Source organism: Curcuma longa, chromosome 11, assembly GCF_044706935.1.
Source record: "Curcuma longa cultivar G26 ecotype Majalengka, Jawa Barat chromosome 11, ITB_CL_G26_1.1, whole genome shotgun sequence".
NCBI lineage: Eukaryota > Viridiplantae > Streptophyta > Magnoliopsida > Zingiberales > Zingiberaceae > Curcuma > Curcuma longa.
Window position 1 is genome coordinate 2,339,595 of NC_133871.1, and position 71,706 is coordinate 2,411,300.

The 71,706-nt window shown below is 38.6% G+C and overlaps 7 protein-coding genes and 2 pseudogenes across 7 annotated transcripts; 7 read left to right on the forward strand and 2 right to left on the reverse strand.

Moving 5' to 3' along the window:
* Nucleotides 1–8,934: 8,934 nt before the first annotated feature.
* LOC141842409 (putative disease resistance protein RGA3) lies at nt 8,935–13,520 on the forward strand. The gene is given in 5 exon segments (XM_074730615.1): nt 8,935–11,329; nt 11,331–12,273; nt 12,353–12,406; nt 12,486–12,761; nt 12,881–13,520. Coding segments are annotated over 2 exon segments (3,300 nt in total). The 5' UTR covers nt 8,935–8,972; the 3' UTR covers nt 12,353–12,406; nt 12,486–12,761; nt 12,881–13,520.
* A 4,235-nt stretch (nt 13,521–17,755) lies between these two features.
* Nucleotides 17,756–18,629, reverse strand: LOC141840790 (uncharacterized; annotated as a pseudogene).
* A 534-nt stretch (nt 18,630–19,163) lies between these two features.
* LOC141840804 (DNA mismatch repair protein MLH3-like) lies at nt 19,164–24,809 on the forward strand. The gene is made up of 8 exons (XM_074728872.1): nt 19,164–19,249; nt 19,436–19,569; nt 19,706–19,757; nt 19,841–19,888; nt 20,499–20,653; nt 20,729–20,786; nt 21,036–21,125; nt 24,682–24,809. The coding sequence occupies exons 2-8, from the start codon at nt 19,444–19,446 to the stop codon at nt 24,807–24,809; spliced, it is 657 nt and encodes a 218-aa protein (XP_074584973.1). The 5' UTR covers nt 19,164–19,249; nt 19,436–19,443.
* Nucleotides 24,810–33,738: 8,929 nt separating this feature from the next.
* LOC141842036 (putative disease resistance RPP13-like protein 1) lies at nt 33,739–37,131 on the reverse strand. Its single transcript, XM_074730252.1, has 2 exons — nt 36,842–37,131; nt 33,739–36,070 (listed from the first exon to the last, which is right to left on the reverse strand). The coding sequence occupies exons 1-2, from the start codon at nt 37,129–37,131 to the stop codon at nt 33,739–33,741; spliced, it is 2,622 nt and encodes an 873-aa protein (XP_074586353.1).
* An 8,283-nt stretch (nt 37,132–45,414) lies between these two features.
* On the forward strand, nt 45,415–45,882 carry LOC141840836 (mediator of RNA polymerase II transcription subunit 32-like). Its single transcript, XM_074728913.1, has one exon. It carries the CDS (start codon nt 45,415–45,417, stop codon nt 45,880–45,882), a length of 468 nt encoding a protein of 155 aa, XP_074585014.1.
* Nucleotides 45,883–48,353: 2,471 nt separating this feature from the next.
* LOC141841493 (mediator of RNA polymerase II transcription subunit 32-like) lies at nt 48,354–48,767 on the forward strand. The gene has a single exon (XM_074729666.1). The coding sequence runs from the start codon at nt 48,354–48,356 to the stop codon at nt 48,765–48,767; it is 414 nt and encodes a 137-aa protein (XP_074585767.1).
* Nucleotides 48,768–51,029: 2,262 nt separating this feature from the next.
* Nucleotides 51,030–52,269, forward strand: LOC141841492 (ABC transporter F family member 1-like; annotated as a pseudogene).
* A 9,996-nt stretch (nt 52,270–62,265) lies between these two features.
* LOC141841028 (LOB domain-containing protein CRL1-like) lies at nt 62,266–63,799 on the forward strand. Its single transcript, XM_074729158.1, has 2 exons — nt 62,266–62,555; nt 62,836–63,799. Exons 1-2 carry the CDS (start codon nt 62,277–62,279, stop codon nt 63,268–63,270), a joined length of 714 nt encoding a protein of 237 aa, XP_074585259.1. The 5' UTR covers nt 62,266–62,276; the 3' UTR covers nt 63,271–63,799.
* A 3,463-nt stretch (nt 63,800–67,262) lies between these two features.
* On the forward strand, nt 67,263–68,300 carry LOC141842350 (uncharacterized). Its single transcript, XM_074730559.1, has one exon. It carries the CDS (start codon nt 67,312–67,314, stop codon nt 68,149–68,151), a length of 840 nt encoding a protein of 279 aa, XP_074586660.1. The 5' UTR covers nt 67,263–67,311; the 3' UTR covers nt 68,152–68,300.
* Nucleotides 68,301–71,706: the final 3,406 nt, after the last annotated feature.

Below are 71,706 nucleotides of genomic sequence, written 5' to 3' on the forward strand. Positions count from 1 at the left end.
GTAGAAGATAGAAGAGCCCAGATTCCAAATGAACAAATTCAAACTCGAAAAGGATCTTTCTGATTCTCGAAAAATAAGGGGCAAAGGGATTGATCGAGAAAGATTTCTTGTTAAAAAATCTCTTAGAGGATTTTCTGATATGGGATCGTTTCGGCGGTGGGGTCGGTCACTATAAAAAATTTATCCACTACAGTTTTGTCCCCGGGGCAATGGTGCCACGGTAGGACATCCAGGTTATCACCCAGGCACCTGCGGTTCGATCGCCAACTACGACGTATTTATAAGAATTTTTCTCCAAATGGGGAGCGCAATCAAAGGATGCTGGGCGTATGAGCTTATTATAATAAGCTAGCTAGGATTTATCATTTTTTTATAATGAACTTATTATAAATTGCATGTATTAAATATTTATAAGTTTACAAATTCACTTCTATCGATTTACACTGTCAAATCCAATATGAGATCATAGATATATTAAGGAAACTTTCAAAAGTACATTGATTTTAGTTTAGAGAGATTTCGAGTTCGCTAGGTTCATTAGTCAGTTTCGAACAAAACAACATTATAGACCTAGAGAATTCTGAATCACTTCAACTTAAAATTAATGTATTTTTAGAAGTTTCTTTAATATGTCTATATCCTCATATCTCAATTCGATAGCAGAAATTGAAAACAATGAATTTTTGAACGAGAAAAGAGGGTATAATGGGAATGCGTTGAGTGATTTTGGTATTATAAAAATTGAGTATGTGAAATGAGAAATGTCAAAACATGCCTATGCAATTCAGTAAAATGTCGTTATAATTTTTATCATCATAATCTCTTCAACAGGTGGACACAATACAATCGATCAAGGGAGTCTACAGATAAATTTTCTTTTGATAAGAAAGTAGTTGAGCTAGTGGAGGTTGTACTATGGACCTCTCTCTTGTATGGACCTTCTCTGCATGGAGTTTAGTTACTTTATGATGGACAATTAGCCGAATGAACTCCGAACTCCCAACACAAAGATTACCATATATAAAGATCTTATCTCATTATTTCCATATGAAAGGAGATGACTTCGATTCCAAAAAAATAATAATCCCAATAGCCACATTTTTGGGGTGGTCGGTTCGGTCCTACGGAAATTTTCCACCGACCACCAGGATAAATCGGGAAGCGCATACGACGGTCAATCCAATAGATTGATACACATCCATATCAAATCGAAATAAAATATCATCCCTAATTAAAAATAATCACAAATATGATAAATCATATAACATTAAAAATGACCACTATGGTTGATTTATAAAACAATAGAATGTTCTTCAATCATTTAGCTTCAAGACAAACTATACAATGATAAAATAAAAATTAATTTAATGATCAATAATTGAGCAAGTGAATTATATATTAAGTGGATAGAACGTCATATGAGCTAGTTGCACAATGAAAAATGATAAGAACTCTTCATTAACTTGAGTATAGAACAAGTAAATTTTAATTAAGTCATCTCTATTTTAGCTCTTTAATTATTTGTAAATATAATCTTAATGCGCTCTTAATGTGTAACAGTCATATGCTTATAATTAAAGTTATTTAGTTTTTTCTTCTTAGAGAATGAATTAATAAAATAATTTGACCACTATGTATGAATCCTGATTAGCTTCAGGTCCCGTAATTTTCCTTCAATAATTGCGGGGCAATGGTGCAACGGTAGGACATTCGGGTTGTAACCTAGGGATCCGCGGTTCGATCCCCAGCTACGGCGTATTTGCAGGAATTTTCCTCCAAATGGGAAACGCAATCAAAGGATGCTAGGCATCTGGATTGACCGCCGTATGCGCTTCCCGATTTACCCTGGTGGTCGGTGGGAAACTTCCGTGGGATCGGGCCGACCACCCCAGAGATGTTGGCTACTAGGATTATCATTTTTTTTATTAGCTTCAGAATTAATTGGCTTGAAAAACTGAATACCTAAATTAAAAAATAATAATAAAAGGTTCTCTAATCATTTAGGTTATTATTATTTTAACTACTTGATCTCTCCATCATGTGCAAGGCAAATTACATTATAATAAAATAAGATCAGATTTTAATAATCTCAATGATAATAGTATAACATATAATTTACATTTATAAATTTATAATACTTTAAAGCCCACTCAAGCAAAGTTATTGTTTTGGAAAACAAAATTGAATTAATTAATTAAAACTTGAAAATGCCAGCTTTTAATAACTTATAGGTCAATAATTGAGTAAATTAATTATATATTAAGTGAATAAAGTATCATATGGTAATATATATATGATCAAGTTGCACAATGGAAAATGACAAGAACACTTCATTAATTTGACTATAATGCATATCAATTTTAATTTAAGTCATCTCTATTTTATTTATTTTCTTTAATTAATTGTGAGTACAACCTTTGATGAGCTTGCAATAGTTGATTTTCCACTATAATTTAATTATTTACGAGTATAATCTTTGATAAGTTCGTCATGTGTAATAGTCGACTCTTAATAATGTTATTTAGTTTTTTTTAAGAATTAATAAAAAATGACTCTGAATCTACTAAATAAAATAGAAATAGATAAAGACAAGAGATTGTTTTACTTGTACAATTTTCTTGATTTTTTAAAAAAGTGCGCTTTGATATATCACCATCCATAAACATCACCACTCAATTCAAAACAAATGCAAGTGTTTATTTTTCTAATCTTGATAAATTGATGTCATTTATCTAATTCTCAATGAAGCAATCTACCATCTAGATCACTCGCTACGTCATCTTCTAGTTGACCTTACCTATTTTTTTAGCCGCTTGATCCGTATGAATAACTTATTCAAAAAAAATGATAAATCTCAGTCAGTCTCATGGACTCAATCCCTGGGGGTGGCCGGTCCGGTCCCACGGAAGTTTCCCACCGACCACCAGGGTAAATCGGGAAGCGCATACGGCGGCCAATCCAGATGCCCAGCATCCTTTGATTGCGTTCCCCATCTGGAAGAAAATTCTTGCAAATACGCCGTAGATGGGGATCGAACCGCGGGTCCCTGGGTCACAATCCGGATGTCCTACCGTTGCACCATTGCCCCGGGGACTAAAACTATAGTGGGTAAACTTTTTATAGTGACCGACCCCACCGCCGAAACTGCCCCATATCAGAAAACCCCCTAAGAGATTTTTTGGAGGTACGGTACCACTAGGTTGATAAGAGCATACTGCCTCAACAACACCTTAGCCGAGATAAGACTTGAATCGCACAGTACCTCAGTCAACAAATATATGTTGCTAAGAGGATTCAAACTCGAAACCTTAAGCAACGGGTGTCTCCATGCTTACCACTTAAGATAAGACACTTCAACCGCAAAGAGATATGGATAAAATACTATGCATTGAATGATCAAATTTATTTTTCGATCAATTGAAAGTTTTAGTTGTTCGATAACCAATTTCAATCGCCTAAAATCTAACTCAAGTTGACTATGATAGAGTTCTCCTAAGTTGAATTCTACCCTTGTTCCATTTATATTTTCACTCAACTAAGCTCACATCGTCTTACCTTAAGTGATCTTCCTCTCGGCTTCTCATCCCTCAAATGCACAAAGTTGGTCACTCCGTATATCCTTTTCTCTTTGTCAATGTACTCTTTCATCAAGGTTCTCATCTCTCAGATGCACTAAACCTGTTGACTTACATCTCGTGTCATCCTTCTCACATATTTGCATCTTTTGCTCCAAGTCTAATTGTCTTTGGTACTCCACATCCTTCGGATTCCTTATAGGTGCCTCGTATTACCCTTTATTGTTTCACAAAACCCTAAGTCATTAAGTAGTTGTTAATACTCAGTGGAATTTTGATATGTAGTCAAATAAATCTGAAATTAGATCAGAATTATGTTTGATGCGTGAGTTTAAGTATACAGGAAATTAGGATAACACACATGTTCTAAATGGCGAACCTTGACAAAAGACGCAAGCAAACGAGAATGATGACATAGGAAAGGAGTTGATGAGCTCAGCGCATCCGAGGTATAAGGAGCTGCGGATCAGGGGCGGAGCCATGAGGGGGGGGGCAGGTAGGGGCCACCGCCCCCTCCCCCCAGCTTTTTGATTTTCATTAAGTTTGTCTTTATATAAAACCTGCCTCCGCCCCTGGGAACCTAATGTGGTCCGCCCTCTCGTGGAAACCTGCCTCCACCCCTGCTGCGGATGAGTACTCCGATGGAGCAAGAGAGCCATCTAGAGCCATTAGCGGACCATTGCCAGAATGGATTGGGTTCGATGAATCTAGGCACCCGAAAGGCTTTCGATGCCTGAAAGTGTCATGTTAGCACAACGATCATATCGAGATGAAGGTATAAATAGACTAAAGCTCGAAGAAGAAAGAAATACACACTCAGTTTTCATTCTCATTCAATTTGTTGTTATAGTTTTACACTCAACTGTTGTATGAGGTTTTTTCGCCTTCGAATCATTTTCGATGAGGAAATTTTAGTAGAGCATTTATAGTTCTTGGACTAATAACCCGAGAGTTGTAACCAAGTAAATTCGTGCCTCATATTTTTTATGTTATATTTGTGTTTTTAATTAGTGTGCATCCTTGCTAAAACGTTAGCAAGAAAAATCAAGCTTTTGATTTGCAGGTCACTATTCATCCCTCCCCTCTAGCGATCTGAACCACTTCCGTTGAACCAACAGTAGTGTATTCTTGTAAGTCTTTACATACTTAGACACATATATTAAACATAAAACAACAAAATCTAACTTAAACTCATTTGATCAAATATAAAAATTATCATTCACACCACTTGGGGTACTAACAATCTCTTCCTTAACTAATAGGGGCACTAATAGAAGATATGAGTTTCCTAAAAATGTCAACCCATGTCACACTGGGTATGAGAAGTAGTGATTGAGGTGACAAATCAAGGAGAAATAAGTTAATTAGCCTATGCGGCTCAACAATGGGGGGCGAGCTGTGGAGGTCGGCAATACTAGGTGCACTACCATGAATGTTTCTGTGGATTTATCTAATGGACTGTAGAGGTCGGCTATTAGGCGCACTACCATGAGTGTTTCTGGATTTATCCAATGGATGAATCAAGGAAAGGTTCATCCACCTCCAGGAATAGTTAGGTCTGTGAGTTGAGTCTTACTTGGATTACCAAAAAAGAAAAAGAAAGCTTAAATGAGAAACGAGTTGCACAAAACATTAACTGGTGAAAAGCTATAATAGAGGCTTTGAAGTGTGATCAAACTTGGGGCTTAGTTCCAAGGCCAAATTAAAGGATATGAAATCTATATCCTTGCAAGTGAATCTAAAAAGTGAAGAGTCAATTTGAAATTATCTAGTATAAAGGGGGGGAAAAAAACTCTTATCACTGTTGCCTCTCGTATAAATAGGGATGAGTGTTATCATTTGTAACCATCCAAGTAGAGGAGAGAATAAGAAGAGAGTACGAGGAGAGAACAAGAAGAGAGTATAAGAGTACGTGAGACGTGTAATTAAGTAGAGCTATTGATAGAGTCTATTAATTCTTATCTCATTGTTTCCATAAGAAAGGAGATGGATAGACATCCATATACCGAATTAAGCTATCATCCCTACTTTAAATACTCACAAATATGACAAATCATATGAGACATTAAAAATGACTAACATGAATAATTAATTTATAAAAGAAACAAATACAAAATTTTCTAATCATCTTGCATGCTTCATGCAAGACAAACTACACGATAATAAAATTAGAATTATCTTAATGTCCAATCTATCACAGCTGGATGCAGATTTCAAAGTTATTATTTTGAAATATATATATTTGGATTAGTAAATTATAACTTGAATGTTGGCTTTTAATAATTTCTAGGCCAATAATTGAGCAAATGAATTGTATATTAAGTACACAAAACATTATATGGATAGATATATGAGCTAGTTGCACAATGGAAAATGACAATAACTCTTCTTTAACTTGAATATAATACATGTTGATTTTAATTTAAGCCATCTCCACGTTAGCTCATTAATTAATTGTGTGTACAACTAATTTGACGAGCTCTTAATGTGCAATAGTCAATACTTACTAAAGTTATCTAATTATTTCTTCCATAAAAAATGAAAAAAATAAATTAACAAAAGAAGACGGTGAATAGATATAGAGAAAAGATTGTCTTACTTGTAGAATTTTATTATTTTTTTAACATGCATTTCAACTACTATTCATTAATTATATATTGATGTTTATCTTAATGATTAATTTAATCACTCTACCTTACATGGATATATTTAAACTTTTGTAAGGGCATAAGCTAAATAATATTTAACTAAGCAAATTGTCATCAAACATGTCATACGAAGGGAGGAGAGAACAAGAAGAGAGTATAATTAAGAGTATGTGAGACGTGTAAGTAGAGCTATTGATACCTAGAGTCTATCAATTCTTATCTCATTAATTGTTTCCATAAGAGAGGAGATGGATAGACATCCATATCAAACCTAATTAAACTATCATCCCTCATTTAAAATACTCACAAATATGACAAATCATATGGCATTAAAAATGACTAACAAGATTAATTAATTTATAAAGAAAAAAAATACAAAATTTTCTAATCATTTTGCATGCTTCATGCAAGACAAACTACACAATAATAAAATTAAATTAATTATTAAGATAAACAAATTAATTATTTGTGAGTACAACCTTTGATGAGCTGTGCAAAAGTTAATTTTTCATTATAATTTAATTATTTATGAGTACAATCTTCAATAAGCTTTTCATGTGCAATATATAGTTGACTTTTTATTATAATTTAATTATTTATGAGTACAATCTTCCATAAGCTTTTCATATGTGCAATAGTCGACTCTAACTAATATTATTTATTTTTTCTAAGAATTAATAAAAAATGACTTTGAATTTACTAAATAAAATAGAAATAGATAAAGACAAGAGGTTGTTTTGCTTGTACAATTTTCTTGATTTTTTTTAAAAGTGAGCTTTGATATATCGACATCCACAAACATCACCACTTAATTCAAAACAAAGGCAAATATTTATTTTTCAAATAATAAAATTAATGCCATGATTCTAACCTTGATAAATTTATGTCAGTTATCTAATTCTTGATAAATCAATCTCCAATCTAGATCACTCGCTACGACATCTTCTAATTGACCTTACCTATTTTTTTTAGTCACCTGATTCCTACGAATAACTTGTTCAAAGAGATATAGTTAAAATACTATGCATCGAATGATCAAATTTATTTTTCGATTGACCAAAAGTTTTAGTTGTTCGGTAACCAATTTCAATCACCTGAAATCTAACTCAAGTTGACTATGATAGAGTCATCCTAAATTGAATTCTACTCCTATTCCATTTATATTTTCACTCAATTAAGCTCACAGCATATATCTTACCTCAAGTTATCTTGTAAAATCAGTTAACTAGCCTATGTGGCTCAACAATGGGGGATGAGCTGTGGAGGTTGGCTACTAGGCACTACCACGAGTGCTTCTGAATTTACCAAGTGGACGAACAAAAGGGGAGGACCGCCCACCTCCAGGAATAGTAAGGTTTGTAAGGATCTTACTTGGATTAACAAAATAAAAAAGTGAAAAGCTAATATATATATAGAGGCTTTGAAGTGTGATCAAACTTGGGGCTTAGTTCCAAGGCCAAAGGATATGAAGTCTATAGCTTTGTATTGAATTGAATCTAGAAAGTGAAGAGTTAAATTTGAAAAACTCTTCTCACTACTGTTGTCTCGTATAAATAGAGATGAGCGTTACCATCCAAGTAGGGAGAGAGGAGACAATAAGAAGAGAGTATGAGGAGAGAACAAGAAGAGAGAATAAGAGTATGTGAGACGTGTAAATAGAGCTATTGATAGAGTCTAGCAATTCTTATCTCATTAATTGTTTCCATACGAGAGGAGATGGATAGACATCCATATCAAACCAAATTAAACTATCATCCCTTATTTAAAATACTCACAAATATGACAAATCATATGGCATTAAAAATGACTAACATGATTAATTAATTTATAAAGAAAAAAATACAAAATTTTCTAATCATTTTGCATGCTTCATGCAAGACAAACTACCAACTAATAAAATTAGAATTATCTTAATGTCCAATCTATCATAGCTGGATTAGGTCAATAATTGAGCAAATGAATTGTATATTAAGTAGACAAATTTATAAAGAAAAAAATATAAAATTTTCTAATCATTTTGCATGTGCTTCATGCAAGACAAACTACACGGTAACGAACTTAGAATTATCTTAATGTCCAATCTATCACAGCTGAATTAGGTCAATAATTGAGCAAATAAATTGTATATTAAGTAGACAAAACTATCATATGGATAAATATATGAGCTAGAACGAGTCAATTTTAATTTAAGTCATCTCCATTTTGGCTCATTAATTACTTATAAGTACAACTTTTGATGAGCACTTAACATGCAATAGTGGACACTTACTAAAGTTATTTAGTTATTTCTTCTATAAAAAATGAAAAAAAATAAACCGACAAAAGCAGACGGTGAATAGATATAGAGAAAAGATTGTCTTACTTGTAAAATTTTATTTTTTTTTAACCTACATTTCAACTATTATTCATTAATTATTGATGTTTATCTTAATGATTAATTTAATCCTACCTTACATGGATATATTTAAACTTTTATGTACGTATGTAAGTACATAAGCTAAATAATATTTAACCAAGCAAATTGCCGTTAAAGTTGAAATTTCATTTATGTTTCATTATGTCAACATCCATAGCATCACCACTTAGTATCATAACAAATGCAAATGTATAATTTTTAAATAAAAAATTAATGTCAATTTTCTAATTGTTTGGAGCCTATATATAGTCGTTAGGGCACTAGCATTTTTTGCATGCAAAACAAACATCACACCTACAACTTGTGAGCCCTTTCCTCTCCCTTCTACCAACAATGGCAATGGTTTTAGATTTTTTTATCTCAAAATTCATTACAGTCACAACCAACATGGTGGAGGCAGAGATCTTTAAGGTGCTTGGTGTCGATAAGGAGATCAAAGCCCTTCAAGAAAGGTTGGGGACAATCAATGGTTATCTCCACCAGGCAGAGCAAAAGAGGCATGGAAATAATGAAATAGATTTATGGGTGCGAAAGTTAAAGGACATCATGTATGATGCTGATGATATTATTGATCTCTGTATGATTGAAGGGGGAAAGATATTGAAAGCTCAAGCTTTGTCAGGTTCATCGACTACATGCAACCCTTTCAGCTATGTCTTTTCATGCTTTCAATGTCTTAAATATCGTCATGATATTGCAAACCAAATTATAGCACTGAATAGCAAGTTAGAAGATCTAAAAAATGATACAGTCATAAAAAATAATTTGGATTGGGCAACCAAAGAACCAGTTGATTATGTTAATAGAGTGATCACACATGAGACATCTCACCTACAAGTTGAAGGAGATATCATAGGAACACAAATAGAAACTGCTATTGAAACACTAATTGATTGGATACTCAAGAATAATCCAAAGAAGTGTCGTGTTTTTGGAGTTGTGGGAACAGGGGGAATCGGAAAGAGCACTCTAGCAGGCAAAATATTCGAGGATGAACGGATCAAAGATTATTTTCCAAATAGAAAATGGTTGTATGTCTCTAAAAATTACATGGAGTCTGATTTGCTAAAAAAGTTGATTAAGTTTGAGGAAGGAAGTGAAATCAAAGGAGAAAATCTTGAAGGAACAAGTAAAGCAGAATTAGAAAATAAACTTGTGTCTGTTCTCACACGGAATACTTTGATTGTGTTAGATGATGTATGGAATTCATCTGTGTGGGTAGATTTCTTGAGAAAACCTATAATGAAATGTGCCACAAGTTGTACCATCTTAGTTACCTCTAGAAAAGAAAATATTGTAAAACTAATGAAGCCTACATATATCCATTCAGTTGAAAAAATGGATGAAGAAAGTGGTTGGAATTTGCTTAAACATTTAGTGTTTGAAGGTGAAGGAGATGAAGATGAGATATCAAGCTTTGAAGAAATAGGAATTAAACTTGTCAATAAATGTGATGGTTTGCCTCTTGCAATTAAAGCTATTGCTGGGGTTCTATACCAGCAAAACAAAGCAAGATGGGAGGAAGTTCTCCAAAGTGATGCATGGAACATGGATCAAATTGAGGAAGAACTGAGGCCTTTATATTTGAGCTACGAAGACTTACCATCTAGATTAAAACAATGTTTTCTCTATTGCTCTTTGTACCCTCAAAAAGATATGTTTTCTAATGAGGTTATTCAGTTTTGGCTCGCCGAAGGTCTTATTATGGATGAACAAGATAATTTGAGAACAATGGAAAATCTAGGGGAGGAGATTTACAGGGAGTTACTTGGAAGGAATCTCTTGGAAGCTAATGCAACTTTAGATGTAGCCAAGAAATTCTTCTCTATGCATGATCACTTCCGGTCGCTCTGTGCAAATTTAATGAGAGAGGAAGGGATTTTATATCGACATGGTACAGAATTCAAAGCAAATGATAATGTGAAAATTCGGCGGCTGTCAATCTCTTGCATGGAGCCTAAGCTAGTGTTACCAGTTCAAATTGTAAGACAAGCTTGTTTGAGAACTCTAATTCTAACGGACTCCTCCAAAACCAAGACGATCGAAGATAGTGTACTTCGAGCATTACCGTGTTTGCGAGTTTTGGATCTCACAAAAACATCAATTGAAAAGATTCCAGATTGCATTGGAGATCTATTGCATTTAAGATATCTAGATCTCGATGGAACAAATATTCGTGAGATTCCAACAACTATCGGGAACCTTGTAAACCTTCAGAGTCTGAATATCTCAGAGTGTGAGTTCTTGGAAAGACTTCCTGTGTCCATCACTAAGTTGCATAATCTAAGATGGCTTGACATGAAAGCTTGTCCACTGCTCACTTATGTGCCCAAGGGAATTGGAAAACTGGAAAATTTCTATTGCCTTCAGGGATTTATGGTAGGGCAGAATGACTCAGCCTCTGAAGAAGGTTGTGATTTAGAAGAGCTAAAAAATCTATCCGAGTTGAGAGTCTTAAGCATTTTTAGGCTTGAGAGGGCAGAAAAAGGAGCCTCTGCACTTGCTAATAAGCCTTTTCTTAAGCAGCTTTTGCTGAGTTGGATGCAACCAGAGGAGGAGGAAGATGCTAAAGCCGATGAAGAAGCAGATGAAGATGGCCAGGATGATGGAGATGCAAACAACGACACGGGTGATGGTAATGATGATGGCTCTGGAGCAGAAGATGAAAATGAGGAGACTGAGACTGAAGAAGAAAAAAGGACGGAGTGAGGAGCAAATCAGTAAAGCCGAGAGGATATGCAATGAAATGACTCGGCCTTCATCTACCATATTCGAACTTCTTTTTCTGGGCTATCCTGGCCGACAGTTCCCGAGCTGGATGACATCCTCTTCCTTGGCTGAATCTTTTCCAAACTTGACGTTCTTGAAGCTCCTTGGCTTGCCATGTTGCACGGAGCTCCCTCCCTTGGGCACACTGCCTCAGCTCAAGTACCTCAATATTGTAAGTGCAAGCGCCATAACAGCCATTGGGTCTCAATTTCTCGGATCGAGAAGCTCTGCATTTCCCAAACTCGAAGTGCTCCAATTCGAAGACATCCCCGCGTGGGAGGAGTGGACGTTCAATGGAACACCTCTTGCAGTGAAGTTGTTTCCAAGTCTTAGGGATTGTACTATTGCGGACTGCCCAAAGTTAATAGCTCTTCCTGAGGGCTTCCACCGAGCCACCAACCTCAACCGACTGGCCTTGCGCCAAACGTATGAGCTAGGTGAGATCAACAACCTCACCTTGGCTTACAGCCTCGAGGTCACAGATTGCATAGGGTTGAAGAAGATATCCAACATCCCGTCATTAAGATATCTTGTGGTGTATAACTGTCCCAACTTGGAGTGCGTGGAGAATGTCGACAAACTACAAAAATTGGAGGTGTGGAGTTCAGATGAAACCAAGCAGCTCCCTCGGTGGCTACCGGGCTTTATCGAGCAGCATAACAACACAGCAAGCACTCACAGGAGTTTGAAGAAATTCGAGATGTACTGCAATCTGCAATTGCTGAAGAACTGTCTCAAGGGCACTGAGAATTGGGACATCATCAGTCAAATTCCTTCTGTCAAAATCGAAACATATTCTGGCCAAGAGTACATGCGATACACCAAGGATCCCTACAACTATGACCCACATGTTCCTTCTGATTGAGTAAGGCGATTCGTCTATCTTCATATTTCCTCCTTCCCATACAACCTTTCAGTTCTTTCAATCGCCTTTCTTTTTACAGGACGGTGTTGATGAAAGCGCCGCCAATCACTTTGTGTTTTCTTCAATTATATTGGTGAAGTTGTGATTCATTTAGAGTTGAACTGGTAGTATCATCTTCAACTTCATCCTTAAGAGATATTTGTCTTTCTTAGGTTGAGAAGCATCAATTGGCTTGCTGTAACATGCAGCAGGATGTTGATCTCTCAGAGAAACAAGTTGATTTATCGAAGCAGATTTCTAAAGAGCAACTGACGGAAGATGTCAGTAACAAATCAAGATGAGATACACTTCAGAAAGATTGCAATGATGCTGCTTCAGGAGGTCTAATTGGCACTTGCCATGGCTGTGGCATATATGCATACCCCAACCGTCTATGATTAGCCAGCGAAACTTTAGAGCGACAAAGGAAGCCTGCAACTACTATTTTAGTAAGTGATTCATCCTTCCCATTCAACCTTACAGTTCTTTCAATCATCTTCAACTTCATCCTTGTAGTTACTTGTCTTTCTTAGGCTGAGAAGCATCAAATGGCTACTTTAACATGCAGGAGGATGTCCATCTCTCAGAGAAACAAATCAATTTATCGTAGTGGATTTCTAAAGACCAACTGATGGAAGTTGTGCCGTTACAAATCAGGATGAGATACACTTCAGAAATATTGCAATGATGCAGCTTCAGGTGGTCTAATTGACACTTGGCATGGCTATGACAATCTTCAGATATGCATACCCCCAACAATCTCGGATTTTCAAGCAAAACTTTAGAGTTACAAAGGAGGCCTGCAGCTACAATTGGGATTCAGGCTTGTTGGTGGTGGTGCTGAAGACAAGTTATCAAGTGGAAACTGAAGCACTTTTGACAGCATTCTAGTCTCTCTTTGAGACTGATCTTGCATTGATGCAGCATGGCTTTTGAAAATTTCTTCAAAAGCAATTCTACCATTTGCACTTCTTCTAAACTATGGAAAGTGGACCCGGGTCATCATGATCATGTGTTCACTCGAATTAAGTAATGAGTTAAGGTCTTATTTATCCCTATTTTGTACCCTGAAAATAGTTTCTTTGATGCATCAGACTCTTATTTATGTTTCCTTTTAGTTAATTCTACAGTTGGATCCCCAAAGGACCAATTCATTTTTGGGCTTTAGTTGCATGACAACACATTTAAACCAGGTTTCATGCCATGGCACGTCCGAATCACATTTACAAAAGATATTTCGTGTCAATCCAATAAAAAAGTTAAACTAATTCATTTAAAGCAGGCTTTCCATATCAATTATTGTAATGATCATGATGAAGACAATCTATTACTAGATATGTCATTTGTTGGTGCATATTGCATCTACTGTCAACTAGTAACAATTATGTTCTCACAAGGAGAGGTTCATAATAAAATTTACCTGTGATATATTTGACTTAACTACTAGATGTTAACGTATCATATTTTTATTCATGTAGGAGATTGTTGAAAATTTGAATGAAATAAGAGAGATGGAAAAAAAAATAAGACTCCATTGTGAATGAGACTTTAGTTCCATATTGAGAGTTTTATGATGATTGATTGATAATGCATTATAAACATTGAGGTTGTGAACATATACATAGGAAGACTCTCTCACGCATGAGCCCGCAGGGGCGCAAATCTAGAGCTTGAATTATAGTGAATCAAGTTAACTCGTGTGTGATCACGACCTACATGCATCAAATGTTAAATCGATTGGGATAAAATTTGCTTAAGTAAATCAACCAATATTTTTCACATGATTCCTCTTTTTGTTGTTGCTCAAGAATATAACGGATGCATTAATGCGAGGTTAATGGAGAATTCATAACTGTTGGATATGATTTTGCAAGGCAAAATTAAAGTGCCATCGATCGTTGAAAGTCTGATATGACTTCAAAATCGAAATCTACTTTTCGCGTAGATAAATCTAGACTATTAATTTGCTCAAAACCGATTATGGGTGAATGAGAAATTAATTGGCTAAAGTGGTGTCCAAAATAATATTAAGGAAAAGATGGGATTTTAGTCCCACATTGCTAACCGACGATAGCTAATGTTTCCTTATATGTGTTGCTGTGTTAATGAAGTTAACACAAGAAGCACAGGTACTCTCTATCCATGGGCGAGCTGGTGCTCGCACCTGTGAGCCCGCCACCCGCCACGTGCGCACGTGCGCACGTGCGCAATGGGCGCTTTGTAGGCGCAGGCGCTTTGTAGGCGCATGTAGGCGCTTTGTAGGCGCAATGGGCGCTTTGTAGGCGCACTTTGCACTTCGCACGTACGCGTCGTCGCGAGGAGCATTGAGGAGCTTAATTTATTGCTCCGGGTGACATTGTAGTGCCTGCGTGGCACTCGGGTGACGTGTCGGGCGCGCATGTGACGTGGCATTGCCTGTGTGGCATCCGCGTGGGCAAGTAGAGGTGACTGTGTTGTTGATTGGGCAGGCAGATGGCAACCGTCGATCAAAGAGGTGTGATGGATCGCTTGTGATGCGATCTGGAGCGTTGGATCGCGAAGAGTCACGATCAGACCGCTTGGGAAGAGACTTGATCTGAAGCGTCGGAGTGAATGGATCCAGATCCGATGGCTGATGGTAATAAGCGATATCTGAGGGTTGTGTCCCTCAGATCTGATGGATGAGATTCGAGTGGGCTGTGTGAAGGGTTACAACCCTTCAAATTGGACGATCCAGATCGATCCAGCCCAAAGAACACATCCTCTCTTCAAACCTCTTTGATTAGTATAAATAGAACCCTCCAGATGGTGGAAAACTCATCCAATTCATCGATTCTCTCCTCTCTCTTGAGCATTCATCTCATCTTGTGAGTTCAAGAGTCCAAGAAGTCTACGAGAAGGTTCGCTGGTCTCGAAATTTGAAGTGCTGCTATTCCGAGACGATCGTCGTTGTATCTTGGGAACGAGTTGCTGCTATCCGTTAGCACCAGTAGCGGAGCAATATCGTTTACGGAGATAGTGTCTAACACTAGCCTCGACGATACATATCAGTTTGCGTACTCCCGGAGCTACCGGCTCCAACAGTCGTAAACGATAATTGTGCAATCTGATATGGCTACCAACGACGTTCCGACGATCGTTCCGACGGCCGTTCCAACCGCCATGCCGCCGACATCAATTCCGCACGGAGAGAAGCCGGAGAAATTCAACGGAGCCGACTTCAAGAGATGGCAACAGAAGATGTTGTTCTATCTAACGACGCTAAACCTTGTACGGTTTTTGCGCGAAGACCCGCCAGCCGCTACGGAAGGTAGTAAGGCTGCTTGCGATGCGTGGTCTCACGGAGATTTCCTGTGCCGCAACTATATTCTCAACGCCTTGGACAACACGTTCTATAACGTGTATAGTTCATTGGAGACGGCAAAATCTCTATGGGAATCACTTGAGAAGAAATACAAGACCGAGAATGCCGGGTTGAAGAAATTCATCGTCGGCCGGTTTCTGGATTTCAAGATGGTGGATTCTAAGAGCGTCGCATCCCAAGTTCAGGATATGCAATTAATACTGCATGATCTGGACGCCGAAGGCATGAAGCTGAACGAGTCCTTCGCTGTAGCCGCGGTAATCGAGAAACTCCCTCCGTCATGGAAGGATTTCAAAAATTACCTAAAGCACAAGCAAAAGGAGATGGGACTGGAAGATCTGATCCTGAGGCTGCGAATAGAGGAGGATAATCAAAAGTTGTCCGACTCTAGAGGAACAAAGCGGACTGTCGACGACATGTCCAACCTGATTGAGCCGAACGCCAAGAAGCCGAAGCAGTTCAAGAAGAAGGCTCAACCCAAGAAGTTCAAGGGCTCGTGCTACAACTGTGGAAAGTCAGGACACATGTCCAAGGACTGCAGACGCCCAAAGAAGCCAACCAAGGGGCCAAAGGATGCTGCGAACCACGTCGCATCCTCTCTTGAGGACCTGGATCTCACTGCGGTCGTGTTCGAAGCCAACATGGTGGACAACCCGAAGCAAGCTCCAACATGATCTTTATTCGACTATTTATTGCAACGAAGGCATAAAGCTCATATATAAGGAGGTCATAACCTTAAGTAGAAAACGACGCTCTTGCAAGAGATGTAAAAACTTTCCATCTTCATTACCCCATCTTCTCTTTGTCATGCATTTTGCTTAATCGTCCACCCATATTAGCGTTTGAGTATTAACTCAGTTCACCACGAACAATCAACGTTTGATTGTCTACATGATCTTTATGTTATATTTTGAAAAATAGACATCTAAACATGACCTCAAAGCACAGCCGAAGAAACAAATTTATTTAAAAAAAATTGCATCAAACATAAATTTCTGCATTTTCTATTCTCGACTCAACGTCTCAAGTTCCCACTTGAACTCAACGGTCGACATTGCTCTCTTGATTTGACTGACTCAGTAGTTAGGCGACGTGTCCACTCAAATATATTCGATGACTCAACAACCAACTCAAGCATTTGATGTCTGTTTAGACCTCGTGGCACTCAAGACCATTCAAGAACATTCAACTAGCGACTTTCCATTTAAATTCGGGAAGTATTCAACCCGCTCAAGTCTCATATTCGAGAGACTCAACGTACGACTATCAACGTCTCACTCAAGCTCAAACAATCCACAAGCTTGATTCGGATAACTAGATCAGTTTGACATCAGCTCAAAGCCATCTCAACGTATAAGTTTCTCATAATTTTCAATTCAACATTTTGGAATAACTTGGCGACGCCATTGATGTACTCCAACAGTAACACCCGCCTCTTACAGTTTGTTTGGGAGGAGGTGAGAGAAGGGGAGAGAAAGGTAAGAAAGGGGGAAAGAGAATTTTTATCCTTGTTTAGGATGGAGTGAGTTAAAGAGAGGAAGGGAGAGAATGATAACCTTTCCCCTTGCATGCTCATGAATCGACATAATTCCTTACACCCCAAATCAGGATGTAAGGAAGGGGAAGGAAAACTTATAAACCATTTATTCTAATTATATCCCTATAATTAAAATATTAATTATTAAAATAACTTATCTATTTGATTTTTACACCGTCGCTCCTCATCACATAACATAACCGTCATAGGATTTCATCGTTCGCATTTCTCGACGTCGACCTTCATCGTAAATTTCTCCGAAAATAAAATTCAAAAGAATATATTTTTATAAAAATATATATAAAAATATTGATTTATTCTTTGTCGTATCAAAATATACAGATTTTATATTTCGCATATTTATTATATATATATATATATATATTAATTAATTTATTTATTTAAGATTAATTTTTATTGGTCTTATAAATTATATATATTTTTTCATATATAGATTTATTTTAAAAATAAATATATTTTTATAATTTTATATATTTAACCTACAATCCCTTTCCTTACAAAATAATGAACCTTCTCTCCCCTCCCATCCCACCCCATCCAAATTAGAGCTCGCCGACCTCCCTCTCCGTCAAGAAAAATCGCTCTTTGGCATCAGGTTCTCCTCCTCCATCTGCACTATTGCCCGTCCTGGACGTTCGCCTTGCTCTCGAACATCTCCGACGCCGACAGCTATAACAGGCCAGGGGCGAATTTAGTATAGAATTCGGGGCACCCTCCCCAATCCCATTGGCATAGCTGGGAGACCCATCAACCCGATCCGCAAATCTATCCCCTAACATAAAATCCTAGAACCGTGCCGGGACGGGCCATGGCCATGGCAATCTCGCCAGGGTACACCATCTCGAACCGGCTCACGTCGTGGTCCAACCGCCTTCCACCTCCAGGTGCTCCTCCACGTCGCTTCCGCTCGACACCGCTGTCGGCTCCTCGTTGTCGTCGTCCTCCTCCCCCTCGCCACTAGGCCACCGAAGGCGGATCAGACCCTTCATTGAGCCGTACCCTTCGATGCCCCACTCCTCGACCATGTAAGCGAGGTCCTCGCTTGACGAGTAGAGCTTCTGGGTTTCGAGGACCGCCGGCATAACGGAGCACGGCGAGATCAGAGGAGCGATCCCACCGGACTCCTCCACGCGGATAAAGAAGGAGGTCGTGTTCCGGGGCGCGGCGCGAAGGAGGCAGAGCGCACGAACTTCGTCTTCCGGTAGTAGAACCGGTGCGTTTTCACAGGGTTCCCAACGGCAGCGCCGCTGACAAGAGGCGCCATATCGCCGACGAGATGCGCCCCTCCGGTGCCCACCGCCGCCTTCTGACGCTTGCTCGCGGTTTCTTAGCCTTCCAGTTCATCATGCAGCCGGAAGCAGCACCAGCGCGTACAGAAAAAGGCGGATGAAGCCAAGAGGGGTTGGAGAACGCCATCAGAGCCTCCGTCGCTGGAGGCGGCCAGTTCCCAAAGCAACTGTTAATCCATTGATTCAAATCTAGAAACCCTAGAATCCGTTTTCCGCCTGGAGGCGATCGAAGCGCGCGATCAAGAACCCTAGCTACACCGAGACCGAAGGAAACTAGTGATCAAGAACCCTAAAAATTGGGATTTTGAGATCGAAGGAGGAAATTGAAGTGATATGTTTCAGTTGCTTTAACGTCCTCGCATTCTTCTTTCACCTCTTGTCGCAAACAAAGAGAGTATTTATAGAGATTGGGAATGAGATGGACGGCTAAGATTTCATATTAGAAGTGTACGCGGTTGTGATCATTTCCGAGTCTATATTGCCCGCGACGAGTTCGGGTTCGGTGTTGGACCGTACAGATTCGGGTTAGCGGATTCTTTCAAGTTACGACTTGTCCGACAAGGAACCCCGCGGTATCGACTCGGAACTGGCCCGAGTTGACTCGGACTCTTCGAGAATGCCATCGGATCTTACGTCACTGGTGCACTTCGTACTCACCGTTGCGAGTATTCCCGCTTTTCTTCTCGGCGACCGTCGGCCGGCGACGACAGGTGTTTCTTCCTTCTATTCGCCTTCCGATTTGATCCGGTGAGTTATTTGGAAAGCCTTCGGGGTATTCCTCTTCCCTTCTCCCTCGTACATTGTTCCATACGCTTTTCTTGGTGAACGTCATGTGGTTTCTAGGGTTCTTCATGATTCGCATAAAATACTCGATTGCTTTTGTTAGTGTCGATATTTATTGATCGATCGGTTTGATTATATTTTTTTTTACAGCTTGTTCAATGAACCCAGTAAAGCGGCTGCCGAGGAGTGTTCATGGTCCCCTGAGATCTAGCGTACTTATGTTTGACTTGCCGAGAGTGGTGGAAGAGTTGGTGAATAATAGTCTAGATGCTGGTGCCGCTAAGGTATGGCCATAACTTCAATATCTGTTTGTTCAGATCATGGCACGGCGACCAATTCATTGTTGTCCTTGTTCATTCTCTTGCGCGATATTTGTAGTTTATTACTTCATTGTTGCCTCTAATTTACTTCTACTTCCAGGTCTCTGTTTTCGTAAATGTGAGAACATGTTATATCAAAGTAGAAGATGATGGTGTGTGAATTTACTTCTTTTTAAATTTCATCTTTTAGAAATACTCGGTGGAAAGGTATGTAAAACATTTTCTCTGATTCCAGGTCGTGGTATTACGAGAGATGAACTGGTCATCTTGGGAGAAAAACGTGGTCTGAAATTCTCTCGCTCTCTCTCAAGCTCGCCATCTTATAGGCTGATGAAAGTGCATGTTTTACTGAAATTATAGTTCTATCTGTATACCGGTATTGGATATCTTTTGGAATTTTATTGAGTAGGGTGTGAACTGAGTCTCACCAAAACTTGTTGAGCTGGATGAAAATGTATTAATATATTTCTTATATGTCATGCTTCTTTAGCTCATTGGTTATACTTTTTCAGCGCTATAAGTAATAACTTTTAGCTTTCAGCTGTGGTACAACACTCCTTTTGCTTGGAAGCATCCTTCTATTGAACAATAGGATAAATGGCATTCATGTTTTTATTACTTTTCTCAGTTATAAGTGCCAAATTAGATTTATATTATATATGTTCAATTGAATTTGATGGTGCTCGAGCATAGCTTCATTTTTACTAGTTGCCACCTCGATTGCTATAATTCTCATTCCTAAAATGTCAATGCCCAGCTCAATTCTCTATTTAAATCTCTCTCACATGAATCACTTTAGACTGTAGAATGTAGAGGACTTACTTGTATAGAGTATATTTATTAGCTCGATATTTTGACTTCTAAGATAATGAAGTATTATGGTGTGCCAACAGCAACTTCAAAGTCTGCTCTCTTGGATGACATAAAAGTTGGCAGTCATGGATTAGGCTCTGAAGGAGACATGATGCTCTCACTTTCAGATATTTCAATAGTTGAAATTCGAACAAAGGCACGAGGCAAGCCCAATGCATATTGCAAGATTATAAAGGTACTGATTTTGCTTGATTATTGGTTAGATAAAATTGGACTTAAATTTCTTCAATAAAATATTTTAAATTGCCAGGGATCAAGGTGCTTATTCCTCGGAATTGATGATCAGCAAGAAGATGTTGGTACAACAGGTAGTTTCCTTCTTGAAGTTTTCCCCCTGAGAGATCCTTCTAGACCCCCCTTAATTTTAAGGGATAAACATAGTTGATGATGGTGATGATTATCTTTCTAGATTATCTGAATCAGAATTATCAAGTTTGTGCTATCTGTTGTAAATTTTAAGACTCAGTTCATCTAATGAAATACTGAATTCTAACTAATCCAGCACAAGTACCCAAGTCCTAAAATGGTGCCTTATGGTTCTCTCTCATCTCCTGCAGTTGTTGTTCGAGATTTATTTTACGACCAACCTGTCAGGAGAAGATTCATGCAATCTAGGTTGTTTTCTTTAAACTTGTGCACCTTGTCTTGTAAGTTTATATGGTTGCACTGTTGGCTATGTGTTAGACAAAATTTTAACTGGGAATCTATCTTTTGTTTCACTCATCAAGCTCCCAAAAAGTGATTCATTGTGTGAAGAAAGTTATTGTACGAGCTGCTTTAGTCCACCCACAAGTCAAATTCAAACTGATTGATATTGACAAGTTTCATTCAAACTGATTGATATTGACAAGTGCAACATAGAGGACATTGCACGTGATTCCGGAAGTCTAGATGTGGAAGAAGATGTACTTTTTGGTAAGCCATGCTTTGCGATACTTCCATAGTCATACAAAAAATTGAAAGCTACAAGTTTTGACTTGCCTTTATTATAAATGCTACATTTAATTTCATTGTCTGTCCTCGTAAATCCTAGCATTGCAAGACGAACTAGAACAATTATGCATGGCTGACAATGATGCTGCAATATACCAACCACTGTATGACATGATTCAGGTACTTATCGTGTGAATATAATCTTCCTAATCTAGTTAGTTCTTTGACCAAGAGAAAGTTCTCTCCGATATACAGGGAATAATAAGTTGGATAGGTGAGAGGAAGATGGGTTTGCAACAATGTGAATTTGAGCACTACTCTTCGTTGTAAGTACATTCTAGCTGGAACTTGTTAATGCTTTGGATTTCTGGTTATTGAATTTGAGCACAGTGCCTCAATTCAGATATAATCATTTATTCCCTTAATTCCATATGCAACTAGATTAGATAATCTATGAGAAAAAAATCTATATTGGTGGCTTCAAATCCAGATCGTGAAATTCTAACTGAAGCATAGATACAAGAAAGTCTGTGGAATTGTACACCATTGTTTCATTCAAACCACCATAGGATAAGCTAAGCAGATCATTTCCCTCACCTTCTTATTTGCCATATACAAGTCTAAGCTACTTCTACTTTTATTTTGGTGAAAGAAGCTAATAATCCTAGTAATTAAAACCAAACTGGTATATAACTTGTATCAAACCTACAAAGTTAAAAACTATGAACTAGTGAAATGAATCAACTCAATAGGAAAGTTATGAGATAATTAACTTATTAACAACACCAAAAACCCACGCAAGAATTAGTTTTTCATGTGGGAGGAGAAATTATACGCGTATTGAATTGAATAATAAGTGAGTGGTTAATAGAGATAATGTGAAGAAAAGATGAGCGGGAATGAACTCCTGGATAGTTTCTGTATTTCGTCAAGTAGCTCGAGAAAGCTCCGCCCAATAGCGCTCTACAGTAGTGCCCCGCGGGGTCGTAGAGCCGGTCTCCGGTTGCCTAAGAGACTTATAGAAAGCTGGAAAGTTTGGAGTCAAATTCTCAAATATCATTTTGCTTAACACATGAAATTTAAAAACGAAAAAGAGAAAAAATTCAAACTGAAAAAGAGAAAAAACTCAAACTGTATATGACCAAAATTAAAACTGTATATGATTTATCTTGATTCTTTCCCGGTTCTCGCCGTAGCTATCTTATCTTTCAGTTTCAATTTATCCTCCCACATGACAAGTCTCTTCTCTGAATAATCTTTGTTTGATCTTATGACAAGAATGAGGGGCATTCGCTGAATTTTATCATTCATTAATGAATGTTGGCTTCCATGCATGGGCGAAGGCAATCCTCCCCGTCCCCGGTCAACTCTTCCCTTGAATCAGCTCATTCTAACGGGCTGGCGACCAGAAATATATAAGCATTTCTTTCTAGTTCAAGTAGTTCTCTATTCTAGGACCTAAAAGCATTTCTATACGGAGGTAGCAGAGGTCTAGTGTGTTTTCATTAAGTAGGCCAAGCACGAGCAAATGTATTCAAAGAAAGACGTTAGGGGTTGTGCAAGTCAGCTGAACACCTGATAACGCGTGAATGGCCCCAGTAAGTTCATGGCAACGCGTAACGCGTGAATTACGTACCCTTCCTAGGTGTTATTTATTACCCAGATATGGTGTTTTCCCCTCGGGGTGTGCGGTAGTTGATTTCTTTCTTTGCTTTCCTTTGTCCTCCCCAGCTTATTCTAGGAGTGGCCGCCCTCTATATGTAAGTGCCCTGGGCAAAAGTCCAACTAGTGCCTGGGCCCGGGCAAAGGACAACTAGTGCCGTAGCATAAGAAACTTTAGGACGGGTAAGCGCCCAGGGTCCCTAAAGTTGGAGTGTATAAGTAATCCCCTGGTTCAGAGTACGTGTAATGGAAGAATCCCAGGTCGGAGTACGTGTAAGCTGCAAAGGCTGAGTCCGGGTATAATCCCCTAATCCCAATCCCAACCAACAACAGGTGCATAGGCCCATTAATCCACTAAGCGCCCAACGAAAAGTCTGAGTACGGGTAATCCCATAATCCCCACCTAAGGGCATTAGTACAGTTAATCCTTTAAGAAAGGTAGCTGCTCTAGTGCTTTCTTCCTTTGCAGCTATGTCTCCAGCTTCTGTTTTAGCTTCTGTTTTAGCTTCTGGGTATTCTATCATTGGTTGTACTTGTTTAGTACCATTCCTTGTGTTTTCCCCTCGGGGTGGGCCATAGTTGGATTTCCTTATGTCCTTTCTATTGTCTCCCCAGCTTATTCTAGGAGTGGCCGCCCTCTATGTGTAAGTGCCCCTGGACAAGTCCCCCTGGTTCCTGGGCCCGGGCAAAGGCCAACCGGTGCCTTATAATAAGTTTCTTTAGGACGGGTAAGCGCCCAGGGTCCCTAAAGGTGCATAGGCCAGGTGATCCCCAGGGTCATAGTCCGTGTAATCGAATAATCCCAACCCCCAGTCGTATGTCAGGTAATCCTTTAATTCAGCTCTACTGTAGTACAGGTAATCCGTACAGGTAAGCCCAGCCCCGCTGCTCTACTTCTAGTGTTTTCCCCAAGGTAAAGGCAGCTTCTAGTTCTGGTTCTAGTGTGTAATCCCCCAACAAGGAGGTAGCTTCTACTTGTTCTACTGGGTAATCTGCCAAGATGGGTAGCCATGGTGGTTTTTTCCTTGGCTACTTTAGCTCCTATTTCAGTTTTAGCTTCAGCTTCAGCTTCCGCTTTCGCTTCTGGGGTGTATGCGTAGTTGTACTTGTTTATTACCGTTCCTTGTGTTATCCCCTCGGGGTGTATTTGAGTTGTATTTCTTTCCTTCCTTTCTATTGTCTCCCCGAGGCTATTACGATAGGTGAGCCGTAAGGCGATTGGAGACAAGGGAAAGTCAGTAAAGACTACAACTATTGTTTACTCCGAGGAAAACTCCATATGGGTGTAATAAATAACTCCTACTCTGTATACCCACCAGAAGAAGAGGCGGAGGCTGAAGCTTCTGAAGCTGAAGCTGCAGCTGTGACTAAAGTAGTATCTAAAGTAGCTACTATGGAAATCAGAATGACAATAATTATTGTATGGGCGGCTACTATGGCACGCAATAAAACCTACTCTATGGCTATAGCTGTAGCTACCTTTGGAGCTAGTAATGTGGTAACTAATGAGTGTGGCGTAGACAAAACAATTGATGCCTTGCTTATTATGGCTGTTGAAGCTGTTCAAGTTAGTTGTTACTCTGTAGCTGGTACTGTTTTTTACTGTAGCTATGTGGCTTGCTCTGGCAGTGGAGTCGCTAGGGCTGCTATTAGTACTAATGGGTAAGGGGGCATGGGTGGCTATGGTAGTAGGACGGCTGGGCTATGGCTGCTATGGCTCCTGGGTGTCTGCTTAGGGAGGTTCGTAGGTCTGCGTCTAGTGGGCTAGGTGTCTACTAGTACGTTATTTTATGTCTGGGTCGGCTTAGGTTTTTATGTCTGTGTCGGCTTAGGGAAAGGGCAGACGGGTGAAAACACCTTTTCGCCTAACCTATATTTCCCTTAAGGGTTGGGTCCCGAAGTTGTACAAAAGTTACGAAACCCTTTCGCCTAAATGTGATTTTCCCTTAGGGGCGAGCCCCGAAGTTCAAAAAAGTTGATCTAAATTTTCAAGATATCAGAAGAAAGAGAATTTTCAAGAAAAGCAAATTTTCAAGATAGCGAACTTATATTTATTTTAGGCCATTAAAATTGTTGGCCTATATAAGACTAATCAGAGGGGGGCCGGAGCCCAGATAAGACTACTCGGAGGGGTTTCATTTCCGGTTAGTCACGCACTTCTACTTTGAAGGCGAAGGCGAGATTAATTCCTTAAGCGAAGCGAGAAACACTTCAATCATCACTATATACTACTCATTTGAATCTGTTTTTGAACATCAAATTCTGAGGCAAAAGTAGTCAATTCCTTCGCTAAGGAATTCCTAAGCAAAAATAAGGCAAATTCGGGGATTGAAAAAACGAAATTGACTCCCGCATTTGTTGATAAATTTGTACATCAAGTCGGGGCTCTTGAACCAGAGGTAGGGCTTCCCCATAAATACGGTAGGGATGGGACAGTTGCCCACAGGGCTTCCTTAGTTTAAAAAAAGTATTTCCGGGCCGCAAAAGTAGATCCCGCAGTTAGAGAGAAAAGTCAATACTGCTTCTCATAGAGATGTCGATCCAGAAGTTGCTCCTAAAGTCGCTGTTGCAGTTGCAGCTTTAAAAAGGTAGCGATGGGGCAGCTAGGGATGGGACAGTTCTTCCCACTGTAGAAAATAATCCTACTGCTGTTGCAAAAGTTAGGGACAAAGTCGAGGCAGCTTTTGGAGATAAAATAAAGTAGATCCGGCTTTTATAAAGGGATGCAGCCGCTAGAGTTCCTAGTGTTGACGCCTTTGGAAAAAGCTCACACTTCAGGCACTGCTCCTAGGGGTGCTGGGGCCTCGGATCCGGCTGGTGCAGTTACTAGGGCTGTTGAAGTTCCTAAGGCTACTCTAATACTCGCACAGGCAAACATACAGAATACCCTAACGCGTCACACCTTCTCTTTTGCGAGCAACTCGCGAGCAAAGGAATGAATACAGGAATAACTAAGGAACTAAGGAAACACTTCCATCAGAAGAATTAGACCCGGCAGAAGAATTAGACCCGGCACTTCTAACTTCAAATCGGGCTTCAAAAGTGCCTCTTGAAAAAAACTTACTCAAATACGGCACTCGCAAAAAAGGTACTACTGGTGCCACTGGACAGAGGAAAACCGTTCCTTCGGTTGCAACTACCCTTTGGTGAGGTTAAAGGAGTAGGGCCTAGGGGTTAAACTCCATAGGTACAATGAAGGGACAAATTTACCGAACTCACAAATTGGGACGAAGCCAGAACTCAAAAACTCATTATTCTATAGGCAAACACGCGCGAAAACTAAGTTTGAGCCTACCACTAGGGATTCGTACGTGCGCCATTAACGAAAACCTAACGACTCAATTAAGAACTTCCACTCCCCCCTCGCCCCCCTCCGGGGGTTCCGAACTCAAGGAAAGGACTATGCAAAAATGACCACACTTAACACTTAACATAAGAGTTGCGAGCAACTCGTTGCGAGCAATGTCATCAGGAAGAATACAGAAAAGGTAATGAACACATACTCACCCCAGAATCATTAGACCTAAAACTCAAAACTACTGCAAATAAGACTTCAAAAGGAGGAGCTCCTTAGGCTTTTGCAACAAAAAAGGGAATACTACTCTGACCAATGCTAATAGGGATACTATTGAAGCTACTCTTCCTAATGATGTTGGTGCCACGGCTGCTACTGAACTGACTGCGGCTATGGAGGCTACGGCAGCTACCGCTAGTGAAGCTGGTGTTGCTACTAGTAGGGCTATTATAGAATGACGCGGCTACGGCTCCCAAGGGGGCTCCTTTAGTTCCGGCTTGTACTGTTGTTGCTACTGGTGCGGCTACTGAGTCAAGCACCCTAAATACACTTAACTTATGCTACGTCACAGGTTTTCCTTGTACAGGTCAGGGGTGTACTCTTGCCCAGGTCCTGAAAGGCAGACAAGAAAAGCTAGGCCAATTTTAATAGTTTCCACGCACAAAACCCCAAACTTACCTTGGCCGCCTGGGCCATCAACATAACTGACAATACAACTATCCTAGAGTGGTACTTCACGAAGGAGTGAACTAAACTACTATCTACCGCGAGGGGAAGACATATGGACAGGTACTAAATAAATATAACTACTCATACCCACCATAAGCGTAAGAAGCTTCAGCTTCTGAAGCTGCAGCGGGAACTAAAGTAGGAACTATAAAAGCTACTATCAAAATCAGAATGAAAACGACTAGTAGGGCACGACGGACAACAACTAGTGTGGCGGCTAGTATTATTATAAGTATAAGAGCTAGTACCCTGACCCCTATAGCAGCTAGTAACGCCGCTAGAACTAAGAAGGACATAGACCACACACTTGAAGCTGTTTTAGTCGCCGGGGGCTCTTTAACAGGGTACCAGTGTTGCTGCTGATCCAGTTACTGTAGCTATGGAGGCTCCTAGGCTTAAACCTAACTAACGCAAGGATCACTTAAGGCCCTCAGCTCCAAACCGACTGGGGTTCTCACTAAACTGACAATAGATCTATCCTAGAGTGGTACTTCACGAAGGAAAGACTACAACTCTTGTTTACCGCGAGGGGAAATCCTATTGACTGGTACAAGATAACTACTAAGTCTCTAATCACCACCATAAGCGTAAGCTGAGGCTTCCGAAGCTGAAGCTAAAACCAAAAAAGTAGCAACTAAAATGGGAACTAGATGAATCAGAATGAGGAGTACGACGTTTATGGCTAGTGTGTCTAGTGTAGCTGCTAGTACTACTACCGTTGTTAGAGCTAGTAATGTGGGAACTACTAAGAAGCTAAGTAGCAAGTGGACCAAGCACTTCATGCCTTCCTTAAGGTTGTTTTCTTTTGAAGCTGTTTTTCAAGTGGTTACTTCTGTAGCTGGTACTGTTGTTACTGGAGCTATTGGGGCTTGCTAGGGCGTGGGAGTTGCTGGTGCTGCTAGTTGGGACTAATAGGGTACGGGTCTGCGTCTATGCCGGCTATGTGGGGCGTGGCTATTTTCTTGTCTGTGTCTGCTTAGGTTCTGGGTCGGCTTAGGGAAAGTGCATAGGTCGAACCGTGTTTTTAGCCTAAACTATATGAATACACACAGCGCCATACTATAATAACGCTAACCATAAAAAACGAATCTGTCACGCACTTCGACTTTGAAGGATTTGAAGGAGAAGTAGCGAGGCGAAGTCATTAAGCGAAGCTAGTATTACTTCAATGATCACTATATACTTGTCATTTCAATCCGTTTTTGAAACATCAAAAACAGACTCAGACTCTCATTTTGGTAAGCAACTCCTAAGGCAAAGTCGAACCAAATTCGGGGCTTGAGATCAATCCCCTCCTGCATTTGTGGATAAATTCGGTAAAGTAGAAGAATCAGTTAGGGCTTCAGCCTCAGGAGAGAAAGTCGTTGCTTTTGAACCACTCACTTCAGACTAAGGTGGGGCTTCAAAAGTTGCGGATAAAGGAGATACGGCTTTTGCGGCTTTCAAACCCACGGAGCGGTAGGGATAAAGTAGACTACCTTGTGGCTAGGGCTAAAGTCGAGAAATCTGGTAGGGCTAAAGTAGCTAGGGCTCCCGCTATTGAAAACTGTAGCTAGGGAAGTAGCTTCCGGTGCTTCCTTAGTTGAGAAAGTCGATCCGGCCTTTTCTTTTAAGCCTAGGGATCCTGATTTGAGTTCCTCCATTATTGCCTTTGGAGCTGTCACTCGAGATGACACTTCAGACTATGCCTTTGGAGCTGGCAATAGAGCTGCTGTTAGTGAGTACATTGGTGCTCCTTACTAGTAAATAAAGTAGGGCTGCTCTCGAGTCTGAGTATACTAGGGCCGCTCCTGGTGGTGAGTCGTCTAGGGATGCTGCTGCTTGAAAAAGTATATCCATTAGAGAGGGGCTTTTGCACCTCTAACTTAAGAATCAGTTGTTGCTGGTGCAGGTGACAAAGTAGAACCTAGGGAAGCTGGTACAGTTGTTCCTCAAGGAGAGAAGCCTCTGGGGCAGCTTCAGTAGAAGCCTATGGGGCAGATTCAGTAGAAGACTCAGTTGGGGCTAAAGTAGATCAAGGAGACTCCCCTGATGCTAAAGTAGATCAAGTCGGGGCTGCTAAAGGAGATAAATTTGAACTTATAATAGTATGGCATCTGTAGCTAAAAAAGTAGAGGAATCCGCTCCTGCATCTGTAGCTAAAAAAATAGAGGAATCCGCTCCAGCTATAAAAATAGAGAAATTCTGGGCTGGGGAAGTTGCTCCTAAAGTAGACTCACTTACTTCAGACTCAGTTAGGGCTTCGCCTGTTGCGGATGGGGCAGTTGGTCCTCATAGAAGACTAGCCCATTTACGTAATACTAGGGAAGTTCGGGATGGTACAACTCCTAAAGGAGAATCCACTAGGGAAGCTGGGGCTGTTGGGGAGGCTACTGCTAGGGCTGCTCCTGCTGTTAGAAATAGTTCCTAAATCCTCTGTTGCAGCTTCAGTATCATCCTACACTGATGCAAAAGTAGGTCCTAAAGTAGACTCCTTTGCGGCTTTCCAAGTAGAGAAAGTACGTACTGCATAGGGCTTCGGCTCTTGAGGCAGAGGTTTCGGATTCCGCACCTTAGGCTTTTGAGTCAGCAGCTAAAGTCGATCCTGCAGTTGCGGCTAAACTAGATCCTGCTTTTAGGGCTTGAAAAGTTCCTGTTGCTAGGGATGATGCTCCTACTGAAGTTCCTGTTGCTAGGGCTCCTTCCTTTGGGGCGGCTGGTACAGTTGCTCCTAAAGTAAGAAAAGACTCTGTTGTTCCTAAAGTTGTTCCTGATGCTTCAGTAGTTCACACTGCAGTTGGTACGGCTAAAGTAGAGAAAGGAGACTCCTCCGGTGCTTCAAAAGGTAGGGATGCTCGGGATGATGATAAAGTAGATTCTGATAAAGTAGCTGTAGCAGTTGGGGCAGATAAAAAAGTAGAATCCCCAAGGGATGCTGGGGCAGAATTTATATTTATTTTAGTTAGTCGTAAATAGCCCCAAAGGCTATTTATCTGCTCTGCATAGCAGAGGTACTTATATCATAGTAAGGCGGATTAGTCTACTTAGTCGTAAATAGCCCCAAAGGCTATTTATATGCATCTGCGTAGCAGAGGTACTTATCTTATATTATATACAGTTAGTCTACTTAGTCGTAAATAGCCCCTTTGGCTAAGGAGATAAATAGCCCCGAGAAGATAAATAGCCCCAAAGGCGTAGACTAATCTGCCTGTATATAATATAAAGACCTCAGCTATGCTGAGTAGAAGAAATAGCCTTTGGGGCTATTTACGACTAAGTAGAATAAACCATCTTACTAAAATAGAAATACCTCTGCTATGCCTCTTTGTGAGTCGAAAATAGACCCAAAGGCTATTTATATGCCCCAAAAATATAGTAAGTTGTGGCAGAGGTACTTATCTTATATTATATACAGTTAGTCTACGCCTTTGGGGCTATTTATCTCCTTAGCCAAAGGGTCTATTTTCGACTCAAAGAGGCGTAGCCGAGGTACTTATCTTATATTATATACAGGCTGATTAGAACTTAACTTAATATTATGGGGGGCCAAAGGGGCTATTTATCTTCTTGGGGCTATTTATCTTCTTGGGGCTATTTATCTCCTTTACTAGATTTTTGGGGTGCAAAAGTCGATACGGCTTTTGGGGATAAAGTAGCTGGTGCAGTTGGGGCTAAAGGAGATCCTGCAGCTGGGGCGAAAGTCGATCCTGCTGTTAGTAAGTCCAGGGATGCTGAGTTCCCATAGTTAGTAATCGGCTGCCTTTGAACCTAGCACTTAAGAATCTTCTGGTGCTGCTAAAGTTGGGGCTTCTAGGGCTCCCGCTACTGCAGTTCCTGTTCCTAGGGCAGCTGATGCTCCTGCTGCTCCTGTTGCTAAAGACTGCTGCTCCCGAAGTTCCTGGCGCTAGGGCTGTTGGAGGAGTTCCTAAAGTAGATTCCTCAGTTGAGGCTGGTGCAGTAGAATTAAACTTGAGGGGCAGTTGCTGAAAAAAAAATAGGTCCGAAAGTCGAAGACACAGTTGGGGATGCAAAAGGTAGGGATGCTCGGGATGATGATAAAGTAGCCGTTCCTTACTTAGTTGAAAAAAGGAGAAGCCTCCGTTGCTGCTTCAAAAGTCGCTAAAGTAAAGGCTTCTCTTGAACCTATCACTTCAGAATCAGGGGCGGCTGGGGAAGTTGGTCCTAAAGTAGGAAGAATATAGGGCAGCTGGTGCAGTTCCTTCCTTGAGTTGCTAAACTACCTTCAGGCTAGGTAAGTTCGGGATGGGGAAGTTGGTACTAAAGTAGAAGACTCCGTTCCTGCTTCAGTAGAATACCCTGGGGCAGCTTCAGTAGAAGACTCTGGGGATAAAGGCTTTTGAGAAACCACTCACTTCTGAATCAGGCCTAACTTTATAAATTCTTCAGAATAAGGCCTAACTTTATAAATTCTTCAGAAGTTGTTCCCACTGTAGAATCCTCTGGTAGGGTTCCTAAATTAGGTGACGCAGCCGCTCCTTTAAAAGGAGAGAAATTAGGTGCGGCAAAAGCTCCTAAAGGAGACTCAGTTGGGGCAGATAAAGTAGAATCATGGGGCTAAAGTCGAATCTTCTGCTCCTGCAGTTGGCGATAAAGTAGCTGTTGCAGTTGGGGCTTCCTTAGTTGGGGCTAAAGGAAACTACCTTCGCGATGGGGCAGTTCCCACTCTTGGTGCTACTGCAGTTGCTACTAAAGTAGAAGACTCTGGGGCAGCTTCAACAGTTGCAAAAGGATAATCAGCTGCTACTTGAAAAAAGTATCTCAATTAGAGGGGCTTTTTAACCTCTAACTTAAGAATCAGTTGGCGATGGGGAAGTTGCTCCTCCTAAAGTAGATAAATCCCTTCCTGCATTTGTTGCTAAATTCGGTACTGCAAAAGAGTAGATAAAGTCGGGGCGGCAAAAAAGGCGCGAAAGTCGGGGCTTGATAGTTGCTAAAATAGATCAAGTAGGGGATCAAAAAGTAGAATCAGACGCTACAGTAGATAAAGGATAAGACTCTACTGATGCAAAAGGAGATAAAGTATACTCCTTTGGGACCTCAAGTAGAATAATATAGGGCTGCTCCTTGAAAAAGAGAGAAAGTCGAAGAATCCGGTGACGCTTCAACAATAGCTACAAAAGTAGAATCCTATAGAGAGGGCTATCAAAGTTGTTCCGTAGCTAATAATGCTTCCGGGGCTAGGTACTCGGCAGTTAGAGTAGTTCCTAGTGTTGCTACTGTTGCGGAGTCTAGTGTTGCTTCTGTTGCTGCTCTCGAGTCTAGGAGTACTCATGCAGGTGAGTCGGATAGGGAAAATGCTGTAGTTGCTAGGGTTGATGCTCTAGAGTGCTCCTGGTGCTAAAGTAAAGACTGTTGCTCTTGAGTAGAAAAGGGCTTCGGCTTCTGAGTCAGCACCTTAGGCTTCGTCGGCTTCTGAGTACGCACCTGAGGCTTTTTAGTTTAGGCACGTTTACATTTCTTTTTTTAGGGCCTTTCGAGGCTGGGTTCTAATTATACTACTAACTACTCGGGCTAAGGAAAGCATCCTTAGGGTAACTCGGCTCTTGAGCCAGCACCCGCGGCGTCGGCTTCAGCACCTTCGGCTTTTGAGTTGATCCTAGGGTCTGGGGCTCTTGCTGCTCCTAGTCTTTCTTTGGCCGTGCCTACCAGGCACGGCCGTGTGCCAAAACAGAAGGGTCCAAGCAGCTGGCCGTGTCTCAAACACATGGCCGTGTCCAGCATATGAAGAGAAGACAGGCTTTGGCCGTGCCTCACAGGCACGGCCGTGCCTTCAAACAGCGAAGAGTCAACTCTGGACCGTGCCTCAGAGGCACGGCCGTGCCCCAGAACAGAGGCTTGACTGCCTTTGGCCGTGCCCCCAAAGCACGGCCGTGCCTCTTCCTGTGCCCGACGCCCACACGGGGCCGTGCCTCCCAGGCACGGCCGTGTGCACGGGGGCGTGCTGCATACTTGACCTGCACTATAAATAGGTCCTTATTGAGACCTAGGAAAGGGGGGGAGACCTTGGAGAGCCACTGGAGCTGTTTTAGAGCCATCGACGCCTGTTTCGGAGCGAGATTCGATGATCCATCCACCGATCCGACTGCTCCAGTCCATCCTCATCCCATCTACGCCGAGATTGCAGTCCAAGGAGGAAGATAAGTCTTATTTCTGCATTTCTTTGTTTTATCTTGTGATTGAGATGTACTCTTCCCTTCCTTTGGTTTGTAAACTCCACGCTACGGAGTAGATTCCCTAGATTCTAGGATGTAGGATAAATCAGATGTAATGGATGATTGTATTTGGATTTGATTAATCTACCATTTTCTATGATATAACTGTCTATTGCTTTGTGGATTTGTGCTTGTGCTTGATGATAAATTATGTGTGTGTGAATCCATGAGGGTAGGGATTTATTATGAATTGGAAGATCATTAGGCCGTACACCGGGGCGCTTCGTAACACGGGGAATGCCTTGAACCAGGCGAGTTCCGAGGGGTTTCCTAATGCGTAGTTAAATTCCTATGAGGGATAGTTAGCGGTTATTCGTTGTTGGGGAGAGATCCGTAAAAAGATATCCTGTGACAGGGGATAGGGTTCTTTTAGTACTCCGGGGCGCCTGAGTGACACGGGAATGCCTTGAACCGGGCTTCTTGCCTTACTCAATTAGAAGGAATCTTTGCATCATAGTTGTAGGGATCCTTGGTGTATCGCATGTACTCTTGGCCGGAATATGTTTGGACTTTGACATTAGGAATTTGCTTGATGATGTCCCAATTCTCGTTGCCCTCGAGACATTTCTTCAACAGTTGCAGATTGCATTGCATCTCAAGCTTCCTCAAACTTCTGTGAGTGCTTGCTGTGTTGTTATGCTGCTCGATCAAGCCCGGCAGCCACTGCGGAAGCTGCTCTATTTTCTCTGAACATATCACCGTCAAATGCTGCAGCATGCCGAGATTCTCCACGCACTGTAAGTTGGGGCAGTTATCCACCCAAAGAAATCTTAATGACTGGATGTTGGATATCTTCTTCAACCCTCTGACATAGGAGACGGCAAGCCTGTCAGCCAAGGTGAGGTTGTCGATCTCACCTAGCTCATATGTTAGTTCCAAGAACAGTTCGTTGAGGTTGGCGACTCGGTGGAGGCCATCAGGAAGAGCTCTTAGCTTTGGGCAGTCAATAATACTACACTCCCTGAGACTCGGAAACAACTTCATTGCAAGAGGTGTTCCATTGAACGTCCACTCCTCCCACGCGGGCATGCCTTCAAATTGGAGCACTTGGAGTTTGGGAAATGCAGAGCTTCTCGATCCGAGAAATTGAGACCCAATGGCTGTTATGGCCCATGCCATTACAATATTGAGGTACTTCAGCTGAGGCAATGTGCCCAAGGGTGGGAGCTCCGTGCAACATGGCAAATGAAGAAGCGACAAATATGTTAAGTTTGGAAAATATTCGGCCAAGGAAGAGGATGACATCCAACTCGGGAACTGTCGGCCAGGGTACGTATGGAAGAGAAGGTGGACCAAGGTTGATGAAGGCTGAGCCATTTCATTGCATATCCTCTCGGCTTTACTGATTTGCTCCTCACTCCATACCTTTTCTTCATTCTCAGTCTCCTCATTTTCATCTTCTGACCCAGTGCTTGTATCTTCTGCCTCCTCAGTTTCATTTCGTTGTCCAGAGCCATCATCCTTTCCATCACCCATGTCATTGTTTACATCTTCATCTTCCTTGCCATCGCCATTTGCTTCTTCATCAGCTTTAGCATCTTCGTCTCCACCATTAGGATCTTCCTCCTCCTCCTCATCTGGTTGCATCCATGCCAGTGTAAGATGCTTAAGAAAAGGCTTGTTTGCAAGTGCAGAGGCTCCTCCTTCTGCCCTTTCAAGCCTCACAATGCATAAGATTCTCAACATGGAGAGATTTTTCAGCTCTTCTAAATCACAACCTTCTTCAGAGGCTGAGTCATTCTGCCCAACCACAATTCCCTGAAGGTTATAGAATTTTTCTAGTTTCCCAATTCCCTTGGGCACATGAGTGAGCAGTGGACACTCTCTCATGTCAAGCCATCTTAGATTATGCAACTTAGTGATGGACACTGGAAGTCTTTCCAAGAACTTACACTCTGAGATATCCAGACTCTGAAGGTTTACAAGATTCCCAATAGATGTTGGAATCTCATGTATATTTGTTCCATCGAGATCTAGATATCTTAAATGCAGTAGATCTCCAATGCAATCTGGAATCTTCTCAATTGATGTTTTTGAGAGATCCAGAACTCGCAAACACGGTAATGCTTGCAGTGCACTGTCTTCGATCATATTGGTTTTAGGTGAGTCCATGAGAATTAGAGTTCTCAAACAAGCTTGTCTTAGAATTTGAGCTGGTAACACTAGCTGAGGCCCCATACAAGAGATTGACAGCCGCCGAATTTTCACATTATCATCTACTTTGAATTCTCTACCATGTCTATATAAAATTCCTTCCTCTCTCATTAAATGTGCACCGAGAGACCGAAAGTGATCATGCATAGAGAAGAAATCCTTGGACAAATCCATATTTACATTAACTTCCAAGAGATTCCTACAAAGTAGCTCTCTGTAAATCTCCTCCCCGATATCTTCCATTGTTTTTTCTTTTTCAGTTGGAAGATCCCTCCTCAAGTTATTTTGTTCATCCATAATAAGACCTTCAGCAACCCAAAACTGAACAATCTCCTTAGAATACATGTTCTTTTGAGGGTATAAAGAGCAATAGAGAAAACATTGTTTTAAACTAGATGGTAAGTCTTCGTAGCTCAAATATAAAGGCCTTAGTTCTTCCTTAATCTTATCCATGTTCCATGCATCACTTTCAAGAATTTCCTCCCATTTTGCTTTGTTTTTTTGGTATAGAACGCCACCAATAGCTTTAATCGCAAGTGGCAAACCATCACATTTATTGACAAGTTTAATTCCTATTTCTTCAAAACTTGTTATCTCATCTTCATCCGATTCACCATCAAATGCCCAATGTTTAAGTAAACTCCAACCACTTTTTTCATCCATTTTTTCAACCGAGTGGATATATGTAGGCTTCATTAGCATTACTTCCTCTTCCATTCTAGAGGTAACTAAGACTGTACAAGTTGCTGCACTTTGCATTATAGGTATTCTCAAGAAATTTACCCACACCGATGAATTCCATACATTATCTAGCACAATGAAAGTATTCTGTGTGAGAACAGACACAAGTTTATTTTCTAATTCTGCTTTACTTTTTCCTTCAAGGTTTTCTCTTTTGGTTTCACTTCCTTCCTCAGACCTAATTAACTGTTTTAGTAAATCAGACTCCATATAATTTTGAGAAACATACAACCATTTTGTATTTGGAAAATTATTTTTGATCCGTTCATCCATGAATATTTTGCGTGCTAGAGTGCTCTTTCCTATTCCCCCTGCTCCCACAACTCCAAAAACACGACACTTCTTTGGATCATTCTTGACTATTCTATCAATTAGTCTCTCAATAGCAATTTCTATTTGTGTTCCTACGACTTCTCCTTCAACTTGTATAGGAGATGTCTCATGTGTGTTCGCTTTATTAACACATCCAACTGGTTCTTTGGTTGCGCGATCCAAGTTATTCTTTATGACAGTATCTTTTTTTAGATCTTCCAACTTACTATTCAATGCTATAATTTGGTTGGCAATATCATGTCGATATTTAAGGCACTGAAAGCATGAAAATAGATAGCTGAAAGGGATGCTTACAGTTGATGAACCTGATAAAGCTTGAGCTTTCAATAACTTCCCCCCTTCAATCATACAGAGATCAATAACATCATCAGCATCATACATAACGTCCTTTAACTTCCGCACCCATATGTCAACTTCATCATTTCTATGTCTCTTTTGCTCTGCTTGTTGAAGATAATCATTGATTGTTCCCAACCTTTCTTGAAGGGCTTTGATCTCCTTGTCGACACCAAGCACCTTAAAGATCTCTGCCTCCATCATGTTTGCTGTGGCTGTCATGAATTTTGAGACAAAGAAATCTAAGACCATTGCCATTGTTGGTAAAAGGAAGAGGAAAGGGCTCACAAGTTGTGGAGTGTGATGTTTGTTTTTCATGGAGAAAATGTTAGTGCTCTAACGACTATATATATAGGCTTCAAACAATTAGAACAATGACATTAATTTCCCATTTAAAAATATACATTTGCATTATGTCATTGAGATTATTAAAATCTGGTTTTATTTTTTTATTATTGAAAATTAAATAATAACATTAATTTTCTATTTTAAAAATTAAACAATGACATAATGCAACTTTAAAAAAATAATTTTCATGTCAATTTGCTCCATTAAATATTAGTTTAGCACATGTACTTACAAACTTACAAGTTTAAATATATCAATGTATGTAAGGTAGATTGACTAAGTTAATCATTGAGATAAGCATCAATAATTAATGAAGAGTAGTTGAAATGCACGTTAAGAATAATAATAAAGTTATAGTAAGACAATCTTTTCTCTATATCTATTCACCATCTTCTTATATTAATTCATTCTCTCCATTATTATCAAAGGTTAGGTTGTACTCTCAAATAATTAATGAGGTAAAATGGAGATGACTTAAATTAAAATTGACTTGTACTATACTCATGTTAATGAAGAGTTCTTGTCATTTTTCATTGTACAACTAGCTTAATTATATATCTATTCATAAGATGTTTTATCCACTTAATATACAATCCACTTGCTCAATTATTGATCATTAAGATAATTCTTATTTTATCGTCGTATAGTTTGTCTTAAAGCTAAATGATTGAATAACTTTCTATTATTTTATAAATCAACCATATTGGTCATTTTTAATGCTCTATATGATTCGTCATATTCGTGAATATTTTTAATTAGGGATGATAGTTTAATTCAGTTTGATATAGATGTCTATCAATCCATCAGAATCAAAGTCATCTTCTAACTCTCATATGAAACTAGTGAGATAAGATCTCGATGCATAATCTTTGTGTTCGGAGTTCAAAGTTCATTAGGCTAATTTTCCATCAAAAAGTAGCTTAACAATTCATGTTAAATTGTACCAAATCACGATCGAAAGTGTACTTGAATCTTTACGTATGAGTTAGATCTTCCGCGATTATATATAGAGAAAATCATCTTATTCCCTTTAGATAGAAGAGAAAAGAAACTTAGCTTATATGTTGCCTAGGGAACATTATCTTAGATATACAATGACATATGCCCTAATGAATATATATAGACTCCAAACAATTAGAACTATATCATTAATTTTATTATTTGAAAAATAAACATTTGCATTTGTTTTGAGCTGAACGATGATATTATGAATGTTCACATATCAAAACTCATTTTTTTAAAAAAATATCAAGAAAATTCTACGAGTAAAACAATCTTTTGTCTTTATCTATTTCTATTTTATTTACTAAATTCAGAGTCATTTTTTTATTAATTCTTGAAAAAAAAAACTAGATAAACATCGATCAATAAGAGTCAACTATTGCACATGAACATCTAATCAAAATTGTACTCACAAATAATTAAATTATGGTGGAAAAAAATTAGATAACTTGAATAAGAATCAATTATTGCACAGCTCATCAAAGGTTGTACTCATAAATAACTTGAACTATAGTCGAGTTAATGAAGGGTTCTTGTCATTTTCCATTATGCAACTTGGTCATTTATATCTACCATATGATATTTAATCCACTTAATATACAACTAATTTACTCAATTATTGACCTTGAAGTTACTAAAAACTGGCATTCAAGTTCAATTAATTATCCATTTTTTTCAAAACAAAATAATTGATCGAGTGGAGTTTATATAATTTTAATGGAATATGGAGAATTTTATGCATATATTTCAGTGCACAAAGTATTATAAATTTGTAAATGTACATTATATTAATACTATTATCATTGAGATTATTAAAATCTGGTCTTATTTTTTTTATTATTAAAAATTAAATAATAACATTAATTTTCTATTTTAAAAATTAAACAATGACATAATGCAACTTTTAAAAAACTAACTTTCATGTCAATTTGCTCCATTAAATATTATTTTAGCACATGCACTTACAAACTTACAAGTTTAAATATATCAATGTATGTAAGGTAGATTGACTAAGTTAATCATTGAGATAAACATCATTAAGTAATGAAGAGTAGTTGAAATACATATAAAAATAATAATAAAGTTTTATGAGTAAGACCATCTTTTCTCTATATCTATTCACCGTCTTCTTTTATTAATTCATTCTCTCCATTATTATCAAAGGTTGTACTCTCAAATTATTTTCATTGTGCAAGTAGCTCATATATCTATTCATATGATATTTTATCCACTAAATATACAATCCACTTGCTCATTATTGGTCAGTCATTAAGAATGATTCATAACATGAAAAATACCAACATGAATGCAGCATGACACTTACATTGCCAGTGGATCCCACTGCATGTCAGTAGGACCCACTGCATGTAGTTGTGAGTGTCATGTTGCATTCATGTTAGCATTCTTCATGCTATGAATCATTACTCTTAAGATAATTCTTATTTTATCATCGTATAGTTTGTCTTAAAGCTAAATGATTGAATAACTTTCTATTATTTTATAAATCAACCATATTGGTCATTTTTAATGCTCTATGATTCGTCATATTTGTGAATATTTTTAATTAGGGTTGATAGTTTAATTCAGTTTGATATAGATATTTATCAATCCATCAGAATCGAAGTCATCTTCTCTCATATGAAACTAGTGAGATAAGATCTCGATGCATAATCTTTGTGTTCGGAGTTCAGAGCTCATTAGGCTAATTTTCCATCAAAAAGTAGCTTAACAATTCTTGTTAAATTGTACCAAATCGAAAGTGTACTTGAATATTTAGGTATGAGAAACATGAGTTAGATCTTCCGCGATTATAGAGAAAATCATCTTATTCCTTTTAGATAGAAGAGAAAAGAAACTTAGCTTATATGTTGCCTAGGGACCATAATCCTAGGGGTTGAGATTCGTGGCGATGCCCTCCCACCTAGGGGCTGCTCGGTAGCGTGACAGAAATCACGTTTTGCATCAATGAATATTTGGAATAATCAACTTCCGTAAATGAGATTGAAAGAGTGACTTTTTGAATTGTTTAGTGAATATATCATTAGTTTGAGCATTTGATTGTGTAAATGTAGTAGAAATTTAATCTGATCAGATTCATTCCCAAATCACATTACAATCCATTTCATATATGTTTGTTCACTCATGGAAGATAGGATTTACTGCAATATATAGTGTCGATTTCTTATCATAATGCAATTTGGCATGACCCAAATTATTAATTTGTAAGTCTTGTAAAGGTTATCTCAACCAAGTTAACTCATGTATAATTGCTATCATCATTCTATACCCTACCTTTGTAGAAGAACGAGAAACGGTTGTTTGTTCTGTCTTTCAAAAATAAGAGAAGAGACAAGAAAAACATAATATCCAAACATCAATTGCCTTGTAGTATTATGACTTCTAGTCAACATCACAATAACCAATTAAATTAAGATCATTTTTTATTAAAAAAATACCTTGTCCAAGTGTCCCTTTAAATATCTTAGAACTCAAATAGCTGCATCAAGATGCAGTTTGTGTGGATGATGCATGAACTAACTAAGAAGATGCACTGAATAAGTGATATCTGAACAAATATTGTTGAGCAAATAAGTTTTTCAACAAATCTTTTATATCGTAAAGGATCTTTAAGGATTTCTCCATCTGTTGGTGTGAGTTTAAAATTATGTTCCATAGAACAACTGATTAAAGGAGGTCTATGAAGACCCATCTCATCAAGTAGATCTAATTTATACTTTTGTTGTAATATAGAAATTCCTTATTTCGATGTAATGACTTCTATTCCCAAAAGTATTTTAATTTTGGAAGGTCTTTTATTCGAAAGTGCTAATAGAGAAAGTTTTCAAGAGTCCTTATGGCATTAGGATAATTTCTTATGATTATCATATCATCAACATAAATCAATACAGCTATGAATAAGTCTCCATATGCTCATGTGAACAATAAGTGATTTGTCATAGACTGCTTATAACTAGCTTATCTCAATGTGTCTCAATGTCGTATAATGGTAAGAGAAGTATAAGGAAGTACATTATGGAAATGTCTCATCTTGCTATAAAATTAAATGCACTAAAACTCGAAATGTTTGAGAGTATGTTAGTGTATTTTATCATGATGTCTCTCCCTGCACAATTCACACTTTTTAAGATATCTTATAATCGCAAAAGGAATAGTGGATATTAAATAACCTTATTGCTTAATGTGTGCAAAAGGAGGAGAGATTGAGACGTGAGATATCTAAGAGTGCTCATTGTTGGTGTAGGGAGCACGAGTCTACCTTCAGAGTTTCGATGTTTAACAATATACTTAGGTTTGATCAGTTTGACCAAGAGTTGATCCAAACATTACCTAATATTTGAATGTGAGTGAAGTTTAGTCAAGTCAAAGTTGACTAGAAGACTAGCAAAAAGTCCTAGTCAGTTAGACCGGACAAGAAATCCTAGTCTGTTGGATCAGGCAAAGAAGTCCTAGTCAATTAGACCGGATAAAAAATCCTAGTCTATTAGACCAAACAAAGAAGTCCTAGTCTATTTGATCGGGCAAGGAGAAGTCCTAGTTGGAGACTAATTAGGAGAAGTCCTAGCTGGAGGTTAGGCAAAGGAAGTCCTAGTTGTAGTTTATGCAAGGAAGACTTGGTGAGTGAAGCTAGGCAAGGAAATCCTGATGAGTGAAGCTGGGCAAGGACGTTCTAACTGGAAGTTAGAAAAAGAGAAGTCCAAGAAGGTCAAGAGTAACCGGATGTTTGGCAGATAGGAAGTCTACTGAGTGACTAGTCCTAACTAGAAGTTAGACATGGGTAAGCATAGTAGGTTACACCTACAGGGTAAGACTTAGGTAAGCCTAGTAGGTCAGACAAACTACAGGTATACTTAGGTTGCTTATTGATTGTATGCTGAGCTTGTAGGAAGCAAGAGTTGGAAGCAAGACTGAGGAAGCATAAGAGGAGCAAACAAAAGCAGTCGAACCAAGTCCGGAGTCAACTCAGGCCAAACCTGAGTTGAATGGATCCGAGTGCCCAGATGTTACTCCAGGCGCCCAAATGGGTCCAAGCACCCCTGGTTGGTCCAGATGCTCAGATAAGGGCGAATTAACCCTGATAAAAATTGATGGAATCGGATCAGAACGGTTAGGAGCGCTTGAAAGTGTCTTTATAAGGGTCTCAACGTGCAACACAAAGGATAACCCTAATTCTCCACAATGCTATCGTCCTGCGGTGCTGTTGAACGTGAACGACGTCCTACTTAACCGGAGAAGCTCCAGGAAGGGTGTGCTACGCTTAAGGACTTCTAGAGCGGCTACACGGGTGGTTTGTTTATATTAAGTCTTATTGTCTTGTAATTCATTTCTATTATATTTTAGATTGTAAGACGGGTTTCTCCACATCTAGAAAAATTTCAGAAAGAAGACGATTAATAGACGGGTGTCTTCCTTGTTGGATTGTAAGGGTGCAAACATAGTCCCACATCTAAAGCACATGGAAAAGATCATTGAGTTAAAGGGATGAAAAGTATCTCCATTGGAATGAGACCTTTTGGGGAGAGCCCAAGAGCAAAGTCATGAGGGCTTAGGCCCAAAGTGGACAATATCATACCATTGTGGAGATACAAACATCCTTTTGAACCCAACAAGTGGTATCAGAGCGAGACCGCTCTTCACCGGACTAACCGCCGGATGAGCCATGATCCAGATCTAACCATGTGCTTTGAACCTTAAACAAAGGAAGTGGGTGCTCCCGTGTCTGAATCCTAGTAGGTCGGGTGGACCGAGGGCAAAAAGTCCTAGTTGCGGCTAGGTGAAAAAGTCCTGGTGGGTCGAGAATTCAGGGGGGGCATGTGGTTCTTTGTTTGAGGGGGTGATTGTTGGGTTGCAAGGGTGCAAACATAGTCCCACATCTAAAGCACATGGAAAAGATCATTGGGTTAAAGGGATGGAAAGTATCTCCATTGGAATGAGACCTTTTGGGGAGAGCCCAAGAGCAAAGTCATGAGGGCTTAGGCCCAAAGTGGACAATATCATACCATTTTGGAGATACAAACATCCTTTTGAACCCAACATTCCCGTACATAGGCCTTAGACACACTAACCCTAGGAGGTTAGTAACCAAGTAAAATTTGTAAGTCCCCTATGTTGTGTTTAATATTCACTGCTAGTTTATTTGACAAAGTAAGCGAACAACGAGCGCTATTCACCCTTTTTAGTGCGCACTGATATATATTGCAATTGGTGTCCGAGCAGACATGCTCTTGATTGGACTAAACGCCATGGGAACAAGAAGACAAAAATAGAGGGGGAGCGAGATAAAAATTTTATAGTTCATTTTAAATTACATATAATTCATTTTAAATTATATATAATTTTAAGATTATGTGGACAAAGTCCGAACATTTATATAAAACAAAATCTTATTATTGGAGAATAAAGAGGGAGAGACAAAGGCCAGTTGCAAGATTTGAGGAAATCGAAGGAGATTTGGTGTACCGGAGGACTGACCAAGCTTTGCCTTTTGGACCAGCGCTTCCGGACCTCCTTTTGGGAATCCAACGGGAATCTTTAGTGGCTGGTCACCTTTGACTTCGTGGCACGTTCCTTCCTTTTTAAGATTTTATTTGATTCATAACGCTCCACTATTCCTTTATCAAAGTCTAGTCTTAGTAGTTTTATCTCATATCTTTCAATTTTACATTATTCATTTTTTCTTAAGGAATAACATATATTTTTAAATTTATTAAAATCGATAGAATCAACATATATTGAGCTTATTAAAATTAATAAAATTAACATATCTCTATAATTATAGATATGATATTATCCATTTTGAATTTAAATTCTCATAATTTTATTTTTGAATTTTATCTATACGAATGAAAATATTTTTCAACTTATAAATTAATGATCTGTTTTATATATTTTTGATATAAAATTTTGATTGTAATCCCAACAAAGACAATCAAACTCTTGCTTCGAGATTGGACGTTGCGAAAGCGTGTGCGTGCATATATAATTGTTAGATGTAATTCTTATACTATTAGATCAAACAATTATTAATTGTATAGTCATATTTGAAATTAGTAGGAGAGCATGGAGTTAAGTGTAGAGGAGTATGGTAGCCCTTTCGACCACCACATCTTAGTAAATATCTCGGAATGGGCACGATTGTGCCTAGCTTGGTTGATCCATTTTGTTATTGATAGGCTATGTTCTATTTATGGAAGGGTAAAAGGATGAGGTTAAACATTATATATACATGAGCGATTCTGCTATTAGATAAAAAAAATTAGAAATATTTTATTTAAACTTTCTGTCTTGACTACAAATTTTTTAAATCTAGCTTTCTTACAAAAAAAATCATTCGAAAAATTTATGATTAATAAAATCTTCATAAAATTTAATACATTAAGTTCTAATTCGCATCAATTTCCAAAAAATAGAATGGATGAGAATCATTCAAAGTCTCATTAAAATTCTGTAATACGAGTTTAATGAAAGATATTTAAAATAGAGAGTGATTGATCAGTAAAATTATTTTTTTAATAAATTACACATACACTATATATATACTATTTTTCATATATGCATTTGTATGCGTATATGGATGAAAATTAAAAAGAACTGATCTTATTTTTTATTATCATAAATTGAAAAGAAGTATTTAAAAAACGTTGTACCCTATTTTTTTCCTTTTTAAATTATTATTTTTTATTAATTTTAATTAAATTTATTATAAACAAGAGTATTTTTTTAATAAAAAATTAGATGAAAATAAGAATACCCTTTTAATTAATATTTTCAACATAAATTTTTTAATGAATGAAAATAAGTGTTATTCTTTTATTTTTGCTATATATATATATATATATATGACATTGCATTAATATTTTTTTAAAACAATTTTTGATGATTAAAATAAAATAAATTTGCAAACCTAATAGAAGAGAGGAAGAAAATTTTAAACTAATAACTAGTTAGAAGGGTATTTTTGTAATATTAACTTCTAAAAATAGGAAAATGCTATTTCTTATTTTATTTAAAATTTAATTAATTTCCATTCTTTTTTTCGTTAAAAAGTCCGCAAGTTTAGCCGAATATTACGGATTTCCATTTTTTTCCGTTATTTTTTCTTGATTTTGTTTGGTTCGAGAAGATATATAAAGACTATCAGTTTAGGAATTATTATAGCTGCGGTCTTTTGCCATGGAAAAAGCGGCGGAGGAAGCGCAGCGCGCGTACGACGGCTTCGTGGTGGCGATGGCAGCGGTGGTGGAGGCGAACGCGGCGGCTTGCGGCGAGCGCACGGCCGCGACTGAAGCTGCCCTCGAGGCGCTCCGGGACCAGTACCGGAGCTTCCTGTGCGCGCTGGACGCCCCGGAGGCTACGGTCGACGCCTCGAAGCAGAGGTTCACGGCGGAGATCGGCGGCTTCGTCGACGAGTCTGCCGTTGGGAGGATGCCGCCGGTGTTTGAGCGGGCGCCTCCGACCATTGACTTATTCACGAAGGACGGCCGCGTCCTCTATAATCAGAGGTCACCGAGCAGCGTCGCCGGCGACGTGGCGGTCTTCCCGCTGGTTAACGACCACGATGGAAAATCTTCAGACTGTAGATTGCATGATACCAAGGGTATCCTCATGCTTCGCGAATTCCTTCACAGCCGCAGGGTTTAATCTAACGAATCAATGGGTTGATCCTGACCGTTCAATTTGTACCCATATTGTCCGGCACGGATGATCTCTTGCATGGACCTGTTTACTTGGAAGGAACGAAAATTAAAGAGGTGAATTGACATGAGTGGATTGTTCGAGTTATTCTTTTCATTATTTCACGAAGGAATGTAACATTGGAGAGATTATCAATTAACAATCAATCACACATTAGATTGATAGAATTGTCTAGTTTAGTTCGACAATATGGTCACTTGAGTATATCTTGACGAATAAGAGGAACTCAATTTTTACATAATTTTAACATATATAAACCAAATGTTAGATGGGAACGATCTTTTATTCGTTCGGTTGGTTATAGGGTAGAAGGGATGAGGTTATTCTATTTAGGGTAGAAGGGATGAGGTTAAATCTTATACATGGGTGAAAAAAATTGTTACTATCAGATCTAATCATATTTACAGTTGGTAGGAGAGCTTCTAGTGAAGTATATAGGAGTATGATAACCCTTTTGACTATCCCATCTATGTTGATATCTTAGAATCAAGGATGGAGTTAAGCATCTTTGTACTCTGGCTTTAGCCCGGGGGCCCAATGGATTTAAAGAAGAATTATCATTTAAATTTACTGTAGAAAAAATTAAAAATAGATGTGAGAAAGGAAAATAGCCCAGGGACTTTTAATCAGATTGGGATTAACCCGGAGGTTATAAATTTTCTGACTTTGCCATTAATGCTTAGAATGGACTAACTGTGCCTAGCTTGGTTGATTCATTTTATTACCATAATAGGCTCAGGCTAGCTAGACGTGAGGTTATGTTCTATTTGGGTTAAAGGTAGAAGGATGAGGTTAAACCTTATATATTAGTGATTCTTATACTATTAGTAGAAGAGCTTGAGTGAAGTGTAGAGGAGTATGACAACCCTTTTAATTACCACATCTCTATTGACATCTAAGAATAGGCATGATTGTGCCAAGCTCGGTTGATTCTTTTTGTTACCATGTTGGACTCGAACTAGCATGGTATCATTGGTATGTGATGCAAAATAATAAAATTTTAAGAAATCATAACTTTTATTCGGATTGAGTCACGAGATCTATATATAATATATCAAATCGAAACTCATTTAAAGATCTACTACATTTGTTATGGAGTTTAACCCGTAATAGCTCGGTTTTATATCGAAAAATGGCATTTAAAGCTTTTTTGGGTGCGAAAGTTAAGTTCTTTATTTATCTTTTGAAGGTTATTTTAGTCTTTTAAGAGTTAGAGTTTTGAAATTATTTATCAATAAATATTTTCTAGTGTTTCTTTTCTCAAGACTTCCGATTTTGGATGTCTATTTTTCTGAAAATCTAAAATCTAAAAAAATAGAAATGTTTTTTTGGAACATAATATATATTTTTTGGAAATAAGAATAAACCTCCTTTAATAATATTATTATACGAATTCAAACTCCTAGATAAAATATAATATATGAATTCAAACTCTTCATCTTCATCTTGACTAGAAATTTTTTAAATCTAGCTTCCTTACAAAAATCATTTGAAAATTTTATGATTAATAATAATATCTTCATAAAATTTAATACGTTAAGCTCTATTTTGCATCAATTCTCAAAATAGAATGGATGAGAATCATTCAAAGTCTCCTTAAAATTCTGAAATACGAGTTTAATGAAAGATATTTAAAATAGAAAGTAATTAATCAGTAAGATTATACGTTAGAATTAGTAAATTGTTTATATATAAATTGCACATATATACAACCTTACAAAACACTAATTCACTAATTTTCATTTACGTTATATATATATATATATGGACAAAAATTAAAAGAGCTTATCTTATATTTATTATCATAAATTTTAGAAAAAATATTAAAAAATTGGTCTGCCTATTTTTTTGTCTTTTAAAAATTATTTTCATGTTAATTAAAATTATTATAAATAAGAGTATTTTTAAATAAAAATAGGATGCAGTACTCTTCTAAAATTTTCATCATATATAATTTTTTTTAATGAATGAAAATAAGTGTTACTTATATATATATATATATATATATATATATATATATATATATATATATATATATATATATATATATATATTGAATGGGACATTGAATTGATATTTTTTAAAGCAATTCTTGATGATTAAAATAAAATAAAATTGCAAACCTAATAGAGAAGAGGAAAGAAAACTAAAATTAATACTTGTTAGAAGCAATATTAACTTCTAAAAACGGCAAAATGCTATTTATTTTTCTACCCTATTTTATTCAACATTTAATTAATCGCCATTCATTTCTTCGTTAAATTGCCTTACAAATTGCATGCACAAGTTTATCCGAAAATTATGAATCATTATTTTTTTCCATTTTCTTAATTTTTTTCTTGACTTATTTTCGATCGAGAAGATTAAAGATATATAAAATCCCAATTTAGGAGTTGCGATCACTGCGATCTTTTTTCATGGAAAAAGCGGTGGAGGAAGCGCGGCGTGCATACGACGATTTCGTGGCGGCGATAGAGGCGGTAGTCGAGGCGAAAGCGGCGGCCGGCGGTGAGCGCACGGCTGCGACTGACGCGTCCCTCGAGGCGTTCGGAGACCGGTACCGGAGCTTCCTGTGCTCGCTGGACGCTCCGGAGGCGATGGTCGACGCTGCGAGGCAGAGGTTCACGGCGGATCTCGGCGGCGGCTTCGTCGACGAGTCCGCTGCGGGGAGGATGCCACCGGTGCTAGAGCGGGCGGCGCGGGCCATCGACTTGTTTGCGGCGGACGGTCGAGTCCTCCAAAATCAGAGGTCGCCGAGTGGCAGCGCCGGCGACGTGGCAGCGTCCCCGCCGGTGAACGATCACGATGGGAAATCTTCAGACACGACGTGATTAAAGATCGCAATTAACTCCTTTTTATTTTTTGAATTTATTTTGCCGTAGATTTGCATGAAATAATCGTTGAACGATCGATATTGAAGCAGCCGAAAAGGGTGGGTGTTCTCCTGATTTCCAAATTCCTCTACCGCCGCAGGATTTAATCTTTTACTTATCATTTTCTAACCATGCATGTGTTGTAATAATTTATATAATTATTATTATTTTTGTAACGATCGCCCTTCTGTCTCTCTCTAAAAGCGGGGTTACTTGCTATACTTTACTTATAAAATAAGAATTCTAACAAAATCCTTAATATCTAAAACATGGAACCACATGCATGTATTCATTCTACTCACTAATCCATACTTATATAACCACACGCTAGAGCGTAATAAAATATAATTGAGTTCTAATAGCATGAAGATCAACATTGAGTTTTCTAACAAATTCTAACATAGCAGAAACATAACATGATATAAGAATCTAATGCATAACTGAAATGCATAAAATCTCTAAACATTTCCAGCATGTCCCCAAAGATCTCTTCCATAGTCCAGCTACACACCACACACACATCATCCTTGCTGTCCTCCTTAGTTTAGCTTTCCTTTGCCTTTGTCTGCAGTAAGAGGAAAATGCAATTTATAAGCGGATAGCTTAGTAAGTACTTCTAACTCACAAAACTCGAATAATGCATAGATGATTCTTGAAAACATTTATGCTATTGAAATAATGCACTTTTAACTTACACATGCTATGCTTCATAGTTTGCAACCAATGATCTTTCTTAAATTTGAAATTCTTTTCTAAATAAAATATTTTGAAAACTTTGCTATTACTATAGCATTTGAAAATAATATCTCATCTTGGGCCCTTGGCAATGTACCATATTTTAGCGCGCTTCCTAGAAGTCCCGGGGTAGCTAATCCCAAAACTAATAGGTTACTAGACCTTGGTCTAGGGGCATCTTGGAGCCCATCCCGTACTAGACCTTGGTCTAGGGGCATATTGGAGCCCATCCCTTGGGCCTTGGCCCGGTACATGCCGCTAAAGTAAAATACTTGAAAAACTATCTTTGAAATTGTCTTAGGCATTTTCTCAAACACTTAGCATGCCTAAACCTCTACATTCTTGAATTAGAGGTTCTTGGAAGGCCTTGGCCTTGTATCTTGCTTATACTTTGACAACATGATCATATATAGTGAAAAAACATGCTTTTGATCATATGAAATAAATTTCATTGCTTAAAACTGAAATTTTCATGCTTATACTTGAAATAAAGATTTCTACTACATCTTAACCACAAGAACATGGTAAATAAATTCTAAAACCGAGAAATCTATTTCGAAACTACTCTTACTGCAGGTGAGTAGTACTTACTTTGGTTTCTTCTTACTTACAACCAAGAAACTCTTCTAAGGGTTGTGTTAAACTCGGTATCTCTCGAAACGGAAGATATCTTCGCGTTCTCCTCGCTTGGGTGAGTCCGAATCTACCGAAATCTCTCGGATCTCCCTATCCCGTGGCCGACTACCACCAAAAACCTAGCTTCCTTGGTATTTTCGTCCAGGAGAGGGCGGCGGCAAGTGGAGGAGAGGGATTAGGTTAGAGAAAATAACCCCTTTCTTTAACTTATCCTATTTATACTAAGGGGTATTTCCGCCTTTTACCTCATATAATAATAATTCGCCTCCTATCCCTTCAAGCACACCCTTGCTGGGGCACTTGGTTAGCACAATTTGCTTAAGGCTTACATCTGCTTGGAGGTTTCGGGTTTGAATCTCGGCCATGCATCTTTTTACCCATTTTCCAATTTCTTTTGGAAAAATTCCTAAAAATTCTAGAAAAATTCTATAAAATTTCTAAAATTATTCTAAGCATTTATAAATATTAAAACCCTATTTTAAAACATTTATAAAGTCTAGAATGAATTTACGGGGTGTTACAAAACATGGTCTTAATCATGCATTTCTGTGAAGTTCTGAATCTCTATATCTTGATTTTATGTTTAAACCAACATTCATAAATACATGTAATATAAAATTTTTAGTTAATTATGCTGAAGAAAACAGTTTGTTTAACAAACTTGAATGAGGACTGCTTTGTTCAAAACCGTCAAATATAATTCTCATTCTTACATATTTATTTTATGTTTTTTTTCTTCCTTTTTCCAACCACAATTTATATATATAGTTTATGTTGACTGCTACATGAATAGGTTTTGTTTGTTCTTGTTTTCCTCTGCAGACCTGGAAGCATGTGTTTGGTTAGAAGAATCTAAAGAAGTTTGATCGAATCCTAGTTGTGGTGTCGCATTCTCAGGATTTCTTAATGGAGTCTGCACCAACATCATACACATGCAGAGCAAGAAGCTTAAGATGTACACTGGTAACTACGATCAGTATGTCCAAACTCGCTCCGAGCTGGAAGAAAATCAGATGAAGCAGTACAAATGGGAACAGGATCAGATTTCATCGATGAAAGAGTACATAGCTCGTTTTGGACATGGTTCTGCAAAGCTGGCTCGCCAAGCTCAGAGCAAGGAGAAAACCCTTGCTAAGATGGAGCGCGGTGGACTCACAGAAAGTGGTGAGGGACAAAGTGTTGGTCTTTCGCTTCACGGATGTCGGCAAACTCCCCCCACCTGTTCTACAGTTTGTCGGCGTGACTTTCGGCTACTCTCCGGACACCCCCCCTCATCTACAAGAACCTTGATTTTGGGGTTCATATAGATTCAAGGATTGCTCTGGTAGGGCCTAATGGTGCTGGCAAGAGCACATTGCTAAAGCTAATGACTGGGGATATCACTCCGTTAGATGGAATGGTGCGACGGCACAATCATCTCAGGATCGCACAATTTCATCAGCATCTGGCTGAAAAACTCGATCTAGATATGCCGGCGCTCCAGTACATGATGAAGGATACCCAGGCAATGAGGAAGAGAAGATGAGGGCCGCGATAGGGAGGTTTGGACTGTCTGGAAAAGCGCAAGTGATGCCCATGAAAAACTTATCAGATGGTCAGAGGAGCAGGGTGATCTTTGCCTGGCTGGCCTGGAGGCTACCGCATCTGCTGCTCCTTGACGAACCCACGAACCACCTGGATATCGAGACCATCGATTCGCTAGCGGAGGCTCTGAACGAGTGGGACGGGGGTCTGGTTCTGGTGAGTCACGATTTCAGATTGATCAACCAGGTGGCCAAGGAGATCTGGGTCTGCGAGAATCAAGCTGCCACCAGGTGGGAGGGCGACATCATGGAATTCAAGCAGCACCTGAAGAGCAAGACCGAGTTCAACAACTGATACAGCGAGGAAACAAAAAACAGGGTATTATCTTAATTAATGCTTTATTCAGAGATTATCCTACGATTATCTTAATTAATATTCACTGTCGTGTATAACTCGAGGCTGCTTAGCATTAAATTAGCCGTTCTCTTATATTTAAACTAGCCTGGACGTTATGTTGTATTCTTGCAGAACCAAACAAGAATATTAAGTTACTATATTTTTCCAATTGACTAATAATTCCAAATCCTTTGTGTAGTTGTTTTTTTTTAATATTTCAGATATTTCGGATTTATAATTCATTAATTTTGGAATTTTCATTTTATCGAAATTTTTATCGATTATAAAAAAAATTAGTAATCATAGAAGTGAATTTTTTTTCGATTTCATGAAAGTTTTTTTTATTGATTATCAGAATAAATTTGAATTTTTAAATAGAACTCCGGCTTCAGCACAAGGCGAGTGTACTGCACGATCAAGGATAGCGCCATAGCGGCGATCGCCTTTAAATAGCATCTTCGGGTTCGGGAGCGCCGACCGCATCTCAATCTTGCTCTTCGCCAGCGAAATCGTCCCCGGCGTCTTCTCGATCGATGCTATCTCTACCTCGGATATCCAGCGATCGACATCGGCTGCTAGGGATGTTCTGGAACCATCCCTCTTCCATCTCCTTGATCGCCGCCGCGAGCATCCCTTCGCCGTCGCCCTTCATCAGATCCCTCATCACCTCCACGAAGTTTGACTGGAGGCGGTTTCCGAAGTAGCCGGGCGGGAGTGGGGGATCCAAACGCCCTCTGCACTCCGCCGAGAGCAGCAGGTACGCCGTCTTCCTCGTAGAGTAGAACCTCGCTTGGGCTCTCACCAAGCGCGCCCACGCGAACGCACGCCACCACGGACGTGGGCGGCGCTGCTGCGTTTGAGCTGCTCGATTTGCTGCCCGTTCGCGAACGTGGTGATCGAGCAACGGAGGTGGCAAGGAAGATTGCGGGGCTTGCATCTCGGTTAGGGTTTTGAAGTACAACCCTTCCGGATCTGCGATCGCCGTCGGATCGATCAGCGGCAGGGAGATTGACTCCTATTGGAGACTGACTGACTCCCAGATCCGAACGGACTCCTTGTGGAGATTGACTCCTAGGCCCGAGCCGATGATGATCCAATTACTCTCAGTCAGCTCATTTACACCAACCCCTATGGACTCGGCTCAAACTCAATTCAGACAACCTTCAGCTCCCAGTGCCCTGCCCCCATTAAACGCTCCCCTTCCCATCATACCGAAAGGTCATTCTCATGACTAGCCATGCTTTCCTCTGACATGTCTTTGCCATCAATTATGGTCCCTACTCTGACAAACACAAACGAAATGACCCCTCAGCTGTATGTCAATGAAGGGACTTCCACTCTGACCACTCCATTCCCTCTGACAACGTAATCGCTGGTGATGGGATACTCTTTTTTAATTACGATAGGATGTGATGTCCTTCTCACATATAAAAGAGGATCTCCCCCCATGGTCAGGTATGCGCACACATACACGCACGAGTCATTTTCTGTTCCTCCTCTCCTTCCTTTTCTTTCTCACTCGCTAACTTAAACATCAGAGTGGTCGTGCCAGGGCACCCCCTGATTATAGCCGTCAAGTTGGGTTAGACCCGTCGGGGTTGGCCCGCCCTGCCAAGTAATTTAAGCGGGTTGGGTTGAAATTTTATCAACCCATTTTAAGATGGATTGAGGTGGGTTGGCCTGCCTAGGCCCACGACCCACGTGGATTGGCCCGCGACGGGCTTGGGTTGACCCGCGGATTGAGAAAGTTTATTTATTTATTTTAAATTTTAAAATTAAAGTATAAAACTTAATGAATTAGTGGATTTCATCTATTTAAAATACAATTTAAGTTTAAAAATTATAATTCAAACTTAAAACTTTCAATTTAATCAATTTAAATTATATTTCAAATTTAAAATTTTTAATATTTTTTTATTTTTTAATAGACCCGCGGGTTGGCTCGCCTAATCCGCAATCCACCTTGAGTTGGGTTGGGTTGGAGATTTCCCAATCCGCCAAATTGGTGGGTTAGTCCACCCCGCCATATGATGGGCCCGCCATGAGTTAGCCTGCCCCGCCATGGGTTGGTCCGTTTGACAACTCTACCCCTGACCTTCCTTCTCATGATTGTTGTTTTTGCAGGCTGATTAAACTTGGCAGCCCTTCCCTCACTCGATTTCATTCCATCTTGGTGCTGAGAAGCCGATGACGCGTCCAGAAGTGGATCTCAACAGGAACCTGATCAATCAATTTACATCATGTCTATCATTTTTTAGAAATAGCATTTGGGTTAGTATCTAATAGTATTTTGGTTTAAATGAGCTTTGTCTTGATCCGGCTTTTCTAAAACGTGCATCATCAACGGGTTTAGATGACTTGTGTTGCCATTGTTAGAAAATAACAAAAATCTTAACCAAATTCATATATACATATCGTTAGATGATGATACCGTCAGTATTTGACCAACTTTAGGTCAGTCAGTAGGACATACTTGTGGCCCCATCCTGAACCAGCCCAATCATCTCGCTGAGTCATCATTATCCGGATCACATTTGGTCGAGTTGATTGGAGCTAGTCTAAGATAGTCCGACCTACTGATCTACCAAGCTTGTCAGAGCTAGTTTGAGTTACCGAGTTAATTCAAGTTGTCTAACTAGTGTAAACTATTGTTGCACTCTAGTCGAGTCATGTGGCCAAACCCTCTTGTCTGGTCGATGAATTCTCTGACGAGTCATGAGGCCAAACCCTCTAGGCGAGTCAAGGAGCTTTGTTGAGATAATTTCCGATGAATTCTCTGACGTGTGTTATTCTTCACAGAGTCGATCTCTAAGGTAGTAGCGGATTCGACAGCATCACATGATATCTAGAGAACTCTCCATAACTTGGCTTGATTAAAAACCTACATTTGTTTTTGACTAGTTAGATCTGCATATACTTTCTAATGTGGAAGCCTCACTTTCTGCCTTGTTACACCAGAATTCTTCACCCAATTGTTGTTGGTGAAGGAACTAGTTCTCCAATCCATGCCTCCTAGATTTCTTCATCACGACTATAGTGATCACAGTGAGGATATGCTTGTTGCTTGATGTCAGTGAACTACTACATAAATAGGAGAACCTCGACTCATCTTTGTAGAAAGAAGTTGTGATGAAATAGATGTTAAAAAAATGATAAATCTCAATCAATCGCATTGACTCTGATGAGATAGATGTTCAAGAACATACATAAAGTTGAAATGTCAAATGTCTAAACATTCATTTAGAGACATCACTTGCTATCCTAAGGACTCTGGCTGCTATCTTCTTGTATTCTTGAAGGCCATAATACTTTCTGTGCACAAGCAAAGCAAAGAGGAAGGTAATCCAATTTCTTCCTTAATTGCGATCCAAAAATCATAGAAGCAATTTTGGATACTGATGTGGTGGAGATATCAAGGGTCATGTGGCAGGCCCAGGACCCTATCAGCACATATCCAAATCAGTTTGAGATGAACTCAAACCTAGTAGGACCAATTCTTCAATCCTAATCAGACTTAGGACTTAGTCAACGTGCTCTAGTTGAGTCAGTCAACTCATGACCAAACTCGAGTCAAGTTAGTCGACTCAGGGTTGAGTCCGACTACAGCCACACCCAAGTTAAGTCCAACCATCTAGAGCTTAGGCGAGACGCGGAAATTACAATAGTGTGAAGAAACACGGTAGTTGTAATAAGGCAAAAGGACACAACAGTTATAATAACATCAATTACAGAAAGATCACACCCTTTTAATGAAGATGAAAAAGGTACGACCTTTGGAAAAAGGACATTGTGAGAAAAATATTTACAACTTTCATTTCATTACTATCATCTCCTCCAAACTTTGACTTGAACGTCGGTGGGGTTTCACCAAAATACATCTTAGCCTCCCTTCTAATTCCTTCTTTGATCTATTTGTAGGGTTCGTCTGTCTCCTATCCTATTATACATGGACCACAACAAAGTGGCAACCCACCTCAAATGCTGAAGACTGAAGCCATCAATGAGCATTATGTAAGCATATATAAGACACTAATTAAACTAACAAAGGATGATCATCTGGTCTAGTGTTAGAAAATTTGTCTGAGAAATTAAATATTATAAGACACTATGTCAGTCAGTTCACATCTCATCAAACATAAAAATAAAAAAAAAACATTAATTAATCATTTCTTTGTAGAATTTGTCGAAGACTATCAAGCTATATATGCGACCAAGTCAGGCTACTTAAACCAAGTGGTCTACTCTGGTTTTCCAAATACTACTGATTGTTATGCAGTGTTTAAGGAGGTCGTTTTGGCTTGTTCGAATTCGGACAATGAAACAAGAGAGCAGAGCAAAGTGGTCGGGAGGAAGGAAGAAGACAAAGAAAGATTCAACCCTGGAATCAGGTGAATGTGTGTTTGAGGAGGTTTTGTGTCTATCTTCTTGTTGGCCAACATGTGAATGTGCATATATAAATTAATCTCTCTCTAATTAATTAAGTTACTACTTCTCCATTGCAATTGGCCCTGATTTAAGTTTGTGTAAACTTACAAACATATTAGGGGCTTTATCATTGTAGGAACAAGCATTCTTTTCGAAGTTTTACGACCTATTTGTTAGTGCCATACAAGGGGTGGGGTGGGAAATAAAGTAAGAAAAATTTTATATAAAAAAAATTATCATATGTGTATTTTTTATTTCTATATTCTCTCTCTCTCTCTCTCTTTTTTTGGGTAGGTCTTGACTCCCATTTATCTAGGGATGTAGATGAGTTAAACCGCTTGCAAGTTATTTAGATCTCGGTTCGAACATTCGATTAAGTTAACGAGCCGAGCTCGAATTTGACTTTGAACTTGAAAATATTATTGAGTCAAATTCGAGCTTAACAATATTTGATTCGTGAGTTCATGAACATGTTCGTTTCGAGGATTGTGAATGCGTTTGTTAAGAGGCTCGCAAACATGTTCGTTAAAAGCCTTGTTTTTATATATATATATATATATATATATATATATATATATATATATATATATATATATATATATATATATGAATCGAACTCGAACTAAACTCGTTTAACTTTTAAACGAGTTATTTTCGAACCGAGCTTAAGCTGTTCGTGAACTATTTAAGTTCATTATGAACCGAACGTGAGCTTAAGAATTAAAGTTCGAATCAAACTCGAACCGAACTCGAACTTAGGAAAAAACCAATTGAGTCAAACTTGAACATCTTACTGTTCGGCTCGATTTGATTACACTCCTACATTTATCCATCTCCTAAATACATGATTATTGACATTTCGCACGAATGCTTAACTTGCTTAACTTGGCCCTCTCATTTGCGATTTTAGTGCAAGTATGGACAAAGTTGACTCAATTACCACTCCTCTTTCTTAGGTTTACACATCAAAGATCGACATGCATAGGAACAATGTTAAATCTTTTTTACAATGTGATTGATTGATATCAATGAAGTGTCGATCATCATCAACTAACGGCTGCCTATGAGATGATTTTCAAAGGAGGTGGGAAATTTGGGTAAAAGTTCATCATGTTTATGAGATGAGGCAAATAAATTAGCTTGAGTGTTCATGCCAAGTGCTTGTGAAAATTTTACAAAACAGAAGCATTGTTTCTAGGGTTGAGCATTTGATCGAAAAGATGAGAGGAGGCATCTTGAAGTGGAGTAGAGAGTTATGATCTTCTTCTCAACTTCACACACTTTTACTTGGGTCATCATCTGCGACAATAATCTGAAGAGGTAAATGAAAAATTTATTCTCAAAGTTGCGGTTCTTCGTATGATTAATTTTTTTTTGCAACGCACTGGAATTTAAAATTGATTGATGTTTTTTCATTGGAATTTAAAGTTCATATTGTTCTATGTAATGACTCACTCAAATCAATTGTTTATTTTTTATCCATGTCGACTAACATCTCGACGACACCGCAAGCCTATTACCAAACTCATTTCAAAGTCTTAGGTGGATCTGACTCACACCAACCTTTATCGACAAGTACAAAACCCCTAAAAGATGATAATTTAATTAAGCCAAATTATTAGGGCAACTAACCCTAATGATGCAAACCGTACACCTAAATTATCATGTGACTCAAATTAAAATGAGAAGGCCTTTGTGTTTTGTTTGATTCCTTTGTCTATCTACACTTCCTCTTGGCCATGTCTCCCTCCTCCCCAACCCTCTTCCAACCTCCACTTCCTCTGGTTTCTCCCAGTTTGTGGGGCCCTCCTATTCCTACGTGGCCTCCCTTTGGAGCAAGGAAAGGCCGGCCCTAATTTGCTTTCGCTATGCAATCTGTCAGTCTCCTTACAAAGAAAAATATCATTTTTTTTTGTTAAAAAGTGTGTACATTTTGAACAAAAATGAAAACAGTGTCGCGTTTTTTTTAAAAAAAATAAGGGCGTCACAAATTAAAGAAATATGAAATGGATATCTCTTATTTAAAAAAAAAAATTAAAAGGATCTCCTATCAAATATTTTATCTTCATAATATCTTTATTCCAATGATGTTGTCTATTACAAGGTTGTTCTTTATTTTCACTGTTATTATAACTGCTATAAAAATTATTATATAGTTATTACAAAATATAATACCTAATACAAGACTGTTGTAATGTTATAGCAGTTATTTAACAACTTCTCTAATTAATTTTAAGTGATTTTGATTAATTTAAAATAATTTTAATGGAATTTAAATAATTTTGATAAAATTGATAAAGAATATTTTAATATAATAATATTTAAAATTTAGAATTTATGATTTAACTATAATTATTCGATAGTTGTTATGATGTATAATAACTATTTAATAGTTACTATCATATTGAAATAAAAAATATTTTCAAAATAAAATCATTGATGTGGTGTTCTTTTGATTTTTTTTTTAAAAGCTTTGATCCTTTGTAAAATTTGAGATGTTTTTTTTATTTTTACTAATTTTTTTATTATCAAAATAATATCTCATCCCATTTTAATATTTTTATAATATAAATATTTTAATGTTAATCCATACTAATAATATTATATTGTAACTGTGATAATTATAATTATTATAATATAAACAATCAATATTATATTATATAATTATAAATCATAATTATTATAACTGGATAGATAGTTTATTTTTATATTATAAAATAGTGTTTTGATGATATAAATCCACGATATATATAATAGTGTTTTTGTTGTTTGCCCATTAGTTTTGGCCTAAAAAGAAGAATCAATTTGGCATGGCATTTGATGGTAAAGCTCATGTTCTATTATTAAGCTAGGAGAATGGAATGCACAGGGGGAGGGAGAGTGGATGGGAATTGGGAACTCACTTGGGACTTGGGGGAACTTACTTGGGACTTGGAAAAGCTCAAAGCTGAACTCTGCAGGCCAATCAATTCAACACTTTTGATGGGATTGGATTGCTTTGCATTGCATTTCAAGTTTGGTATCTGTCCTTTCACCAAGGAAATGAATGGTCCATGAACCCTAACGCTGCCATGTCACTCAGCTGAAAGACAAAGCAGAAGCCTTCCTAGAAAAGAATAGTAAAAAATGAATAATGATAAATTTCCCATGAACTTAATGGGATGTATTTGGGTAGTTTAAAAGAAAATTCTTAAAAATACACCATAATTGAGAATTGAATGCCATCTATATTTTTTAATTTATTTTAATGATATATTATAAAAAGTAGTTTAAACAAAATTTTACAAAATTGATTATTTTCAGAATTAATCAAATTATAAGAATTAGATATCTAAACAACAGAGGCATTCATTCAGCAGCAGAAGAATGCTAATGTTTCAAGATTCATGTCATCAGTTGCCACGATAAAGTACTGCTTCAAACTCAACTCACATGATTCATCCATCAATGGCTATAACACATTCATTCCTAAACATCTAATCAACATCTAATGTTAAATTTTATTTTAATTTATTTTTAAAAATAAAGTAAGTGAAAATTAAAAATAATAATAATATTAAATGCTGGATTACTTACATATGGGTGTGTGAGTGTGCAGTCTCTCACTCACTCTCTCTCTCTCTCTCTCTCTCTATATATATATATTTAAAAAAAACCCACTTTTTATAATTTTGATAATTAGGCACCATTGTTAATTGCCAGAAATGAGCAATGATACTTAAGCAACATAAAAAAATCTAACATGTATAAAATTAATACAGTTTGAATATATATGTATTCAACTTATTGATATTCATGTATGGATGTGAAGCCCTCGAGGCATAGCTGAGTTGCAGTGTGATGTTGATTTCATGTTAGACTTTTTCATAGTACATATCATTCTTGATTTACCTCCTCACAAATGGTCGTGGGACCGTTGATGTTCATGAATAAAGATTATGAACTATTTGCGAATAATATTCACAAATAAAATTTATAAAACATATCCATCAATATAATAAATAAAAAAATTATCAAAACAAATAAATAAATTTATATTATCAAATTTAATAATCAATCATTTAAAATTATAAAATTTTTAAATAATTAAATAAATTTGAATTAATAACTCGATTACATCTAAATGAATCAAGTTTAAATCGAACTTCAATTAAATTCAAGCTCATAAAAAAAAATAAATCAAATCAAATTTGAACCAGATTTGATTCATTTTAGACTCATTTCAATTTGACTCGATTAACTATCAAGTAAATTTGAACACATAAAATTTGACTTGATTTAACTAGTTTACTGTCCAAAATGCAACTTAACTTTACAAGTTGACAAGAGAAATGTGGAGGTAGTTTAAGATGCTCTTTAGCCTTTAAAAAAAAAGACTAGGCATCTCCAAAGTTAACACCTATCTTTTTCTAAGTGCTTTCTCTGTGCCCCCTCCTACTTGTGTCACACCCAAAAATAATAATCTATGCAACTCTTATTATATTGGGCATTTGCCTTTGCCTTTGCCATCACTTAAAAAGTTTTAAGCAGCTTTGGCATACCTCAACATCTAGTTGAGTGGCAAACAGAATGGTGATCACCAGAACAGTGGCGAACACAAAGCAATGGCTTCCAGGGAGAAATATGCCATGAAAACCGGCATGGCAGGGCTTGTAGACCCAACCATAAACACTGAGACTGCCTTTCCATGGGTTCAGTGCTCAAGTGACAAAACAAACAAACATACAAAGGTTTCAACCTCAATATAGTGTGGGTGCGCAAAGAGTATGATGAAAAGTGTGACCTTAATTTTCAGCAAGATTCTAAATCTCCTATCGTGTTAAAATTTGGATCTTTGACTTGAACGATACTATTTTGGTATCATATTAATAGATTAGAATTGAAAACAAAAAGGTAGAAGATGAAAGATAGGTAGGAGTCCAATCAAATATCAAAATTCGATACCACTCAATTCAGCTAATGTTTTTGTTCTTTTACTTCATCTCCTTCCTCCTTCCTCCTTCCTCCTCCCTCCTTCAACTTTCAATAAGTCATTGATACTATGCATCAGAGTATCGGTATGATACTAAAGTCAAAGATAGAAACTACGGCATGACTTGAGACTTAACCTTGATGCCGAGTGATTTCAATTTCGACAGTTTTACCTAGCATGATAAGAGATTTCAAACCATGATTTTCAGTATTGTTCTTGATACCGTGAGTGCAGGGATGTTTATGGTTGAGTTACCATTTGACTTGTTTGTTATGAAACTCTTGATGTCTCAATCCTTCAACAGGAACTAGGATCAGTTGTTGTTTACTGAAGCAAGCCATGAGATGATAGGATAGCACTGTGATTGTCCTTATGCCTTTGCCAGACGCTAAATTGATTGAAAGCAATCAATCAGCATAAGCACACCATCCTATTCAGCATGGAGAACAGACTCTTTTGAGTTTTTGGCCTTTTCTTGATTGAATTCTATGTGAGTAATATAATCGACTCGAAACATGCTTTACAATCATAGAAGACAAGTCTAAACTCACCAGAAGGAAGACTTCCGAAGCAAACTGTAATCAGGTTGAGTCGCTGTGAGCTTCTTTGTCCTCATTGAATGGAATCTGAAAAAAGTATGGAATTGCAGATGGAATGAGATGGCCTAATGCAGGCCATTAAAGAGACCAATGCGAATAAATTATTCGGCATTCTAGTGTTTAAAAGGAGATGATGATTCACCACATAGGCTAAGACATCGAAGGCTTCCGAACTTGAAGATGACAGGCTTTGGCTCTCCTTGCGGCGCATGCAAATTTTTGAGGAGGAAGTGCGTAAGAGGGTGTGTCTTTGCCCCATACTTCTGCCATGAACAAAGTGCTGCTCATTTTGCAGCTATTCACAAGGTCTTCGGAGCGAGCAATGCCTCAAAGCTCCTCATGCATCTCCCTGTCTCAGACAGGTCAGAGGCTGCACTCACCATCTCGTATGAGGCTCAAGCTAGGATTCAAGATCCCATTTATGGCTGCGTCGCTCACATCTTTGCCCTGCAACAACAAGTGAGTACAGATAAGAACATACAATTCTCAAACATTCAGTAGTCTAGTTCACACAAAATCACTTTCCAGACATGCAACAACAAACTTTGTTAAGTTGTGCAGATGAGAAATTGAAAATGCATGAATGCAGTTGCATGTGTACTATGAAACATCAATAGATTAAGTCCTACGAAACATCGAAATGACATAATTTCTAATTGACATCATGATCTTTTTTCCCCTGCTTTTCTAATAAAAATTCAAGATTGTAGGTGGTATAATGTGTTTCCTTGTTTTGTAGGTAGTGACACTGGAAGCACAACTAGCTTCCTTGAAGGCTCAAATTTCTCAAGGTTTAGCCAGTGGATACTCGTTGACTTCCCGAAATCAACTTGATGATGAGAAATTGAATCAGAAGCGACCACCTTACCAACCAGGGCAGGGCTTCAATCTGAGTGGAGAAGATAGGATGACCCAGCCTTTAGTTTCAGGTGCTTATGCACATCAAGAAGTGATGATGTACTTCGACAACGGAGTAGTCAATTCAAACTCCTTCCCGTATATGCAGCATTATGACCAACTTTCATACATGGACAGTGACCAGACCTCCTTCACTGAAGACGATTCCTCGTGTGCCATGGCCTCACTTGACATAGAGGCGAATGCAAGGAGATTGTCATATCTCGAAATGGAGGACCTCCAGTCAGTAGCATTTGGCCATCTTCATTGTGCATGAGAGGCCAACTCATTAAGCATCATCTTCAATTTTGATTCATCAAATTTGAGTCATGCCACAAGCTCACGGAACTCGGAAGAAGCTTTTCTTGCTCCTACTGCTATGCAATACTTGATGAGGCTTGCCAATGTACAATAGCAGTATACCTAGACAGAAATAAGAGACTTATGAGTTTTTTCAAGCTCACTGCCTTCGTAATGGAGAATGGTAGTAGTGCTAAGATCGGCATATTAGGATAAACATCGGGATTTGACACCTTAACTAGGAATCATGATGAGCAAGGTTTTTATATGGTTGGAGTTTGGAAAAAGGTGCTCAAGATTTCAATTAGCTACTAAAGTAGTAGATGCTATTGAGTATCCACTTTAACAAGCAAATAACCTACTAGCTATTACCTATTAGTTAAATGCTCATACAGGTTGTAAGATCCAAAACAAGTTCTAAGTTCAAGGATAATGCTAAAGGCAAATATATCCTAATTTCTGAAGTAATCTCCTCTTACGGCATAATAAGGTTATCGAAGAGTAAAACTCCAGGATAAAGTATGGGATATTAAAATTGTTGGAGTGATATCTAAGACTACAGGTATGTATTGTTTTCTGATGTAATTTTGAGTAGAAGACCTGAAGCAAGGTGGAGCTAGAAACATTATTATGTAACTACGATAAGAAATCAAGTATTTTGTTGGTAACCATTAACGAAATCAAACTTGACATGCATCTTAAGCTTTTGGGAACAAAAAATGTCATCCAATTAAACGTAACATGCTTGCATCCAAGGTTCAATATCTCGAGCCATGTCGGAGTTTCATACTTTAACTGAAACTGTATGTATTGAAGTTTTAATGTATGGTGTCATGGAGAATTGAATGGAAAAGGAGGAAGTAGATGAAAAAGAAGAATAAGAAGAAAACAAATCTATATTCCAAACTCGTATATGCAATGGTATAATTTTAACATTATATTGCATAACAAAAGCTAAAAAAAATGACAAACATGGCATCTCAAAGAGATGTCGAATGTTAGTATGACACGATACTCATTGACATGATCAACACAACAACATAAGATAAATTATTTGTGCCAACTAGTTTTGAATAATTTTGAGTTTCGATAATTTATTGGAACAATATATTTTTATCAAATCATCCAACATGGTATGAGATTTTAAACCATGATGGCATCATAATATTTTAGGTTTATCTCCCTTTCTATAAAGACAAGTGGATGGATAACCAATGAAAGAACATATTCCTTCTTTTTGAGCAAAACACATTGCTAGATTTAATTAGTGCAAAGTATACGGTTAATTGGACCATTCCTTCGATTCCTATTTTCTTCCATCTCCTGCATTCTTAATCTCAAGTCACAAAGTAGAAGAGTGTTGGCCTAGTCTTGGGTTGAAATACAAGCACCATAATCGATGTTGTACTAGTCAACAAAAGGCAAACAAGTTAAAAAATAATAATAATAATACAAAAGGAGGTAAAGCTACTATCATAAAAGCTAAATGTCTTAGTTCATAAGGTATTAGGGTTGTTGCTTGAAAAGGAGATAGCTAATTGAGGTTTACACTAGTTGCTTTTTTATAGTCACTCCTAACTTATCTAAAAGCTTTAAGCTAGTAGAAGTTGCAAGCTTAGTTATTTGACTGGAACGGAGGGGTATCCACATTCCTTATTTTACATTGGTTATTAGCTCGATGTATGAGTGGCAAAAGATGGAATGACCCATTTATACAGCACAACTCTGCCTACGAAGTTGCAAATTTAGGTTTGAGTAAATGTGCATTAAACTAGTCTTGTTTGGAATTCATAATTAGATTCATGATAATGTTTTTGATACTTAATATATAGACTACAAATTGAATTATGGAATTGACGCATGAATTTTCAAGTTTGGGACCGTAATATTTTATTTGAACACAAAGAGTAAATATTCAATATTCACAATGATAGATAGTCTTCCAAATAATTAGAAAGTCCAATCTAGTCCAGCAAGTGTGTCAGACTTGCTCGATTCACCCAATAGATCTAAACTACCTAGCCTCTTGATTAGCATGGCTTGCTCGATTTAACCATCCTATCTAGTCTGCCTACAACCTAACTAATCTGACCCACTCAATTCATTTGAATCATGGGTCACCCATCCAATCAAATATGGGAATGCTCCAATCCAACATAACTAGTACATGGATGACTCAACTCATTTAAACAATAAACACATAAAAAAAGGTTGAAATTAAATTAATCTAATTAAAAGGGTAGCTTGGTTCCAAGCTCCCATTAATACAGAATCCCGAGAAAAGGTCATATCACATTAAGTCTATTGTGTACAATTTCACCTTGCATTATAAAAGATTATTTTCATGACTCAAACTCGTAACCACAAGATCACATGATAACAATTTTACCATTATGTCAAGGCTCCCCTTACGATAGTTTAATTAAAGATTAATTTACCAAAATAATTATAATAATGTATTATTTAATACACTAATTAAAAATGGAGTCCATCTTCTACATCTTCAATAGATTTCTGAGCATAAAAAAGGTCTATTACAAGTTGAAATTAAAATTTGGCAAGTTAGTAAAGAAAGCAAATATTTCTAATTACTTAAAAAGAAGTTCAAGACAAATGTATATTTTATAATTTAGAAAAATATTAATTTCTTCAATTCTGTCTGAGTTTCCAATAATACTTTAATAAATCAAACAACCAACTTATTGAAATGTGGAAGGTTAATTGATGTGAAACAGTAGAACAATCTTTCAAAGACCATAACTTTTGACTTGGTATAAGCCACAGGACATACTATGTGCCAAATCAAAACTCATTCAAAAATCTACAAGTGGTTATCGAGTGGAGCCTATAACGGCCCAATTCTAGGCCCAATACAATATCATTTAAGATCTTTTCGGAGACCCGAAACAAGTTTAGTCTTTTTTTTTTGTTATCTTTTGCCGAGTTAGTATTTGAGGGTATTTTTGTCTTTGCAAACACCTATTTAAGTTGTTATTTGGAGTTTTGATCAATAATAATTTGGCCATGCTGTTTCTTTTCCCCAAATGACCAGTTTGATTGCATATTCCTGATATTCTACGAAATCAATAGATTTTAAAAAATTATTTTCTGATATTCGTAGTCGAATCAACGAGATCAATACCTTACATTGCATCACTAATTGTGTTATAAATTGGTCACAATAATTATTTATATCTTCTAAAAATAACCTTATGATTAACTAAACTTTAATAAAGTTAATAAATAACTTGATGATGAAAGACAAAACTGCTCATACGAAATAGAGATTACTATCTCACAAGAGAAAACAAAAACATACGAGAATAAAACTCACAAAGAAGATTATTATTATGCAAAATTTGATTGCGTGAGAGAGATTGTGATCCTAGAATTCAACCTAAACAAAATTGAAAATTAGTTTAAAACATTTAATGGATAAAAATGATTCTATATCTAGACTAAAGCTCTACCAAACTTCTCTTAAAATCCTAAATCAAACAATTACCAACTTTAGCTGAGTCAAATCGTGTTAACGCCTAGAAGAGGGAATCAAAGGGAGGCGTTATCTGAGGGGGGAAACATGGTCTAGAACTTTCGTAAAGTAATTTAATTGGGCCTGATCTGGGCCGGCCTTTACTATTCGCGTTCATCCCGCGTGCTAGTTAACAGAATCGACCAGAATATTCGCTAATTTCTCTTCTTTTTTCTTCTGCTGGTCTTTAATCTTTATTCTTCACCACCGCCACCAAATGGACGGCCAGCTTCTATTTTTCTTAAAAGACTCAATTAGCCTTCTAATTTTATCTTAATACATTATATCCTTCAATTATTGACCTCACTGTACTGATTATTTATTTATTTATTTTAAAAATAAAAAAGGTGGCATTTCTGTGATTTTCTTGCTGATTGATGGCAATTGCCAATCTCTCCTATATAAATTTCCTTTCCTTCCTATCCCTTTCTGATCAATTCTCTTCTCTTCTTTTCCGTCCTTCCACGCAACCCTAGATCTGTAGCAATGGGATCACGCTATGAGGTCGAGCTCACCGTCGCCTCCGGCCGCAATCTAAAGAACGTCAACTGGCGCAACGGCGATCTCCGTCCCTACGTCGTCGCCTGGATCGATCCCGCCGCCAAGTGTTCCACCCGCGTCGCCACCGCCGGCGACGAGGATGATCCGATCTGGGACGAGAAGCTCACGCTGCCGCTGCCCCCGGGGGTTCCTCTCGAGGACGCCGCGCTCTACCTGGACGTGGTCCACGCGGGCGGCGGCGAGGGCGTTAAGCCGCTGGTCGGATCCGCCCGCCTCCGACTCGTGGAGGTCCTCGACGAGGTCGGCGTCGGAGCGAAGCTGACGAAGAAGCTGAAGCTGAAGCGCCCATCTGGCCGCCCCCAGGGCAAGCTCGAGGTGACGGTGACAGTCAAGGAGCCGGCCCGCTCCTACTACGACCCCTACGCCGCGCCGCCGCCCAGGGAGTACTCGCGATCCGCCGCTGGGTACGGATACGCGCCGCCTCCCTACGGCGCCTCCGCGCCCTACGCCCAACCGCCGACCGGGTACCCGTACGGCGCTCCACCGGTGGCGGCGGGAGGGTACGGCGCTGCTCCTGCGGCGGGAGGGTACGGATACGACTACGGGGCTGCTCCGGTGGGCTACGGGCAAGAGCAGCAGAAGAGCAAGTCCAAGATGGGGATGGGAACGGGGCTGGCGGTGGGGGCGGCGGCGGGGCTGCTCGGGGGACTGGCGATCGCCGAGGGGGTGGACTACGTCGAGGACAAGATCGCCGACGATGTCACGGATAGAGTGGAGGACAACCTCGCCGACGACGGTTATTACGATGGCGGCGACGACTTCTAAGTCGTCTCTTCTGCTTGACTCGGGGCGACGACTTTGTTTGTTTTCCTTCTGTCTCTATGTGTGTTATCGCATAGTATTGCAGTGCACTTATGCGGCAGTTTTATTTATCAAAATAATAATTAAATACTAAATCCAAATATTTTGAGAGACGGATGATAAATTATAGCTCACCTAGGGCGTTCTTTGTGCCAAAGCTACGAGGAGAATGTGCTCAAAATTTTCGAGCTCAAGTTCAGCAAATGTCTGGAAGAGGAGCAACAAACAACTACCAGTCAACCATGAGTATCTCTAGCTACAAATGATTGGAATGAAAAAAGAAGCTACAAATCCAATAGCAAAAGAAACAAACTAACCTCAGCCAACTACTTGAAGTTGAAGCCTTTTACCTCCCAGCAGGGTTAGAGAATCCGAGTCGCAAGAAGAAGCTTCATCTGCATTGATCACGACGATTCCCAGCGTGCCTGAAAGAATCTCTGCTAGTTTGGTTCAACTCAACGTGTTCTTTCTTTGTCTAGATGACAATGAGTTAGAGTGAAGCCATCAAGAGGTCTCTTTTCTTGCCATTCAACATCGTGCTCATAATTTGGTTTTACAGGACTGTCACCTTGAGCAACACCATCAACGATGAGAATTGTCCTAGTTCATAAATGCACCCAATCTATAGCATTGGGTCAACAAGCACATCTTCCAATGGAACTGCCACCTCTTTTCAGAGGCAATTCCCAATCTTCATCCTGGAATTAGTTCAAAGGAAAGCAGCAAATTTCAATTATGAAGCATATTGTTAAGGTAAAAAACATTGACTTTCTGAGATTCTTTCAGAAAAGACATGGATCCAGAATTAACCACTAATTGTTAAGTTAATCAATCACAAGCTTAATCAATGTTATGAAGTAAAACCATGATGTCATATGTTACTCATAAATTTTTCTGTTGGGTTAAGCAGTTTGTACAAGGAGAAAAAAAAAACTAAATCTTGAAGCAACTTCACCTAATTTGTTGTCTTTCTATTATAAAACAGGTTTCAATTTACCACTGTTAAATTGTTGTGAACAGGATTGCAAAAAATCCTTGTGTAATTCAGTAAACCTTTATAATTAGCTCGACAATGTCTTAAAAGAGATAAAAGACGTTGACGAGGAACAAAGGATATGCATATAACTACAAATTATATTCGTTTCGAATGATAAATTTGGTTATTCTAATCAGTTTGTAATTAGCAAGTCTGAAGATGCAACAATATCTTAGGTTTCTAGTGGAATGGGAATAAAGAGCAATGGAAACTAAGAGAAAATAGAAAATATCGGATTGTGTTAATCTTTTGCCAAGTTATTGTAGAATATGAATGACAAAAGAAAATTTTGCCAAGGCAAATTAGACCAATCCACAAACATATGAACAACTATTGCACTGACAGTGATATAGTATGACTAGCTGCAACCTGATAACAGCAAAGTAACTCAGAAGTTACAGGAAGATCCATATAAAATGCATTCAATACCCATAACATCATAATTTAGTCTCACGTGATGTGGATTGATAAAGAATTATAAGCTCGGTTGTGGACTGACAAAAAATCTTTATAAACTTAGGGGTTGACCTTCCCAAGTTAATGGGGTAGCCAACATTGGGCCTCACATGTTGCCTATTTGAATGATTCAAAGCTATGAATTAGACTTTGAATTTTAATGGAGAAAGACAAACTCTACGCAAGGAAGATTGAAGCACCCTAGTTCAGTCTCACATGGTGAATTGTGGACCAGTCAAGAAGTTTTATAAACATACTATCAACTTGAACTTAAGTGTTTTAGGCTAGAAGGTTATGATAATACCAAACAACAATGTTAGTCGATCGAAGCATAGGCGAATTTCATTACACGATGACAATAATCTAATGAATTGTCATAGAATAGCATATGCAAGCTCCAGAAATCACATGCTACTCAAGACTGCTAGGCGAAAGCAGAATCAATATGCAAACTTCAAACCGAAGTTAAGCCCAAGAGAATGGCCAACAATGAATTCCGAGGACATAGAGAACAATCACCTGACAGACATTGCTGAATTGCAAATAGTGTTGTTCTCTGACTCCGATTGAGCTCATCTTCCTCGCCACTGGCATCAGAACCGCACCGTCAACTGCTTCCTCTTCCATCTCTTCCTCAAGATCTGAAATCGACAATGGCAAAAGAACGAGATGCTGCTACCCGTGATCCCCAATCGAAATGTAACAGTGAAATACAAGCCTGGGCGATCACGCCTCATCTATTTCGACTAGGCGGCCGGCGGTGCGAATGGGGTGGATGGCCCTTCCCGGTAGTCTTTCATTTCTAGAACCCATTTGATGCGGCGCGGAGGTAGGGGATGCGGATCTGGAGCAGCCGAGGAGGTCCGATGGATGGCACTCGACGAGGTCGAACTCGGCGGTTGCGCCGAGGTAGAGAGACTGGCTGCGGACCTTGCGCTCGAGGTAGACAGCGAGCTCCTTGTCGGCGGAGCGGAAGAGGAAGCCAAGGGCGAGGAAGGGGTTTTTTCGGCCTGCAGGGTTTTTTTGAATTTCAACTCGAACTTTCCTTATATGCCAAACGGGTCCATCCGTCATGAGACGACAAGTTACATATAACGGGGTGAGATAGACTGATCCACTAACTTGATAAGTTAGAAAATCTATAAAAAAAATTTTTAACCTGTAAATTAACTCAAGTCTGCGGCGAGCTAATCCACACGGATAGACCCGACCACGGTTCAGAACCCACGGTTCGACGATTCGGAACCGCCGATTCGACGGTTCGTGGCAGGTCGACCCTTAACCTTAACCGTCCAAAACGGTTACGGTTCACGGTTCGGAACCGCCGGTTCATGGTTCAGTTCACGGTTCACCACGATTCACGACGGTTCGAGATTATTATATTAAAAATTTTAAAATTTAAAATTTATTAAAAAAATGGCTTGCACTTATTAAGTTGCCTACGTATCCCCCTAGGGTATAGGGGAATCAAAGCCCACGTAGTTCTTTTACATTTTACCCTTTTACATCACTCACTTTCATTCCCTCCCGTTCCTCCCGTTGTATTCATTCCTTCCGTATCAAATTCTTCGGCTTCGTCTTCGTCTTCTGAAAGTTGCATTCCTTGGATTCTTTTCTCGGCTCTGGTCCAATCGTCGAGTAATGTTTGGGCTTCCAATGAGTCGGGAGACAAAGTTGATCGTCGTTCATCTAGTATGTTGCCACCGACACTGAATGTCTGCTCCATAGCAACAGTTGACACTGGACATGCTAAAATTTCTTTGGCAATTACGGAGAGAACGGGAAAGCTTTGAGCCTTCTGTGACCACCACTTTAAAATATCGAAATCTTCACTATCTGCTTCATTAAAATCAAAAGAAGTGGTAAAATAATTCTCAAGTTCCTGTGTGGAACTTGAGGATCCCCCTCGTGGACGTTTCGTCCGTTCTTTTAATAAAAGTTGTATTTTTGAAAGTTTTAAATTAGTACTAATAGTTTGTTGTTGTGTTTCAGAAATATTAGTTTGTATTCCATATTTTACATAATAT

Bases quoted from the DNA above. Each gene is read 5' to 3' on its own strand.
- LOC141840804 (XM_074728872.1), top strand. From the start codon at position 19,444: ATGAACCCAGTAAAGCGGCTGCCGAGGAGTGTTCATGGTCCCCTGAGA. The intron at 19,758-19,840 runs GTGTGTGAATTT...CTCTGATTCCAG, and splicing joins TATCAAAGTAGAAGATGATG to GTCGTGGTATTACGAGAGAT. The intron at 19,889-20,498 runs GTCTGAAATTCT...GTGTGCCAACAG, and splicing joins CATCTTGGGAGAAAAACGTG to CAACTTCAAAGTCTGCTCTC.
- LOC141842036 (XM_074730252.1), bottom strand. From the start codon at position 37,131: ATGGCAATGGTCTTAGATTTCTTTGTCTCAAAATTCATGACAGCCACA. The intron at 36,071-36,841 runs TTCATCAACTGT...TGATGGTGAATC, and splicing joins AAAGCTCAAGCTTTATCAGG to GGATGAAGATGAGATAACAA.
- LOC141840836 (XM_074728913.1), top strand. From the start codon at position 45,415: ATGGAAAAAGCGGCGGAGGAAGCGCAGCGCGCGTACGACGGCTTCGTG.
- LOC141841493 (XM_074729666.1), top strand. From the start codon at position 48,354: ATGGAAAAAGCGGTGGAGGAAGCGCGGCGTGCATACGACGATTTCGTG.
- LOC141841028 (XM_074729158.1), top strand. From the start codon at position 62,277: ATGACAGGCTTTGGCTCTCCTTGCGGCGCATGCAAATTTTTGAGGAGG. The intron at 62,556-62,835 runs GTGAGTACAGAT...CTTGTTTTGTAG, and splicing joins TCTTTGCCCTGCAACAACAA to GTAGTGACACTGGAAGCACA.
- LOC141842350 (XM_074730559.1), top strand. From the start codon at position 67,312: ATGGGATCACGCTATGAGGTCGAGCTCACCGTCGCCTCCGGCCGCAAT.